The sequence below is a fragment of the Kogia breviceps genome, chromosome 3 (assembly GCF_026419965.1).
Source record: "Kogia breviceps isolate mKogBre1 chromosome 3, mKogBre1 haplotype 1, whole genome shotgun sequence".
NCBI classification, from domain to species: Eukaryota; Metazoa; Chordata; class Mammalia; order Artiodactyla; family Physeteridae; genus Kogia; species Kogia breviceps.
Window position 1 is genome coordinate 53969093 of NC_081312.1, and position 72089 is coordinate 54041181.

The window sequence follows — 72089 nt, forward strand, 5'->3', positions numbered from 1 at the left end:
TACCCTAAAGTGGCCCCAAACTAGAAGATACAGTATGACCCTCACAGCAATATTCTAGCTTTTAACATAGGGGAATTCAGGCAAAATGCCAAATGATATATAATTAACAGTCATCACCACCTAGACCAATTCTTACTGTATCTTGTCCATATGTGATGTATATTATTTTTTCTTAGTTCTGACTAAAATACAATTAATGGAGTGTGATTTCCATTCAATACAGGAAGTTACAACCACTACCTCAAAAATGTTTGTTGAATGAATAATTATTTAAATGACACCATCCAAAAAGGCTTTAAAAAGCTATTCTGGGGCTTCCCTGGTGGCACAGTGGTTGAGAATCCACCTGCCGATGCAGGGGACACGGGTCCGTGCCCCGGTCCGGGAAGATCCCACATGCCGCGGAGCGGCTGGGCCCGTGAGCCATGGCCACTGAGCCTGTGCGTCCGGAGCCTGTGCTCTGCAACGGGAGAGGCCACAACAGTGAGAGGCCCGCGTACAGCAAAAAAAAAAAAAAAAAAAAAAAAAAAAAAAAAAAAAAAAAAGCTATTCTGCTATAATTTACCTTCATGATATTTTCTTAGTTATCTTTAAGCATAAATTCTATTACTTTCTATCTGCTGTTGAAAAAGTGATTTTTTATGTTGTGAACTACAAAGGAGGACATTTTTAGAATTGCTGAGATAGCACTGTGCAGAGAGAACATCAAATCAAACAGAAAAAATGTCACAAAAATATGTACCACCTGTGCATCGATATATCGCCCTGGTTTGCATGACTGATTCTTACAAAGCATACTCCAGTAACCATGGGTTTTTGAATATTAAGCCTGTGAGAACTAATGGCAATTTATTGAATATGTCAGTGAATCAGAACTTCAGTAAATCAAGTCCAAGTAGTAGGTAGATTATAGCACTTTTTTCCCTGTTCTTTTAACCAAATGACAGTTTTTTTTCTTTCAATCAGCGGAAGTTACAAATAGTCTAGGAAACAGCTGCAGCAAAAGAGTAATGATTGAAAGACTAGATGATCCTGTTTTATGACTCTTGGCACAGTGATTAAACCCTCTATTTCCAGCAATGCACAATTTCATGCTATTTCAGGGAGCTTGACCCTGAACTGAACTTCTTCAGCCTGTTCAGTTCAATGTGAATTTATAAGAGCAAGTGACAGTCTGTAGACTGTAATGAAAAAAAACAATGGAGGGACAGCTGTTTGCTTTCACAACCCTGCCATTGATGTTGAGAAAGGAAAAGCTGTAGGGCTGCTGGATTCTGAAGAAAATGAGTTGGGATTTAACATTTGCAAAGAGGAATGCTTTTGTTATGTACTGATTTGGGGTAAATTTCTGGCAGTGGAAGCAAGGGTCAAATTTGGGATGGAAAGGAATGCAGTGCAGAAAGGAATATAACCAAATTTCTAGTAGCTGATTGTGTTCTGTTGATTTGGGCACCTGATTATATGTTATTTATCTTTCTTCAATTTAATACCATTTTAAATACATAGAAAAAATTTTTGAAAGTTGGCAAACTTGTAAAATTACCCATTCGGGATACAATTATTTTAAATTCCTTATAGAAATATTCTTTATTTAAATTGTTATTTTGGAGAAATACTGAGTTATTTGTATTTATATAAACATGAAAATAAGAGAAATTTGTCCTTTTTGGGGGAAAAGTTTAAATTTCCCCTACAAAGGCATAATATGCAACAAGTTGTGACATGGATTCCATTAGAACTATAACAAAATCAAATTCCACAGTGACAATTATCATTGAGCTTTATAACTGAAATCTATGAAATATAACATTTAAAATTTTGGAGAAGAGAAATTTAGACTGTTAAAACTACTTGTACAGTTCTGAATTGGAACATGAGATTTTTTAAAAGGTCTCTGAAAGATATAGCACTATCTCTGGGACAAATACAGAAGTTCCCTCCCACAATTTATCCAACTTCGAAGCCCTTGGTACCTAAGAACTTTGATGTCAAGCTCATTCCTATACATGAAAAGTGTTTGGGGGAAAAAACAAGGATTGTTAAGACAGTGAAATGAATGTTTGATACTCTTGTGGAAGAAAACCCCAAAGTATCCTGTGCAAAGTATCATTGTCTATTTAGTGCACCATATTTTCCATGAATATTTTTAGGATAGCTTATTAAAAATAGGTGGTTTTATAATTATCTTCTCTATTAAAGACAAATTATTAAAATTAAGCTGTTGATTTCCTTTTGAATCATAGTCATCTCTTACGGAAAAAGGATGATTTTCCTGAATACTTCTAGGGGCTGATAGATGACATCTTATCATGGAGTAGACCAGGGATGGTGAAATGGAGTTATGTACATGGCTCATCTACAGCACATTCAGTACATGAGGGGCCAGTAGAAATCATCAATATATGTTATGCCCTACCATGGTCAATGCTTAAAAAACATATACATCTTTACAAAGTTTACAGTCTAAATAAGGCTACTAAATATAATCCCATTATAATGAATGATAAAATAAGTAATGTCTAGAAGTAAATCAGTGTGGTTCATATGACATGTGCAATAGAAACAGAGTTATATTAAAAATATTTTTTTATTTCAATGATTAAAAAACCTTTATTGAGTGACTGGATTTCAACTGCCTATTACAAGATATTTAGGAGTTCAAATTTTCCTCTTGTGAAATATTTCCAAATGAGTAATTTATGAATGAGAAAATCTGAATTATATAAAGTTCTGAATTATGTGTTACAGTAACTATTAGCTGGGCCACGTTAAAAGCACGGCACAGCAGTTTTCGATTACATTCACAAAATGGAATAATCGATATTGGAACTAGTATACTTTATCAGCTCATGTACTTTTTATAAAATCATAAAATATCATTTTAATTAGTATAAATGGTAACATTAAAAAGAATTAACCTTTACTTACAGGGTTAGTAATTCTGTTATATGAGAGCTAAAAACTTGGGAAAAAAGCAATTGAACTTTGACAATTCATATTAAATGGAATAAATGACTTCTCCATTTATTAATACAAAAGCCAACTAGTTCTGGCTTTTTTGTTTTTCTTTCTCACTCTCTCAGGGTAACATGAAGCTAAGTATTATAGTGCTGGTATACCTCGTTTTATTGCACTTCATTTTATTGCACTTAGTTGATATTGCATTTTTTTTTACAAATTGAAGGTTTGTGGACCTTGATTCTATGGGATCCATTTTTCCAAAAGCATAATTTTTTAATTAAGGTATGTACATATTTATAGACATAATGCTGTTGCACACTTAATAGACTATAGTATAAACATAATATTTTACAAGGTTTTTTTTTTTTTTTTTTTTTTTTTTTTTTGTGGTACGCGGGCCTCTCACTGCTGTGGCCTCTCCCATTGTGGAGCACAGACCCCGGACACGCAGGCTCAGCGGCCATGGCTCACGGGCCCAGCCGCTCCGCGGCATGTGGGATCTTCCCGGACCGGGGCACGAACCCGTGTGCCCTGCCTCGGCAGGCGGACTCTCAACCACTGCGCCACCAGGGAAGCCCTAAACATAATATTTTATATGCACTGGGAAATAAAAATTTCACGTGACTCACTTGACTGCGATATTCAATTTATTGCAGTTGTCTGGAACCAAACCTGCATTATCTCTGAGGTATGCCTGTACATCTCAGGGTGATATAAATCACAGGCATCTTTGTACTATTAGAAAAGTTAATATGGAGAGAGAGGACACATTTGACCCAAACAGAGCCAATCAGTCTCTCAATGAAAGTTTATATATTAAAGTTAGTGGTAAAAGTTTCTTGATATATAATTCTAAGGGGTAAGGATCATGTAATGCTAGAGCTGTCAGAAGACATTGTTTCTCTCTCGTGTGCACATGCACACACATGTGACACATGATAGGAGAGAAAGACTGACTTTAGAAGGAAAAATAATATCTGGGGCAAGTGGAGTTTTAAAGAATCTAAACTGCTAACTAATCTAGGCACATGGGTTTCAGTTATGTTCTGAATTCCCTAATAAAACTCTTATCTTTCATCCTGAAGGCTCCTTTAAAAATTGACCTTTCATCTTCAAGACATCAAGACTTCTTAGTGACACTGTTTTTGTTCTTTAGGCGTGTTCACAATCCAGGAAACAAGACTCATAATTGAAAGGATTTTATATGTGTACAATTTAGGAACGCAAACCTCAAAATTAATTACCAAAAAAAGAAAAAAAGAACTGGAATGAAGTATACATATATTACTAATAGTCCAACCCATTTAAAAATCACTGCTTTTTAATATGGGCATGTCTGAACTTTTAAAAGATTGCTTTTTAGGGCCTGAGGTAAATTGACATTTTCTCTTTACTTCATAATGCCACAGTTTTACTTCCATAGTATTCTACAGCTCGCTTCTTCTTGCCTGTTTACACACACACACACACACACACACACACACACACACCCTGAAGGGGCTCTGATTCTTTTCCAGAAAAGTCAATACTCAATGACATTATATATACACACACACACATAAATTCAGAATATAATGCATTTATTTCTGTCACCCTCTGTTTCAAACACTTCAGAGAGGTGGCATTTCATACCTAGATATTCCAATAGGTTACTTAATACAAAGTTCAGATGAAACTATCCATAAAATAACACCTTGATAAAGTGTTAAAATATGGTCTGTTCATGTGAAAAAAACATCTGTTAGAAATGTCAAGTACAGATACAGCAACTGGTTCAAACAAGGTAAATATTCATCTGTTATAAAATCTTAAAGTGCAGTGAAAATCATTTGGGCCTTTGAATGACATTTTCAGTAGACAATTGTTTTAAAGTACTGACGATTTTAATGTAACTCCTACTTAAAACGTTTTAAATGATAATTTATTTCTTTAGGCATAAGAATATAAGCTCAAAGAAAACTTTCCAATTGAATAATTACTCAATTATTGTGGACTAAAAGTAAACATTCATATATATTAATATTAATGGAACAAAGGGTAATTGAGAGATTTTAAAAATGAATCGTGCTAAACCAAAAGCTGACACATAAATGGATTCCTACAGTGGAATCTGGAAAGAAAAATCAGTAATAAAATCTTAAACTGTATGTTTTGTACTTATATACAACAATGCAAAAATAATCTCTTTTTCAACCCAGTATTGACTTTTTGTTAACTGCCTAAATAAAGGTCACACAATTTTTGTGTTTGCATATAAAATACAAATAATCAATTTTAGCTTTTGATATAGTATTTTGTAAAGTAATAAATGATGCTACTATACAAAATACTTCAGTGAAAAGAGATTTATATTTGTCTTGTGCCACTTGGGTTCTAGTCAGGAATTCAAAAAAACACTATTTTCAACAGAGATAATTTAAATACAGGGACCTGGTTAAACAGGTGTTAGAATACTGAAAAAATAAAACATTCAGGTAACACAAGAAGTAGCTATGATCTCTAGGATTCAGGGAAGAAATAAAACAGTTTGAGGGGGAAAGTAAAGATCTCAGAAGGACGCCAAAGAATAGGTACTCAGAATTCTAAGGAGGAAATTTTTTTTAGTGCCTCAACAGCTAAGAGAAAGGTCCTGTGGAAGGACAACTGGCTGGCTGGCTCTTATGAAGGGTTTTGGCAAATTGGTTCTAGGATTACGGAAGAAGCTGGCTACTCTAGCTGTCTGCTGTTGCCAGAGCAGTGAACTATCACTAGGGCAACACTGGCAGAAGAGCAAACAAACAGGAAAAAGCAAATCCTTCCTTCTCTTGCTGTTCAGTGTCCCTTCAGTGCTTGCAGTTTATAGAACCCAACAGAATTCCAGTGAACAAAGGGGAGATGGAATTTGTAGAACTTCAGGTGGAGAATCACAAAGAAAGGTCTTTTGGAGCTAGGAAACAATGGCTTAATTACTGGCACCTTTAAGCTGTCTGGAACCTTTACATAAGAATGTCAAGGAATAAAGATTCTTATAAACTTAAAATATTTTTATGGCTATTGTTTTCATCTCTTTTTATGTTGTTAGCTTATATTTTATTTAGTGTTGTTTTCTGTCTTACTAATTATTTCTGATGATGATTATGATTGGATCAGTTAGGGATCAACCAGAAAAGCAGAACCACTAAGCCATTATGGATGTTGGTTAAACACTGTGAGACTTTGCATCTGTTGCTTGAGGTTCACAGGGTGGCAGTTAAGAAAGAGAGATGAGGGTAAAGTGGGGAGAGCAAGGACAAGCTTAAACCCACAACCATGATCTGGAATCCCTGAACACATCTGGCTGGGAACCAAAAGGATGGACAAGAACATTAGGGTGTCCTGCAGAAGCTCGTTACCCTCCACAGTGTGAAGCACACCCTGACCCAGGAGTCAGAAAAGCTGAAGGAGGATCCAAGGCAAGAGGGAGTGGGCTGCAGCCTGGAGGCTGCCCCACAGTGAGTGAGCCAGAAGATACGTGATAATGTGTGAGAGTTACAAGAGTACTTGTTCCAGCCTTCTGAGCATAAAATCAATAACTACTGTTTTACTCTGGTCCTCCAAATCAGAGCAAAAATATTTCTTATATTTAATAGATCGTTAAAGAGTTCAAAAGCAACACAGATATACAGAAGTGGATTCCTTCAGAGGAAGTGAAAAACATTTTGGACACCAAGTGTGTCCTAAAATGAGAGAGTTGTTAAGAGAATATATAGATTTTGACTTGAAAAAATTACTTCTTGTTGCTTTAATAACAGTAGACCTAGAAAATATTTGAGATTTATTATTTTAATTCCTGTAAAATATTTCTTTGACCATTTGGTAGCCTGATTCAGCCAGTGATCAATACAAAAAATCATTCAGTGCAATTGCAAAAAATATGATCTTAATTGATGACTTATTTTCCTTTGTATAATATCTGTATGGTTTAATATCAAAATAACATTGTATATATGTAATTTGCTTTTTATTAAGATAAACATATTTCTACAGCCCATATCAGTGTAAACACAAATATTTTTATAAAAAGCTTTTCCCCCCAATGAGAATATGCAGGTGATTTTCCAGGCTATAATGCAAATTTCTTTGGTGTTTGATTTTATTACTTGTTACTTTTAGAGATCTATTTTAAGTAGCTCATCAAGCTGAAGCTTTTTTAGAAAGCCCCCCAAAGACTATTAAAGAACAATAAAATAACAGTTTTCTCTTCATGCAAGACTACAATTATCTGTATTTTAAAACACTAAGCTCTAGTGACTGCACAAACTCAGTATTATAAATACCTTGCTTTCCATTAAAAAAAAAAATCACTCAAATCCACTCTGTGAAACACATTTACTATGCAGTTTTCTTCTTTAACATGTAACCTGTATTCCATTCCTACAGTACATCAGGGCAAGCCTTCTGAGAATACAGAATATTCTAAATTGATCCTAGCCCATTTTGTTTTTGCACTTCTGTCCTAAGGAATCTGATACAGTTTCCAGGCTTCTCAACACCTCATTAAAAATTAGAGGGAATGTCAGCAGGCACACAACCTTACAAATGCAGGTCTAACTTTGTAAATTAAACATTCTTTGCCTGTATGTATTATTTATTCCTGTTTGCTTTTAGGTTCCAGCACGTGCATGCTCACCGGCACTATCTTTGCATTTGGAAGTTCTCTGCATTTTGTGGGGGAGAGCAAATGACTTATATATGAATCAGGATTATGAATTATGTAAATCAAGCCACCAAGTCAGGGCAAAGAGGAAATTAAAGTTACTCCAAGAACCTCTTAGAAAGGAAAAGAAAATGCACAAAAAAAATTCAGTCCTTAATAGGTAATCCTACTTAGCTACAAAGATTTCATTCAACAAATGTGACAAGCTCTATTTATATGGAAGTTTCTCCCTCCTACTCTCAAGGTAATTAGATATGAAAGTATTGTTTCAAGTAATATCCTAGAGTAAATGATACTAGAAGTCTTTTTGATACACATTTTCTAAAGAACCTCCAGAAAAAAATAAATAGTAAGGAAGGGGCCAATAAATTTTCATAAGTGACGTGCCAGGATTCTAAGTCAGTTTTTGTTGACTTCACTTGGGGTTAGGGTTTATACAAACCAAATTTATGTCTTAAGGGCAAAAAAAAAAGGGCAGTAGGCAGAAACAGAGAACAGAAAGCAACAGAAGAAACTAGTTACAGAATGTTTGCCCAACTCCAACCTCTGGTCCAATATTTTATTACTATTATTTTCAACATATTGCATTAGTTTTATTTGATATAGTTTAGATATAATTAGATAATTAGATATATATGTAATATATTATCAGGTATTATGTAATATTATATATGATTAGGTAATAGTTTGAATTGATATATGTATATATTACAAAATGATTACCACCATAAGTTAACATCTATAATCTCACAAATTCTTTTCCTTGCGATGAGAACTTCTAAGATCTACTCTCTCAGCAATTTTCAAATATACAATGGTATTGTTAAACATAGTCACCATTGCTGTACATTACATCCCCAGAACTTATTTATCTTATAACTGGAAATTTGTGCCATTTGACACCTTCACCCTTTTCTTCCACTACCCATCTCCCACTACTGGCAACCAGCATTGTTCTCTCTGGGTTTAGTTTTTTTAGTTTCCACATATAAGTGAGATAATAGGGTATTTGTCTTTATCTGAGTCATTTCACTCAGCATAATGCTGTCAAGGTCCATCCATGCTGTCATAACTGGCAGGATTTCCTTCTTTTTTATGAATGATTTTTATATATAAACATACATACATACATATATATATATATGTAAAATATCTCAGTTTCTTTATCCATTCATCTGTCCATGGACATTTAAATTGTGTCCATGTCTTAGCTATTGTAAATAATGCTGCAAAGAACATTATTCATTCTTGCAAATATCTTTGAGATAGTTGTAGATACCCATTTGAAATGGTGATTTTGTTTCCTATGGAAAAGTAGAATTGCTGGATCATATAGTAGTTCTATTTTTAATTTTTTGAGTATTCTCCACACTGTTTTCCACAGTGACTGCACCGGTTTACATTCCTATCAAGAGTATACAAGTGTACCCTTTTATCCACATCCTCACCAACACTGTTATCTCTTGTCTTTTTGATGAAAGCCATTGTAATAGGTATGGGGTGATATCTCATTGTATTTTTAATTAGTATTTCGTGATGATTAGTGATGTTGACCACCTTTTCATGTACCAGTTGGCCCTTTGTATGTTTTCTTTGGAAAAATGTCTATTCAGTTCCTCTGCCCTGTTTTTAATCAGATTTTTTGTTTGGGGGCTTTTTTTTGCTATTGAGTTGTATGAGTTCTTTATATATTTTGGGTACAAATTCCATCTCAGATATATGATTTACAAATATTTTCTTCCATTTGGTAGGTTGCCTTTTCATTTTGCTGATGGTTTCCTTAGCTGCGCAGAAGCTTTTCAGTTTGTTGTAGTCCCACGTGTTTATTTTTGCCTGTGCTGCCTTTGCTTTTGGTGTGCAGTGAGTCTTTTATCATTAATATAAAGTTGAATCTTGTTTTTCATCCATTCAGTCTTTTGACTGGAGAATTTAGTCCATTTAAAGTAATTATTGATAGGTATGGACTTACTACTGCCATTTTGTTTATTATTTTCTGGCTGTTTTGAAATTCCTTTGATACTTTCTTCTTTTTGTCTCTTTTTTTGTGATTTGATGATTTTTCTGCAGCAGTATGCTCAGATTCCTTTCTCTTTACCCCACCATTTTATGATGCACCATGTGTAAATAGGCTAATGGTGAACAGTCTGGCAGACATTTCTAATGAGCCATGTTTCAAATTTGTGGGATCAGGAAAGTGGGTACAAAATCAACCTCAGATAATGAAGAGTATGAGGAAGTAGAGGGAACACTATAGTCAGGGGTACCTGGGATAAGCAAGGGTTGGTAGGATAGCCACTTGGCAAAGCCTGACAGCATGATGAGAGGCTGTGGAAATGGGACTCTGAGGAAAGACAGAAATGGAAGAGATTTGGGTCTGCTTTATACCACATACACTTGGGATCAAATTCTAAACTCTATACATTTTAGCTATCTAGGACACTGAGCTAGTTACTTAAACTCTGTGCCTCAGTTCTATCATCTGTAAGATTCATTAATAATATGGACCTTAATGTTGAGAAGATTAATTGTGATGATATACGGAAATAATTAGCTGAGCCTTTGGCACAAAGTAAATGTTCAGTAAAGGACAGCAGTGGTGGTGGTATAGATGGTGATGGTGGTGATAATGATAACTGGAAGAACTAGCCACTCAGTAAAAGAGGGTGGATTTCAAGGAATATACTATTTCCTGGAGAGGATGTTTCAAATTCAGAAAAGAAGTGCAGTTATTAAGAGACTGAGGTACTGGGCAAGTTATCCAGGAAAGAATCTTACTAGAGGAAAACAATGCAGGTATTTAATTGCTTGGAATAAAGATTTGCTCTCAGGAATAATGGAAAGGGAAACTTGGTCTTGGGAATAAGACCAAATCAAACTTCCTAGCAATGGGTCACATGTTAAGGCTAAACTAACAGCATATTGGCTGACTTGTGCTCTAAGTCTTACTCATTTTAAGTTTATTAAAACCCAACATTAGGGCTTCCCTGGTGGTGCAGTGGTTGAGAGTCTGACTGCCGATGCAGGGGACGTGGGTTTGTGACCCAGTCAGGGAGGATCCTGCATGTCGCGGAGCGGCTGAGCCCGTGAGCCATGGCCGCTGAGGCTGTGCGTCCAGAGCCTGTGCTCCGCAACGGGAGAGCCCACAGCAGTGAGAGGCCCGTGTACCACAAAAAAACCAAAACAAAACAAAAAACCAACATTAACTAATAACTTTGAACCACGTTAACCAATAGCTAATGAATGAAGTTAAATCTGAACAGCTTGACTGTGCATATTTTTTGAGAAACGTGCATCAAAATTACTGGCATATACCATGTGGAGAGAAATGAGTAACATACATAACAGATGATACTGACATTTTTAAGTGGTAGTACTGGAGCAGATCTAGTTTGCTATTTGGAATCTGTGATGCTTTTTATTTTTTATTTATATCTGAATCTCAAATTTTGCCTATATTTTCTCAATTGAATTGAGCCTGTCAGTTCAAAATCCACTTAATAGCATTTCAAGACTAGATGAGTTTTGTTGGTGGGGGCAGATTTCCATTACTAAAAATATCAGAGTAAATTCCTAGTATGGGGACAGCATTTTTTGAAGTCTTAAAATTTCCCAGAAACAAATGAATATAAAAACTTTCATACAACATTGTTATTAAAAAAAATACTAAGAAAATTTGAATAAGGTATGTATGTTAGATAATAACATAGCATCAGTGCTAATAGTCTGCTTTTGATCATTGTACTGTGGCTTTGTATAAGAATATCCTTATTTTTAGGAAATATACACTGAAGTATTAAGAGATAAAGGGCATGATTATGCAAGTTACTCTCAAACAGGTCAGAAATGTGAGAGGAGCAGAGAGAAAGAACCAATAATACAATTAAATTAATTAAATTTTAATAAAAATAAAATATGCTTCTAGAATCTGGATGGAGAGTATACCAGCATTATTTGTACTGTATTTGTGGCTTTTCTGTTCTGATATTACTTTAAAATAATAGATAACCAACAAGGACCTACTGTACAGGGAACTCTGCTCGATATTCTGTAATAACCTAAATGGGAAAAGAATTTGAAAAACAATAGATACATGTGTATGTATAACTGCATCACTTTGCTGTACACCTGAAACTAACACAACATTGTTAATTAACTGTACTCCAATATAAAATAAAAATTTAAAAATATATACTAATCAATACTAGTCTCCCAATGTTATGGTGATTTTACAAGAAATGGTATGAAAATAGATTCAAGACTTGTAGAATGCAATATCAGTTGCCATATTAATTATTTACAGCATGTTTACTTTAGTGTAGGAAACCGTATACTATTTTCTAATATTCTAATGGCAGTATGCTATTATGTTATATGTGAGTTAAACTTACTTTTGAATCCTCATCAACTTTTTGACTTTGATTTTTTTCCTATTAATGATACCTACATTAGATGTCAGCAAAGGGCTTGTTAATTTAACGGAAAGAAAATTAATAATATGCTCATATATTTTTCTCATTAAATTCACATTATAGGAGTAATGGTTGTTTTAAATGGGCATACTTATTAATAAGAAAAATGCACACATTAATTTAAAACCCTAATGGCTCTGGTACTTTTTACTGTTCTAGAAATAATTTAGGCACACTTCTATGAATTTCAATTCTCATTTAACCATACTTTTTAATGATCTATGGCAAACACAAGACAATGTATAGCAAAGGTCATTAGAAGGAGGCATATATATATATATATATATATATATATATAGTTTCTTAATTTCTGTGCTACTATGACATCATTATCTGTGACATGCTGCTATTTGATGATACCTTAACTAAAGTACATCTAACATTACAATGTCCTCAGTGAAAATGGCTATCCACAGGATGACTTTCTCAGCATAGTTTTATTTTATCTAGAAAGTCCTTCTATTCATTTTTCTTCTCCACCCCTCTTCCTTTTTCCTTTAAGCCCTTAGGCAGTTAGCTACAAGGAACACTTTTAGGTATTTTTTTTCTGTACAGGGAATAAAATGATATAAAATGAATCAAAATGTTAAGTAGATTCATTACTTCATTTCTTTAGTACCCATTTACAGGTTAGCACTTTTCAACCAACTTTAAGCCCCCCCATATTCCACTGAAACAGAAATTGTTCTAAGTCATGAAATCCAAAGTCATTTTCTTTGTTCCCATTTATTTTGATATCTCAAATATCTCAATATGAGATAATGAAAATAAAAGGACTTTACAATCAGATACACCATTGTTTGACTCCTGGACTTGCCATATAAAGAAGTTTGTTGGTATTTTGAAACATCTCTATGTCTAGGTTCTATCTGAGAGATTAGGATACAATACATATATTTTAGGGAAGAATTAAATGAAATAATGGATGCCAAACAAATAACATGGGCCTAAAACATATTAAGCTTTCAAAAATTTAGTGTTATTTAAAAGAAAATTTCATCAGGCAAAAAGTCCTCTAAAGGGTTTAGAGGATACTGTAGCCTAAAAAGTGTCATTGGAAATGTAAAACTTGAGTTAGCTGTTTAAAGAATGGGCTTTGGTTAAGCTAAGATGAAAAAAGAATATATTCTATGTATAAGTGAGCAAGTCATATTGCAGAAATGGTGAACAGACCAGTTCAGGTGAAGCAGAGATTCAGGGGAATGAGTTGGGGGCTGATTTAGAGAGATCTGAATCTCTGATTGCTATGTCAAGAAGCTTGAACTTTGTCTTTAGACAAGGAAGAACTACTGAAGTTCCCTTTTTTGACAGGAGGGTGACTTTATTGAAAGCAGTGATGAATGTAGGTTGGTTTAGAGAACTATTAAGCAGTACGATTTGGAGATTTGAAAGGAGTACCAATAGGGAAACTAATTACACATACATGAGTTTATAAGAGTTTGCCTTTAGTATTTGCTGTGAGAAGTGACAATAAATAATTTATTCAATGATATAAGTTGATAAAATTATTATTTGGCTAATTTTTTTGGATTATAGAAAAAAAAGTTTCACAGACAATTTGGAGTAATTTTGTCTTCAGTGATTAGGAGGAAAAAATATTGTCAAAGACAGAAATTACAGAAATCATGGTGGAGAAAGGTACTTTGTCTAGAAGAGAGTTTGGTTTTTAAGATTGAAATTGGGTTGAAATAACTGCAGAGAAATTCTCTGGAGAGTTTGTCACACAACTCTGGAACTTGAAAGAAATGAAATGCAAAAAAAGTATGGATATATGCATTTATTCCCATGGCAGTGACTGAAGGCTAAAATGTCAGTGCTTACCCACTAGTTAGTGACAGCTACAGGAACCAGTAAATCCCAAAATTTAAACTGGTAGGGTAATCTGGATAGTACAGTGTGACAAAGGCCAGAGTAAGAAAGAATTTCAAGATGTAAGAGAGAAGTATGATCATGGTAACTTCTACTGAGCCTCCAGAATATTCCAAACACTAAGCCTAATACACAGTATTGCATTTAATACATTCAACAATCCTGGGAGGAAACAGTTTACATGTAACCACACACCGTGAGATTTTTTTTTTTCCTGTTGTTCAAGAATTTAGGTTAAAACCCAAACTGAAGGGCAAAAACATTACCTTCTCCCCACTTTAAGTATAGAAAGTCATGATCAGTAGGAGTAAGCCACATCCCAGCAGCATTATTGAAAATTGCCATATAGAAATCTAGCTCATTTGTATAAAAAGAGGACTGAAAATTAAGGATGTTATTGAACTTTGGTAAGTGCAGTGGTTATTAGCTACTACCTTGCCTCCAAAAGCCAAGAGAAATGAACTCCATAGAGAATCACTCATGAAGACAAGGGATCCCTAAAAGAAGAGTAGAATTTTGTTATATGTTAGGGTATATATTAGGGTTTGAAAGTCTCTACTTGATGATCTGTCCCTGTGCTAACTGATCAGGGGAAAAGGGAATTGGGTAGTGGATTGTTTCCTGAGGGACTGCCAAGTAAGGATAAAACTAGATTCTTCTCTACAAGTTCTGGTTCCTAAACAAGTTCAGAAGATAAAAACTAAAAGCCAATGCAATCTGGATTGTTGGTCAAGAAGGCTAGATAAATTTGGGGGCTGCAGCTTTGGTAGGACCCCCATAGCATTGGGACATACAGCACACATTAGAGGGAAGAAATGTGAATGTCATCAGATGAAATCAGCAGTTAGATGTGTAGGAATAGATAGCACATGCCTGGAGAGAAGCAGGAAAGTGACTCTCCAAAAGTCTTAGCGAAGCCTGTTGTAATTGTTGCCTGCTTCCTTTTAGTTTTTTTGTTTGTTTGTTTTTATAAATTTATTTATTTTATTTATTTATTTTTGGCTGTGTCGGTTCTTCATTGCTGCATGTGGGTTTTCTCTAGTTGCAACAAGCAGGGGCTACTCTTCATTGCGGTGCGCGGGCTTCTCATTGTTGTGGCTTCTCTTGTTGTGGAGCACTGGCTCTAGGTGCGCAGGCTTCAGTAGTTGTGGCACGTGGGCTCAATTGTTGTGGCTCGCAGGCTCCAGAGCGTGGGCTCAGTAGTTGTGGTGCATGGGCTTAGTTGCTCCGTGGCATGTGGGATCTTCCCGGACCAGGGCTCAAACCCCTGTCCACTGCATTGGCAGGCAGATTCTTAACCACTGCACCACCAGGGAAGCCCTGCTCCCTTTTAGTTGATAGCCACAAAGAAAATCAGAATGAGACTATGCCCAACAAGGAGAGAGCTACAAGCGTGCCAATTGGATATTTTACACATTCCACATTCCATGTTCCACTCTTTCTTCCCCATCCCTATCCTGACAACACACCTTAAAGTGGAGAGGAGTATAAAAAGATTGATCCTGCCTTTTCTTTATACTTTAAGCCCTACAGCCAAGAAAAACCTAGTCAGCATAGGCAGAGAGGAGGAGAATAGGTAGAAATTCAAGTTTTTAACTTTATAGGACTTAGTCTCTATACCAAAGTGAAACTATTGATTAAAAAAAAAAAAGTATTAGAATCTAGCCAAGACGTTGAAAGGGACTAACATTGGATAAAGGTAGAGTCCAACATGGTATATTTGGAAGATAGTTATTATAGGCATGTGTCTGATATTTAACTATATTTAATAGATAAAGAGGTAATTCTTGTATTTAATTAAACTCTCAAGTTGCTGTAAATATTAACCCATTCTATTTTTCTCTATTAGTGGGGCATTTTTCTCTTTATGGCAATTATACAATAGTTTGATATTTTCAAGTTACCATTAATACTTCCATTTCTTCTACTTTCTACTAAGTTAATGCTCTAGAACTCTAAATATTTACTTTTAATATTAATTTAAATTTATGTTTTAAAAACTCTAACAACTTTTAAAGTACATTTGACTGGCTTTTTAATTTTGTTGTTTGTTTGTTTGTTTTTGTGGTACGCGGGTCTCTCACCGTTGTGGCCTCTCCCGTTGCGGAGCACAGGCTCCAGACGCGCAGGCTCAGCGGCCATGGCTCACGGGCCCAGCCGCTCCGCGGCATGTGGGACCCTCCCGGACCGGGGCACGAACCCGTGTCCCTTGCATCGGCAGGCGGACTCTCAACCACTGCGCCACCAGGGAAGCCCTTGACTGGATACTTGAAGGTGGCTTGGTATGCAGAGATAGCGATAAATTATTTAAATGTCAAAGGCTTACTATCTTGATCTAATAAAGCCTCCCTTTAATACTTACTAAGACCAAAACTGGCCAACAAAAATGACCTTAATATTTCCTTCAGCTTGACTACCCTTTAGACTGGCTTCTTCTTGCCTATAGCCTCTGACTTTCCTCTCACCCAAGTCCTTAAACAATTAAGAAAGTCTACCCACAGAAGTCTCTTCTCTCCCTTTGCTTAGAGTTATAATTGAACACTTTGCCCCCTTAACATGTAAATCTTTTTTAAAGACCTATCGCCAACCTGAGACTGTCTTAAGGACCTGGGAGCCATCCTGTTGAAATGTAATCCTCAAGGAAGATAATATCCCTTCTTCCAGTCTCTGTGGGATGGTAGGAGCCCAACTTCAGTAGGTAACTCACTCCGAGTTGTAAAAAAAATGCTTCCAGTTACGAAAATATAAAAAAGTTCACTTTTCTTTTACAGTAAGGTCAGTTAGCACATGCAGGTGGCCTATATTCCGCCTCTCACGTTTCCCCACCTATCCCAGCTCTTAAAAACTCTCAAGCCCTTTTTTTAGCAGAGTTGAGTTCAGAGTGCATCCTAGTCTCTTTCCCCTATTGTAATAGCCTTGAGTAAAGTCTTCCTCACCTGTTTAACCCTGCCAGAGCAGTTTTTGCTTTGACACTGCCATCTCCTTTGTTCTCTAAATTATGAAGTTAAAGGAACATTAACAATCTGCATGTAAAGAATATATGCTCAGTCCCTCCCAGACTGATTCCAATGAAATCTTAAAAAAGAAATGTGAACACTAAGAGATGCCTATCTATTACAAAAACAGTGCTAATATTAGTAATATAGATTTAGAGGATATTTTTGAGGGGAAGGGAATTACTAGCCATTGTAATGCTTTATTCCAGTAGTACCATGGGTATTTTCTTTCCCACAGCATGTATAGAAGTGCTTATTTGACCATTTATATAGAAGCTTAAATATGCATTCACTAGATCCAGACTTTTTCTCCTTTGGGAGTGCTCCAGTTATTACGGCATTACTAGAAATCCATTTTTCTTTTTTCTTTTCTTTCCTTTTACCCCTTCCTTTCTTCCTTCCTTCCTTCCTCCCTCCCTCCCTTCCCTTATCCCTTTCCTTCTTTCTTTCTCCTTCTTGCCATGGATATTTCAATCAAGTCTTTTGTTAGCACTGTAAATATTCAGCTTTTCATTTTTCCCTGATAAACACCTGTTTTAGCTCCTCCACTCTACATAATTTTCCAAATATTACTCACTACGCTAAATGGGAGACAGCATCTCTGAGGGGCCTCTTGTCCACTGACTAGGAACTAAGGAAACCAGAGATAAATATTGAGCATATTTGGGTAGTTCAAACAAAAATCTTTAGTCTGAAAACAGAGTAATGTGGAATTTATAATAACAGCAGTATTTATTAATTGCTTAATAAGTGCCAGGCAGTGTTCTAAATGTTTTTTGTGAATTATCTTCCTTAATTCCCACAGCTACCCTATGGAATAATTACTATTATTGGGCCCGTTTTATAGATGGGGATGCCGAGGCACAAAGAGGTCACAAATTTTGCAGTGACTCTAGATTCATAAACTGGCGATACGTCTCCAATGCCATCCCAGTGCCATATCCTTAGTCTTTCATTTTCCGGCACGGTTCACACAGAATGTTTTTCTGCCTTACACTTGAAATAAGTCATTTCTGAAGAGACAAAGGCCAAGTTTATCCTTTAGAGAGTATTCTTCCTGTCACTAGAAACATATACTAACTACATGTTCTCACCCCTCTCTAGAGACGAAACTTCCTTTAAGTATTTTCACCTCCCTCTCTTCCAACCCATTACACAAAATGCCACTGCTGATAGGCAGATAAAAGATTTCTGAACACGGATCTGGTTTTTTGTCTGACAGCCTGCATCTCATTTCAGTTCCTCTCTATTTTATCAGAGAAAGGAGTCTAAAAATCCCACTGAGTAAAACATGTTGTTCCTTCACTCAGAAACTTATATAGACCCTTATGTGTTATTTCATCAGTGCTTTAAAGAAAATATTTATAACTCTCTACCTAATTGAAATATCCACTAAATTCCTATAATAGTGACATTTTTTGCATTCTTCTGAAAGAAGCCTTAAGCTTGTTATATAACTTTAAACATTATATCCTGAGCCAGATTATTTTGTTTCTTGAGGTATGCCATACATTCATCCCTCGAAAAAGGAAGAAGAAAAATAACAGTTCCTGTATAATGAAAATAATTGCAAACATTGTTCAAACAAACAAATGCTAACAATCATACAAAAGATACAGTTGTACCCATTCTCTTATTTCTTCTTAAAAAGGAAACATTTTTCGGGCTTCCCTGGTGGCGCAGTGGTTGAGAGTCCGCCTGCCGATGCAGGGGACGCGGGTTCATGCCCCAGTCTGGGAGGATCCCACATGCCGCGGAGCGGCTGGGCCCGTGAGCCATGGCCGCTGGGCCTGCGCGTCCGGAGCCTGTGCTCCGAAACGGGAGAGGCCACAACAGTGAGAGGCCCGCGTACCGCAAAAAAAAAAAAAAAAGGAAACATTTTTTTAAAGTATCCAAAAGAATTTTTTCGGCAGCTGGATACACTTTCTTTATATTAGAGGGAAAAACTAACAAAGTAAATATACATTTGAGAAAAGAGTAGGAGAGAAATTTCACACACAAATGGGCTCAGAACTCACCCTCAGATAAAGCTGACAAATTAAATTATAATTTGTAAAACAGGAAAAAGTTCAAAGCTCTTATTTAATAACAGTTGTTCTTCAGGTTACAATTTCTTTTTTTAAAAAATAATTTGAATTTCCAAAAAATTTAAAAAATTGATTACATCAATTTATAGCCCCTTTGTTTCCTTAAACTCTGGTACTTGCTTATTTCTTACTCAATATTTTTACAGGTTAGCTTGCTTGTGCATGCTGCTCTTGTCCTTTGTTAAAAAATAAAATTTGAGTAAATTTGAAGATCTAATTGACTTTATTAAGTGATTCATGAGTCAGACAGCATCTCATCATGGAAACCTTTTAGAGTTAGGGGGAGATACAAGAAAAGAAAGTCATCAGCAAGGAAAAAATAAAAGTTCATTGGAAGAAAGTAAAAGTTCAGATGACAATGGCTTGTCATTGGCCTAGCTGCAGCATTTTCCATTGCCTGGGCTTGTTAGTGGGCAAGAAGGAAGTCTTCCTTCCTCCTGCTGGGGTAGTAAAGTAGTTGTACTTCCCATTTGGGAATGCAAGATACCTCTCTTCCTGCAGGGGTGGGGGGTCAGTAACTGATGGCTTCCTGTCGGGATAATTAATGTTTTGTTTGGGGTAACTGATGATGAGTAGTAGGGTGTGAAAGCTCCCTCTACTGGTCTTCCTGATTCCAATTTTAGTTGTGGTTTATTTTTATTCATTTTCACATCTTATACACTTCAATTTATAATATTAACAATAATTGTCAAACCAGAGGAACCATCTTTTGTTTCCTCCAGCAACTGACAAAAACGTGTTTTCACCAGCAATTTAACAAGGCCAACACCTGACATACAGATTTTGCACTTGAGATAAAACAAAAAGTTATTTTTATTGACAAGATTTTCAGAGAATTACACAGAAAATAATCCTGAAAAACAAATCATAACTGTACATGACTGAATGACTAAAATTTCCTTTTAAACATGTCTATAGTGTAGTATCTGACTTATTAATGTGGGATGATAGTAAATGATAGTATGTCATCCTAGGTAAATCCTACTGAAAGGAATATATAGAAAATCTTTTGTTGAGTAAGCACTGCGATGAGCTATTGAGTTAAACATCTGGTCTATAGCATTTTAAAAATAAAGCTCGGGCTTCCCTGGTGGCGCAGTGGTTGGGAGTCCGCCTGCCAATGTGGGGGACGCGGGTTCGTGTCCCGGTCCGGGAGGATCCCGCGTGCCGTGGAGCGGCTGGGCCCGTGAGCCATGGCCGCTGAGCCTGTGCTCCGCAACGGGAGAGGCCGCAACGGTGAGAGGCCCGCTTACCGCAAAAAAAAAAAAAAGTAAAAATAAAGCTCAACACGAGGTTCAAATTCATACTCTCTACTAGCTTGGGATCTTGGGCAAATTAGCTAATTCCTCTATATCTAGATTCCCTCATTTGTAAAGTTAAGATAATAACAACTCCCCCCTCATAAAACTGTTGTGAAGGTTATCTAAAAAAAGTATGTAAAGTGTTTAGCACAATGTTTGACACACAAAAGAATAATAAACATTAGCTGTAATTATTGTGGCTATTTTTTCCTACATTATCACTATCATTCTACACACATCTAAACCTAGGACCTGATTTTCTATAGCCTTGAAGTATTCTGTCAATATTCTCATATATTTTTCTCTCCAGTAAACCGACTCTTCCTTCCCTTCCTTCCTTTCTCCCTCCCTCCCTTCCTTCCTTCCTTCCCTTCCTTCTACTTCTTCAAGTGTCCCAACCAAACATACATACACATTCCTTGCATATCATGACACACAACTGGATCAAAACTCTCAAGTCTATCTTCAGATCAACTCAACCACTATCTTGGAAGTATCTTGAGAGATCAGAGAACTTACATGAGATATGATTTTCAAGATATATTTTATATTGAGACCCCCTTAAATTCTTACTGCTGAGAAGCAGAGAATGTCTTCCAATCTCATAATTTTCATTTCTATCTCTTCCAGGAATATGTTATCAGTTTGAAGCCTAAAATACTAAGCAACAGTAGTACTTCTGCTTCTAGGGTAGTAGAGTATGACCTTATGAAAAGCCTGCTGCAGCTAACAACTATAACTCGTGATAAAATGCAAAGAAAAAAACCACAAAACTATCTGAGGTTTAGAAAGTGAACCAATCAAGGTAGATTTTGGAGAGTGGCCCAAATTTGGAAGAAAGGACCAACAAAGGTTGAGTTTCCAATTTTTTTAGCTTGGCATGAAAATACTCAGGGTTATAAAAATAATAACTAGAACTAAGAATTGAATGTAGCTGTGAAAGTTAATTTTATGTATCAACTTGACTAGATCATGGGGTTCCCAGATATTTGGCTAAACATTATTTCCAAGTGTGTCTGTGAGGAGTTTTCATATGAGATTCGCATTGGAATCTATAGACTGAGCAAAGCAGATTGCCCTCCCCAATGCTGATGGGCACCACATTCTATTGAGGGTCTGAATAGAACAAAAAGATGGAAGAAGGGAATATTTATTTTTTCTGCCTGACTGCTGAGCTGGGACATCAGTCTTCTGTTTTCAGAGTGGGACTTATACCATCAGCATTCCTGGTTCTCTGACCTTTATACTTGAACTAGAATTATACCACATTCTTTCCTGGTCTCCAATTTGAAGATGACGGATGTGGGATGTCTCAGCCTCCATACTAAGTGAGCTAATTATTTATACTAAATCTACATATCTATATCTATATGTATCTTCTACTGGACCTGTTTCTCTAGAGAACCCTGATTAATACAGTAGCATTGTTAAGGTAAAAAAAGTCACTTGTATTTTATATACTAATAGCAAACAACTGGTAATTAAACTATAAAAACCCCACTTACAACAGTGTAAAAAAACCTAAAGTTTAAGAAAATATATACAAGACATCTCCACTAAAATCTAGAAAATACTGCTGAGAGATATTAAAGACTTAAATAAAGAGAGATACTATTAGATTAAGCAGAAACCTCAATATTATTTAAATATTATTTCTCTTCAAACAGATGTATAGGCTGAAAGCAATCACACACACACACCCCAAATTCCAACAAATTTTCTGGAAGAAATTAATAAGCTTATTATAAAATTCATATTGAGATGAAAAAGACCCAGAAAAGCCTAACCAATTTTGTAAAAGAAAATGAGGTTTGATGATTTACATTAACTATTTTAAAATAGTAATATAAAGCTATAGTAATCAAGGCTTTGCAGCATTAGCATAACGAAGGACTATATAGCTCAAATGGACAATACGGAATACAGAAAAAGATATTAAAAATACATGGTCAAATGATGGGACTTCCCTGGTGGTACAATGGTTAAGAATCTGCCTGCCATTGCAAGTGACACAGGTTCAAGCCCTGGTCTGGGAAGATCCCATGTGCCGTGGAGCAAAGAAACCTGTGTGCCACAACTACTGAGCCTGTACTCTAGAGCCCACAAGCCATGACTACTGAGCCCGTGTGTCACAACTACTGAGGCCTGTGCACCTAGAGCCCATGCTCCATAACAAAAGCCACTGCAACGAAGAGTAGCCCCTGCTCACCGCAACTAGAGAAAGCCTGCATACAGCAACGAAGACCCAACACAGCCCAAAATTTAAGTTAATCAATTAATTAATTTAAAAAAATATATATATATGGTCAAATGATTTTCAACCAAGATTTTAAGGCAAGCTTTTTTCAGAATATTGTATTTTTAAAATTTTGATGGAACAATTGCTATCTGTATTAAAAAAACCCCATCAACACTGACATTACAACATACACAAAATTCACTCAAAAAAGAGAATATACCTAAATGTAAAAGTCAAAACTATAAAACTTCAATAAGAAAACTTAAGACAAAATTTTCATAGCTTTGGAGTATGGAGAGATTTGATAAAAAGCATAAAATAAAATATTGAAAAATTGTTCTTTATTAAAATGTGAAGTATTTTTCTTGAAATGTCATCATTAAGAAAATGAAAAGAAAGCCACAAGATGAGAGAAAATATTCACAATACCATATCTTACAAAGAACTTTTATTCATAATTTATAAAATTCTTACAAAGTGCAGAGGATTTCAATAGCAAGCCCTGTTCATAAAAGAAGATATACAAATAGCAGTTAAGCAAATGAAAAGATGTTCAGCATAATCAGTCCAGGGAAATGTAACTTTAAGCCATAACATGATACCATTATATAGACATTAAAATAGCTAAAATTAAGAGGCATGCAAATACCACATGCTGTCAAGGATGTGGAATAACTGGCACCCTCATATATCTCTGTAAAATGGTACAACATTTTGAAAAAAGTTTGGCAGTTTTTTTAAGTTAACTATGCACCTACCATAGGACTCCATTGTTTCACTCCTGGTTATTTGCCCCAAAAGAAATAAAATCATATGTCTACATAAAAGTGTGGACACAGATGTTTATAGAAGCTTTGTTCATAATATACAAAGCCTCACAAAAATCCAGATGTCAATGAATAACTAAACAAAATGCTGAATATTTGCAAAGACCTAAATGACTGGTACACTCATCAATGTAGATAAATATCAAAATTATGCTAAACGACAGGAGCCAAACACAAAAGAATGAATATCCAGTTTTACAAATGGCTAAAAAGTGAAAACTAGTTTATAGGGATAAAAAGCAAATCAGTGGTTCCCCAGGGTCAGGGACAGAGGGACACATAGACTGCAAGGAGTATGTTGAAGTCAGCTTCCAAGATGGACTACAACAATACCTGCTTCAGGTATTTCCACTCTTGTGGAAACCCCTCCCACAATCATCAAGGTTGGTCTGTATGACTAATAGGGTGTGACAGAAGTGACGGAATGCCATTTCCCAGATTAGAATATTAAAGACTACAATGTCTGTTGTGGGCTCCCTCTTGGTCTCTTTTCAGGTCACCCCCTCTAAGGGTAGTCAGTTGCCATGTAATGCAGAAATTCAGGCAACCTACGGAGAAGCCCACATAGCAAACATCTAAGCACATTTACCAACGTGGGTGGGTGAACCACCTTGGGCATGGATCACCCAGCACCAGTCAACTTTCAGATGACTGCAGCCAAGGCAACATTTTGATAGCAACTTCATAAGAGACTCTGGGATCCTATCATCCAGCTAAGGTGCTCCTAAGTTCCTTACGCACAGAAAGTGTGAGATAATATATATTTGTTGTTTATTTTTTAATTTTTATTTATTTATTTATTTTTTGCGGTACGCGGGCCTCTCACTGTTGTGGCCTCTCCCGTTGCGGAGCACAGGCTCTGGATGCGCAGGCTCAGCGGCCATGGCTCACGGGCCCAGCCGCTCCGCGGCATGTGGGATCCTCCCGGACCAGGGCACGAACCCGTGTCCCCTGCATCGGCAGGTGGGTTCTCAACCACTGTGCCACCAGGGAAGCCCATATTTGTTGTTTAAAGCCACTGAGTTTTGGGGTAATTTGTTACACAGCAATAGAGAACTAATACAGATTTTGGTAAAAGAACTACAGTGTTACCACAACAAACACTCAAAATGTGAGCATTGCTTTGGAACACAGCAGTGAACTTTGAGAATAATGCTAGCAAACACTTAAAGATAAGCCTTGAATACATTATTCATAGAATTTGGACTTCAAGGAGGTTCTTAGTGAGGACTTAAAGGGAGGAGAATCTTATTAGAAACTAGAAGACAAAAGATTATCATGCAGTGGTAGAAAGTTTAGCAAGATTGTCACCTATAATAACGTAAAAGATAGGAAACCTATCTGATCAACCAAGTAATCTAGTGTGGTTTTCAATCTCCTAGAATCTATGAGCTATCTTGTCCTTTTATGGATCTCTTACCTCTATATAAATATGAATGTATGGACCCCTGAAATAGTCTTGGGACTTCCTGGGTTCCTCAGTCTCCAGAAAAAATTTTACTGACAACACATTTTATTTTTTTAAGTGGTAGTCATAGAAAACCTACTGGAAGGCTTTAAAATGTCAGAGTTTAAATAGTAAATATCCTACTGAAAATATACCAAACTCTGATTTATCAGGAAAACAACTCAATATTTGTCTGTATATGATTTATTGAAAAGGAGAAAGAATAATCAGAGGTGATGTAAAGAAATTAAATTTATTACTATTTTTATCTTGGTATATAAAGAAAAAACATGTAAAAACCCCTAAACAATAAAACTGATTTGGAACTTTGTGAGAAAAAATAAAAAGGGATAGACAAAGTAAAGAGGAAAATAAATTAATTCTCATCCTGAACTCATTTATTTCAGATAAATGAAACTAAATTAAAAAGATCAATCACAAATTAAATAACACTTCATTTTAGGTTTTTATTTTTTTTACTTTCAGGCAGCTGTTTATATTAATTGAAAACTTATAAACTCTAATATTTTCATGTTCATTTTGGTTCCCAGTGACAAGAATATTAGGTTATCAGCCTTACTTAGAGATGTCATACAATCATTTTCTTGAACTAAAGTGTCACAGTGATTTGAGGAAAAATTAATCTTTTTCATGACATTTTAATTACCAATGGAATTTGGACGGAATAATATTCATATAAGATTGTACCATTTAATTTCTAACTATGAGGGAATGAATGGTCACTGAGGTTGAACTTGTAAATAACTATATAACCATATCACACAGGGAATAATTTGAGGAAAGGCAAGGGTCAAGTCTTATAAATTAAAATATGCTTGGGGAAAAGAAAAGAAAAAAATACGCTTGGGTTTTCTATCATCTAAACTTATTTGAAGTTAAGAATTACAAATATTCATAGTTATTGTGGAAGGAAAATAACCTACCACTGTACTTGCTGGGTGCTTTACATTTATCAAAGGAATCATATTCATATTTACAAATGCCTCATACTCAGCGTACTGAGATTTAATATCAAAGTAGATTTGGAGATGATTTCAGACAGATAACTTTATGTTTACCACTTTTCTTCCAGTATTGTTAAAGCAAGAATGGTTATATATGACCAGTCATCTGCATAAACAACTTCCGTTCATTCTTTTCCATTCTCCACTAATGGTCTTGGACTTTTGCTATCAAGCAGATTTTCCTCTCAAGGATTTCTCAACCTTAACATTGTTGGCATTTTAGGCCAAATAATTTTTTGTTTTGAGGGGCTGTCCCGTACCTTGTCAGCATGTTTACCAGCATCCCTGGCCTCTACCCACTAGATACTAGAAACCTCCCAACACACACACACACACACACACACACACACACACACAGCATCTCCCCAGTTACAGCATCTCCCCAGTTATCCAAAGTATCTCCACACTTTGTCTAATGCCCCCTGGGGTACAAAATCATCCTCCTCTGGCACTTGAGAACTGTCACTCTAGAGCAGAAAAGGGAGACATTAGGAAAAATGAGATGTGTCTATTTTCCCAATGATTTGCAAAACACAGGTCACTGAGGCTTTCATAGTTGGACACTAATGAGTTGGTTAGGACCTAATTTGAATACCAGTATCGAGGAAATTCCTTGTGTAGGAAAGTATCAATGTTTTCTTTTTTTATACTTTCTTGCTCTGAGGATTGGCACAAGATGGGAAGATCCTGTGCTTCCCTGGTGGCGCAGTGGTTGAGAGTCCGCCTGCCAATGCAGGGGACGCGGGTTCGTGCCCCGGTCCGGGAAGATCCCACATGCTGCGGAGCGGCTGGGCCCATGAGCCACGGCCGCTGAGCCTGCGCTCAGCAACGGGAGAGGCCACAGCAGAGAGAGGCCCGCATACCACCAAAAAAAAAAAAAAAAAAAGATGGGAAGATCCTGCTGAGATGGATAGTTGTGATTTTTCAATTAATAAACTTTGGGAAACTCTACATTTGGATTGGGCCATGACTTGGCCTGAATCACATGTCAAGGAACTACTGATTTAGGGACAAAAAAAATCCTTCAATGATTTTTGTTTTGCTAATAGTCAGGTTTAATCCTATATCCTTATAAGTTACTCAGCTATTCCCAAAGTGATCCATGACACACTATATTAGCTATACTAAACTGGAGAAACTCGTAAACTGTATAAACTAAACTGTATAAACTGCCAATTAGCTGTACTAAACTGTAAACTCTTTGATGGCAGGAAATCTGTTTTGTCTGTGAATAGTATGTATATTACCCTCATCTTGATATTAGTACTGTCAGGACCTTTCTTCCTTGCTGCTTATATATCAGTATCAGGTAACACTAATTAACAATGGCATTCTTTTCTTATTTGATTCCTTCATAGCCCCAGAATCCTCACCAGAGCTCTCTAAGAAATCTCTGTGAATTTACTGTAGTTCCCCTATAAAATGAAAACTTTGTAATTTCTGGTCCAAAAGACAATGATGGACAACAACTAACATTTGCATTGTTCTTTAAACATGGAAAAATTTGAATACTCTTTTTTATTTGAGTCTCAAAAGAACCTGTGATTTATAAAAAGAAAGTCTTATTATATTGGTATGAGTGAAGTTCAAGTTCTTGGGACCAACAAGTCCAATGTATCTTTACTCTAGAAAAGAAATTCCCTATCTCCCCTCTTAAATAATATTCAATTTAGAGCAAAATGAAACTATGATGTATTCTGTATATTTCCTTTATGGTATTAATAGCAGCCTTAATTTACTAATTTGTTCACTGATTGAATGTCCCCAAACCGCCCTGAGGGCAGGAGACTCACCTAAATAAGTGATACTTATAAATTTTGACATATAACAAAGGTATTTAAGTGGATTTCAGTGAATCAAAAATAGAATCTTACTGTATTTACAAAGCAAACCATTTGTACAGAGCAGGAAGCTGAACTTGAAACCAAGCAGTCTTTATCTCAAGATTCATAATTGTCTGGTTATACTTTAAAAACTGCTGACATCAGAGGTCTGGGGTAGTTAAGACTGCCTAGGGTCTAACTGGATGAGGGTCAAAGGCAGGAAAACAAACAAACAAACTTGGCTTAGAACAATTTCTCAGAGACAGAGAGGGGACAGAATTCTGAGTATAACATCTACATCCCTCAAGTTATTGTGTCATCTGACAAAGTCCTTAGGGATTTATGCCTGAATCCTTCGGAGAGACTGAGTGTCAGCAAACAAAAAAGGCTAACAAATTAAAAAATGCAAACCATTATGATATCAAAAACAAACTCAATAAAGAAAGGAAACTCTTAAGATGCTCAGAGCCCAAGCAACTCTGCCTGGGAACTTAGGTAACAGAAACACCCCGAGGAGGGGCAGATAGTATTCTCCCATTGTCCATGGAGAAGGTGGCATGCTTTGGCCCATGTAGGGCTCTAGAAGACATGGTAGTGATGCATCAGACATGTACAACTGTGACTTGGCAGAACCAGTCTGTGACTGCAGGGCTGTCAATAAATGATTTGGCAGCAGCAGTGACAGAACATGGCAGCTTCAGCAAAGGCAGGAAGTGTTGCAAAGATACTTAGCAGACAATGCAATCTGGGGAGTCCCAGCAAGCTAGAAGGAAAATAACAACTGCCACAGGGCAGCAAAGAATGTGTTCATATATATGTGCAGCATATCCAGAGAGACTTCACTTTTCTTTCCTCAAGTTGATGTGGCTTTGGAAACCTAGGTTGGAGAGAGCTGAATTTATTTAAATTTTCTTTTTTTTTAACACAGTACCCTAAAAACCACACGCAACTAATTGACTACTTTGATTGACTTGACTGAAGAAGCAAATGAAAATCACATTAAATGTAAATGAAGCAAATGGTTTCACTTAACTGATCAATCCCAAGTCAAAATGGTCACTCTGCTGATACGTCCTTTTGAAACAGAGCAGGACCTTATGGTCCTTGCCTCCATGTCCTCAGCCTGCCTTTTGTTCGCAGAAAAACTTTAGCCAAAGAATGAGTTTAATCAGAGACATGAAAAAATGCAGAAACAAAGGAAAACAGTCAACAAGACCAGATAATAATAGTTTAGTCATTAAGCAAAGTCAAGGACCTTTATTTAGTTCCTCTTCAAGGGCTATAGATAATATTCTGAGCCCTATCCTTTCAGCTGTATTATACATACTGAAACCTCCATCAGGTGGAAGAAGTTAACTACGTGATGACCAGACTGTAGCCATGATATAAGCTGCCACAATTCTGAGAACTGGCCTCAAAGAAATGGGAACAAACCAACCCTAGAACTAAAGACTAACTGTACTTAAAACAATCAAGACAATCCTGAGACCACCGCATGACCGATTTCAAGATGACTGTCAGAGATGACTGTGCTGTTTTTGCATGTAGCCCTCTCCCTCTGTCTATAAAAGATGTAGCCCACTGACTGTCCAGGGTCGGCGGAGGTGGGGGGGGGAGTTGGCCTCTGGACAGGGGTCCACATCCCCACCCACTGCCTCCCTTCCAGGTTGCCAGCCTCTGAAATAAAGCAAACTTGCCTTTTTATTGGCTTTAGAGCAGTGAGCCGCTGGACCCCACTTTTGGTAACACTTTCTTCAACTCTGGGCTGAAGAAAAATAACACATCTTGTTTGATTTCCATTTACTAATTCACATTATGAACTAAGAAGCTTTCTGCCCTTCTTAGGTTTTGGGAATAGAGTGGTGACAATACAGAAATGGTACCTGTTCTCATAAAATTCACATCCTACTGGGAAACCAAGTAAACAACCAAACTGGATAATTTCAGGAAAGGCTAAGTAAATACAAAGCAAAAATAAAATTGAATGCCATGTTAATGACTGGAAGGTGAGGTGTCTATTTTGCATTGGGTTTGGGGGAGACATTTGAATTGGACCTAAACAATGCCAACAGAGCCACCCAAACAAAAATATGGGGGAGTTTTATTCTAAGAAGGAGGAATGCCAAGTGCCAACACTGAAAGACAAGAAAAGGTTGCCAAGTTCAAAGAAGAAAAGAGATATCAGCATGGCTGGACCTTAGTGAGACAGAGAAGGGAGAGAGCAGGTTATAAAGTGAGTCGGGGACAAATCATATGAGGCTTTAGAGGTCATAAGAACTATAGATTTCATCTGAGTGTAATGAGAAGCCATCAAAGAATTTGAGGCAGGGGAGTCATTTGATTTTATTAGCTGCTCTGTGTGAAGACTGGATTTGGAAGAAATGTATAGTATCTCCACTAAGACAACAACAACTATCTCTCTACAGTCCAATTCTGAGGACTGTATAATTAACACTATTTTTTTTCTTCCTGTAAAGATGATTACATTTATTCCTTAGTGCCAGAGTTTAATGACAATATTACTGACTTAACAGTGATATTGAGGAAAAGAAAATTACTGTCATAACTATAACTTCTGATTTCCATGTCAGTCTCATTTATAATTTAATTATGATGCTATAAGATTAAATAAGAGAATATCTGTAATAATTACAGAAGTAATTATTGTGCCATTCATTTTAAGGTCATTAAGACAATTGCCTTTTTGACTTGAAGATGTGTGTAAAATCAACCACTTATCGTTTTATTACCAATTATTGACAAGAGAAAGCCAATATCACCTTCAATAAATCTATGTATTTGTGATAAGTCCAAGTAAAGGCAATTAAGCTTTCGACAATGTATCTTTATAAATTATGAGGTTTCCTATATTTTAGAACACGAATAATTTGATTGACCAATTACTGATTACTCACACCTATTTTTACAATGTGAAGTAAATAGACCAATAGTTGCTGGGTTAGAAATTTCTAGTTTTAATATTTTTTCTACAAATGTAGACACCTGAATGACCATTTGTAATATAGAGACTATTTCAGCTCCATTCCCTATCCTAACAGAAACATAGTTGTTTGCTCATTGTTGTAACTCAATAAATGTTCATGGTTATTATTCTAAGTAAAGTTATTAGATTTTAATTTTCTTTTCTGTAGACATACCAAAGACACATAAATCTTATTTCTGTAGGTGACAGCACAGTTCAGGAAAGTCATTTCTGTAAGAGTAAAATTCTAGAATTCTAAAAACTAATTTATTAAAAGCAACAATTGCTTCTTATTACCTTTCAGATATAGAAAAACAACTTTGTAAATTTTGCCAGTGTTTCCTAAAATTGTCTTCATATTTGAATAATAGTCTACTGTGATACCTTGGGGCAAAAAAAGTATGATGAAAGTAAAATGGGAGTCATACATTTTAATGTAACCATTTTATAATTTTAAAGTGAAATCACATGCTCTAGAAGTTACTTAAATTGACTTCCTGCCTTCAATCATGAGGAACTATTTTTAAGATTGAACTTGAGTGTTTGTCATATCAAAGTATTATTTAATGACATATAAGTCACAAGGAGAGAAGTATCTGAGCTAAGGGAAAAAAAGACGTATCTTGATGTCTAGTATTTCAAACAATACAAAGAATCAGACATTATTATCCCCATTTTATAGATAAGAAAAATCAGACTCAAATGGCTAAAACACAAGTTGAGAAGCCCAGGTTAATTTAGTCCTAAAAGTTCTATGGTACTTCCTGAAACACAATTCTGCCATTGTGCCTATTATATACTTGTCTATTAAATCCTCATCTGTCCTTAAATAGCACTTATGTTTTGGCTTATATTTACGATGTTTTTATTATACATGTTAAACACTAAAGTCATATATAGGGTAGATACATGGGAAATATACTATTTAATTACCTCATATAATTTTTCAGTAGGCTTCTGCCTATAGAATTAGGCTGTATAAAACTGTGATACTCAAACCTTATTTATGTTCATTTAGAAATGGTAGAAAAAGAATTTGTGTAGCTTGCTAAGGTAATTGTGTTGGAGTTGAAAAATGAATCAGTCCATTAAAATGTACATCAATTTGAATAGTTTTTCAGAAAGTCCTCCAGAAACAGGTGGAAAGATACATACATTCAAACTAGGGAAAACAATGAAAGTCAATTGTCTCATTCAATTCACATTCAGATCCTTTCGAATCACCTCCAACCTTTTTTTTCATGCTAATTCCCTTCATGAATCCTCTACTCCAGTGAAATCACATGCTTTGAATTCTTTTTTTTTTTGGCCCTATGTATCTGCCTCACTGAACAGACTCCACTCATTCCCCATTCGCCTGCCTAAATCCTTCCTGCCCTATGGATCCATGTCAGATATCATGCCCCAACCATGTTACATTTCTTTATAAATTCTTTCTCCTCAGTAATTCGATAGCATTCAATGCTATGCTGGTACTTACATGTGTTTTGTTAGTATATTTTAATATTATAAAATGAATGTATAACTATAGATTTTATACATAAATATAACTTTTATATATTTATATATTAACAAAAACCACAATCACTAAATAAATATTTCTCTAAATATATTAACAGATATATAAAAATTTCTTAATCCCTTTTTATATTCTTTTATGTGTTTTTTTATATTTCTGTATATTATCTTAGTTTCACTGAAAAAAGAATTCTTGTTTGTTTTGTTCACTGACATATCCCGTGAATAAACAGTGCCAGGCGCATATGTACGGCTCAAGTAATATTTGTTGGATCTCTACTCAGCAGCTAAGTTATGCCAAAAGGCAGAAAATAAAATCTTGGTCAATGCTAAACAAGCCCAGGAATTTGAGGTTTAAACCTTGTTAATTCAGGATTCTCAGCACTTTCCTCATTCTTCCTCAGACTGTAGGAGCCTATGCAGTGTAGGGAAAGTGGAATGGAGTGGGAGGTCCTTTGTTTATCTGTAATTCACTGTTTTGTACATCATCAGCCTCTCATGAGCATTCTTACCTGGATTTGCCAAGATGTTCAGTCTGTCTCCAAAATCCTGCAAAATAGTCTATAAAGTTGGTGTGGGCACTCCGTGCCTACTCGTCTGTACTCAAGGCCTACTTGAATTTCTCATCCTTCTCTTAGTCACACACTTGCCTACCTTGGGGGTATAAAAAATCTTTGTGCCCTCCAACTTTGAGACTTATGAAGACGCAGCCACATGACCCACTACCTAATCTGTGTTAGCGCTAAGAGCTACATAAACTCTTTACTGAAACTTCTTACCTCCTACCTTTGCTAGTGCTGCCATCTCTCCTGCCTATGAATCATTTCCCTCCCTCTACTATCTGTAACCTGTAGTTTCAGAGCTAGTCTCTAAAGAGAAAGAACCACAATGAGTAGATTCCATGTTGGTATTGTGAGTCATACCATTAAGTAGGCTGTCCTACATCCTGAGCCCATCTGTACCCGTAGTTTGAATGGCAGGAGCAGGAAGTGAAGTACTGGCGTGGATGTAAGGGTCTGCAGAGTCCACTGACAGTTCTTTCCTTACCTAAAATTTTCTTAATTGATGATTTACTATAGTCCCAATGTTTTTACCTCAATATAGAGGCCTGCCACTGTTTCTTATTAAAAATTATACATAGAACATAACAAGCACTTCTATGTACAATGGTCGGAAAGAATAATAGACAAAAAAGAAAAAAACAGAACTGAGAGCTTAGCCTGGTTAGCAGTCTGCAAACTCACCACAGATGATAGTGAGGACATTGCATGCCCTGGACCTTGGATCCAGCCACTGAAACACCACTCTGCAGTCTCCTTCATTCCCATCAGGCCTGTGATCTTGTGCCCTTGTGCTAAACCCAGAGAAATCTCACAAAACTTAATTGCAGTGTTTCTCATGCTCTGCATTTACTCATTCCATAAGCTCTTCTAAGCAAACTAGTCTGCTTCTGTAATACAAGATCATAGGGCTCGTGGTTGGAAGAGAAATGATTCAAACCTCCTGACCCCTAAATCTATGCTTGTAGCTTCTAAACCAAACAGCCTCTATCCAAAGGTCAATACCCACTGACTTTTGGAGGTGCCTCTGCTCCATGAATCTATACTGTCCCATGCAATTCCATAACATTTACTGGGCCTTGATTTTAAGGACACATTTTATGAAATCCTAATAAGAGCCTATCAAGGCCCCTGGCTATTCAATTGCCCCATGAATTTTTAAAATATCTGCTATTCCATTGCCCACAGTATTTAAGTACCAATCAGAATTAAAATGGATACTGTTGCACCTCCTCAGACATCATGTCCCTTTCCAGAGATGCGCTCAGCAGCAGTATAGAAAACCTTACTGGCTCCTGTTCTACAGTGGTTTCCTCCTTGTAGTGACTTTCTTCTGTGCCCACTTAGCTAAGTTGGAACTGTGTTCCCCAGAATCCCCTTCTTCCAATGGTTCTTGGCTAGGATTGGCCACATGATATTTTTGCATGAGCTTTGGAAGGAAGAAGTAAAGTACCAGCCATGTTAATTCTCTGAAGAAGGATGTAGGGTCAGGTGGTGCTGCATCTCATTTACATTGTCTTGGACCTCTTAGCCCACCTTGTTGGTTTTAAGCAGCACCCAACTGGTAGCTCTCGGAGCTCTAATCAGATCTTCAGCTTCTCTGATGCCTAGGCCAGGGGTGTATTTAGCAACATAATGAAGAATGCCAATTTTTCCTGCAGGTCAACCTCATTGCTAAGGTGGGAGGCTTGGTAATATTGAGAGGTCAACATGAATTCCACTTCACATACAGGTTCTAGATTGTCCTGGTCCTCACCTGCTTCACATTCATCTTTTCTTTCCAAATGCCTGCCTTGTAGACTTCGTGCCAAGTTACAGAAGCAGAAGCATGTAAAGTGTTTAACTAACAACCATAACTGTATAAAGTCAAATCCCTATAATAAACCCCTCATCCTGTATCACACCCAGGAGCTCTGCTTCTCTGAACAAACCCTTGTACCTAATAAGCACTCATTGTTTTATTAAACTAATCTAAAAAAATCTGAAATTGATATACACATTAATGTTCTACACAGTCATAAATCTCTTGATAAACATGGTCAAGAAAGAACAAAAGAGTGAAGGGACATTTGAGTGGACTTTTGGTGTATGAGTAAAACCTGATTGTTAAAGAGAATTCTCCAAAAAGCATCTATGCTCAGAGAAGAGGCATTCTGCAGTGTCATCATGATAGTGTCATCAGAGAGGTTTACAGGAGAGTGTTTCTCAAGTTTTAAACATCTATTGGATATTTAATGGACATACAAAAACAACAAATTTAGGAGCACAAAATCTCCATTTTTTAAAGAAAAAAATATATTGAAAATTAGTAATAGTTATTAGTAATGGCAATAACAAAAGTGGTCTCATGTAAATGTCAGATAAAGTTGCATAAGGTTGTTCACCATGACTCCTAAATTCAATTTAATGGCAAAAAGCTATAAGTGAATGTCCACACCTGATGGGTTTTGTTTCTTATATTTCTTTTATTAAGTCAGAAAATCCTAATTCACAACAATTAAGCATTAACATTTGGTGGCTTCATTATATTTCTGGGCATTATGATTTTTTAAAAAAGTCTGAAAACAACACAGTGATTTATTATTGAAGAAAACTTGTCCTATATACAGAGGCTAATTTGATAAGCATATTACAATTATGGAGAATTTGGCCTAGAAAAATTATTTTTTCATGTTCTGTTGTATATAATTCAAATGTGATTTTAAAATATGAATAATATTTAAACAGAGTTTCTGAAGAGTAAAGAAAACGACTGAGCAATAGGAGTTAAACCTCAATCACACAATTATTTTCTCTGCTCTTCAGAAATGTATTACACATATTTTAAAAGAGAGTGTACTATACGAATGGATTATAATACAGTCTTAAACACTATCTTTAAATTCCTGATATGTTTAATGAGACAAATTCTAATCGTTTTTCTCTGAACCAGTAAATCCAGTCTCTTCATGATTCCAAATATATCACTAAGATACACTAGTATGTCAGCTGAAGATAGCATCATGATTCTTTCAAAACCTATTTTCAGCTTAGAAATTATATGAGAATCTTCCTCCTTCAAAACCAATAAACTTTAGTCACTGCACATTTCTTCACACGGTACTCTCAAAGGACATATAATCATTGTCCATGAGTCGATAATATTCACTATTATCAGAGCTTTCATCCACACTGAACAAAACTCACACGTACATTTTTTGCCATCAGTTCTGAGGAAGTAAGGTCCTACGTAGATTTGCATACAGATGCTAGCACATTTTGAGAAGGAAAATCTGGCTTTAGAACTTAAAACTAAGGGTGCTCCACAAGTGTTGACCCCCAGCCCTCTGATCTTGATAAGACTTTTCTAGTCTACACCATAGATCATAAATTGATAATTTAACCAAATAACAAAAATTATCTTGTATCTTCATTTCTAGTTATACAGACAGCAATAAAGTGTTCAATATTTCTCCATCACATACATGTATACATGCAAAATTGAATCACAGTCTGCATGACAGTAACTTAATTCAACTGTAGAAAATGTTAAATTTCTCATCCCATCCCCAGTTAATATTATTTCTTCCACATTGAATGTCATTAGTATTATGAAACATCCAGCAATGGCATCCAATATTTGCTAATGGTCAGATTCCTACTTTTCTTCTAAGAATGTTGGTCCTGAACTGCTGGTTTAAATAGCTCCTAAGTGGCCTAGGATAGGTATCTATTCATGACATGAATGAATTTTTAAAATACATGATTACTCTCTATATATTTTTTAAACTTTGTGATTCTCCCACATTAACAGTGCAGTGATATTTAGGGAGACAACTGAATAATTTTCTATGATAAACTTCACTTTGCACTCATAACTAGAAAAAACTCAGATGATTATCAGAAGTCACATACAGAGTTTTAATGATTTTCAAAGTTTCATGAAGAAACTATATTTGACACTATGAGTGAATAACTATTGGCTTCCAGTCCAATAAAATCTAAAGATTAGATATTCACTCATTTTCACTGTTTCTTTTTCAATTACTTGTGTGAAATAATCACCAATATAATAGTTATTTGTGCCAATGTCAAGAGACAATTCTCCATGGGTGTCTCAAATTTCTGCATGCTTTCTGAACAAAGGCATTACCAGTTTTTGTTCTGGACTACCTTTTCATGGATGTTTGTATAGGGCCTCTGGCTAATGGTTGGCTTTTTTGTTCCCTCTCAACTTCACATATTCTAGGGATATAATGTTGAGTATCATTTCCACACTCACATGTCTGATGCCTAAATTGGTTTTCTGAAACATCTGGGACTAGCCACACACTCTGTCCCCATGTGACATCTTCACATATCTAGCTTGAGCCTCTTTACAGCATGGGCTTCTTCATAGTATAGTGGTCTCTGGGTAGTCACAGGCTTCTTACTGGATGAGTCGTGGTTTCCTCCCTGTCACCTCAAGCAAACATCCCAAGAGGCCAGGGTGAATACTGGAAGACTCTAAGATATAACCTTGGAAGTCCCAGAACCCTGGAAGCCCACAGCCTTCTACTGGCCAAACAAGTGATAAGACCATTCTAGATATACAAGAATTAGTATTAGGGAATTAGTCCTCACCTCTTAATGAGACGAAAGGCAAAAAATGTGTAGCCATCTTTATTTTACCACACCCATATGTACATTCCTGAAACTTGGGAAAAAAATTACTTCAGCAGTATTAAAATGTTTATGATTTAGGTTTGGCATGCCAACACCTTACAAATATTTATAACATTTACTCATTTATTTCCATAATATCTATCCTTGGCTCTCGCAATAAAGTCTTAGACCATATAAGTCAACTGAAACCTTTGATGCAGTTTCCATATAAGTAAATTGATGTTATAGAAATAGCTGTGCTATCTTTAACATTTTTCCAGAGGGAATCCTAGAAAATAGCATTTCGAATATTTTCCATGCAAATTTTCAATGTAATAATCCACACTGGTGCCAATAAAAACCAGCCACAGTGGAATACACTTGGGAAGAAAATTGATAAAAGTGATAAAAATGCACAGCTAAAGTTATCTTTCTGACTTTAGAACTTTATCAAAGCAGAATAAGGCCAAAGAAAAAACTGCCTTAAAACTTCACTTTTATGGAAGGTAATGGGCATGAATAATTGATGAGAAATAAGAATTTAAAAATTAAATTTAATTAGAGATGAAATGTAATAAATTGGAAATATTTAAGAAAAATATCAAACAGAAAATTTTTGTTGAAACAATAAAGGTTACAAAAGGGAATATAAGAGTGAAAATTTTATAAAGTCACACTATATAGATAAAAATATGAATTTATTTATAGAGAAAAATGTGGAAGTAACCCTAGACTTATTTATAACATATAGATTCTAGTCTCAGTTCTAGTTTTAATATACTATCAAAATGAACTCGAGCAAATCGAAACCTCTTCAATTCTCTTTTACTGGTTAAGTTAGAATTAGAATTACGAACACTAAATATTGTTTCTATTTTATAGATTTTTCTGTGTTTTGTTCTTTCTCTGTGTATAAATATACATATGTATATGTACTATATATATTCTACATTGTATATGTATATACTGTAAATAAATATCCATTTGTAATCTTTGTAATAAAGCAAGCATACATGTATATGTATACTTGTACAGTGTGTGTATATATATATACATATATATATATACACACACTTGCACACATAAACATATAGGTAGTCATACAAAAACACATTCACACATATATAACATTCAATATATAACAGAAGGTACATAATAGATATAGTATGTGCAATTAGTTTAGAGATACATAATTTATATACTAATTTACAAATAGATACATAGTTTATAGATACATAATAGGTCAATTCGTTTATACTTATAAAATAATATATTTGCATGACAAACGTTACAAAGATTACAAATAGATATATACTAAAAAGTTAATCTTCCTCCTATCTCTGTCACCTGGTTCAAATTCCCAGAGTAGAACAGGGATAACAGTTTATGTGACTTCTCAGAAAGTTTCTGTTTGCATGCGTGTGCGCACACACACACACCTATATATATATATATTTTTAAATAAATGGAGGCATGTTTTCCATAGCATCACAAATAGATTTATTATATTCTTTTCATGACTTATTTCCATAATTTAATTATTTACCTGTAATATTTTTTCTTTTTTATGAAATGTCATTATAATTCCTTTTCCCAATTTTCCATTCAGTTATTTGACTTCTTAATTATGAGAATTTCACATATTTTATGTGTATAGTGAATGTGGGTTTTTTTCAAATTTCTATCATTTGATTTTTCATATTAAAACAACTTTTGTTTACATAGTCTTAAAAATGAGTATGTACACATTTTCTCTCTTTTTTTTAATTTGAAAATTCCAAATACCATGTTATATTTGCACTGTTTGATTTCTAAACTCTTTATAGCTTTTTTTTTAAACTATTACCTGCCATTTCTAAACTTAGAAGAGAGATCTATAGAGTGACTCTTTCTGAAGTCAGAGAAAGAAACCCATCATATGAAAATCCAGGAAACATACAAAATTTATCCTAAAGTTCTTCAGTGGAGACTAATAAGTGTGAGCATTTAGTTTCTTGTCCTAGCTCTAAATATTTGCTTTAGTTTATTCTAGTGGCTCTAAAAGAAAAGTTATGTTTGCTCTGAACTCCATACTCTTATCTATGGTCTAGAAACAACTTCATATTTCAGTCAATAAATCAGTAAGTATACTACTGACTTACATAGTATATGCCTGGCAGTGTCCTAAGTATGCAAATGGTGCCAAAAATATATAAGACCTAGCTTTTATGTATTTAAGGTATATAACTGCTATTTTGGGTTAGCGGAGCAGATTACATACATTAAAACAACTAGAGAGTAATAATCTTGTCTCAGAGTCCAATTATAAATTTTAAGTGAAGGGATTTATCTATGAGGTAAATTTGGATGAGGAGAATATCTTAGAGCTTGAGCAGTAAATTAACTTATTTCTATTCCATAGATAGGAATAAAATAAAAGTTTGGAAATAAAGAGAATTTTTTAAAAATGAATTAGGGTGAATATGGAAACACCTTCCTGGACTGTGATTTTATGCTGAAGAGTAATATGAATAAAGATGGAGCTAGGAAGAGTTTTAAGTTGTATGGAAGGAAGGAAAGATCCACATATGTTTTTCAGACATTGCATGATAAATTTGAGAGAGATTAGGTTTATCATTTAATGTGATATATACTGGAGGGGGAGCTAGAAGAAGGAAGATCTGTTGTTACAGTGACATCTGTGCCTTAGCTGGCAAATATCTCATGTAAATCAATGATGGTAGAAATGGGGGAAGATGATAAAAGTCCTACGTCATTTAAAATGATTTGGGAATGAGTCAAAGGCAAAAGCCTGACATCATGGTTTAATCTATATACTGTGTATTGAGAAGAGTGTTAATTTAAAAAGGATGTAGTTTTAGGAAATAAATGATGTATTTGTTATGTTGTAGTATGGAAGGATATTGCTTTTTTTTTTTCTTTTAATTCAATGTCCTTCTAATTTTGACTTAAGCAATAACATTTTCAAATTGTTCTATGGTAGTTGTAATGTGGCTGAAACCACTGAGTAAAATTTGTATTTAATTGGAGTAGTGAGCTAATTCTCATCCACATCCTTTCTAGGTTTTAAAAAAAAATTCGACTGCAAATTGACTTAGATGATTAGAAACAGGCAGGATATATCTCATATATTGGTACGAAAGCATTTTTAGACAATTCCTTCACCTAAATTAAGTCAGAAAAGTTTTTTAGGAAATCTTCAAAGTCTTTTTTAAGGTTGTAAGTCTTTTCTCAGGGTGTCTTTTGGACAAAAACATTTTCTTGATTATTGTCTTGTAAAAAGTGAGGGAAATAAGAAATTTAGTAAATATTTGCCTTCCTACCTTCTAAATATTTTTCATTAAAACATGAGAAAAACTGTCCAGCAACATAGTCTGTCTCTGAAAATCTTGTTCCCCAATGATATTTTATGGAAAATTATGCATGTTTGTCAGTAACCTTGATGTCCACCTTAAAGTTAGGCCTATTCTCATAATATCTCTCCTTTCTATCAACCCACAATGTTCTACAATCATTTATTGCTAGGCATTACATGGATATAAAGAAATAAAAGTTACAAGCCTAACTTTGAGAACCTATTAAATATTCAACCTATTCAACCACTATATCCTTTTATTACTGTGGGACTTGAAAATCACTGTAAGTGCCCATCCTGATAAGCATTCTCTTAATTGATGGAAACATTCACCTTTACAAGTGAATAATATTGATAGAGATTTCTAAGAGTTTCACAAGAAAAAAAAAAAAAAACTGTGTTATATTCTCTCTTTTTTTTTTTTTTTTTGGCCGTGCCACATAGCATGTGGGATTTTAGTTCCCAAACCAGGGATCAAACCCACACCTCCTGGAGTGGAAACATGTAGTCTTAACCACTGTACCACCAGGGAAGTCACTATATTTTCTTTTTATATCTAAACTTTGCTTCACATGTAACATTTAAAAAATTTTTGTCAGCAATTCTAGGATGACTAATTATCTCACTTTGCCAGGAATAAGGAAATTTCTGAGACATGAGACTTCATTTTAAAACCGAGTTGGCTACCCTATGAGACTGGACTAACCTTATAGTGCTATTTCTATATATTCCGGTTAAGTGGTAGAGATACCGAATGCTGGTAACATGACTTCCCTGCCGTTATGTTTTATTTTTTTAATTCATCCAAGAATCATGCTTCTTTTCAAAGTATACTACAGATTTCTAAATTTTATTAACAGGTATTTTTCTTTCATAGGAATATTATGGAGAAAAGTTAGAAACTCCTAACTCTTGTAGGCACTGGAATTTACATCAAGTTCATCTAGCTAATGCTAGTCACAGACGTGAAGGGTGGAGACAAATCAACATCTCTTTTGTTTTGCAGTTTTATCTTATGGAATAAGCAAGAGCAATGGATTTCTTAAATGATTTTAAAAAAATCTCACGTTGTGTTGTAAAGCATATGCCAGGGTTTATTTCTTTAAAGTGTTAAAAGCCATCAATATTCAAGGGAAAGATTTTTTTTAATGAATAATTTGTGTTCATTATATCTAAATGTACTTTATCAAAACTCTGACATTAGAAAATTCATGGGATTTTCAAAATGCATTTTAATTAAGATCTTCTTGACAGGTTAAAAAGTGTAAATATCAGCAAAAAAAACTTCATCTGTACCAAATTTATCAATTCATATACCTTAGACTCTCCAGTGTTGCTCACTATTATGATTCTGTTACTAGCTAAAAACCATATTTGGAATGCAGTGCTGATATCATAAAAAATGCAAAATTTTAGAAATTCACATCCCAAATTACTTATTAAGATAAAATAAACCATCAAACTTCAGTATTCCCAAGTTCTAGACACATTAGTTGATTCAAAATACAAATATTCAAGTTTATTATATAGTTAACCTCAACTGAATTCAAGCCTAATAGAGTACAAAAAGCACAAAATCTTGTAGAGAAATGTATTTGTGATCAAACACCATTATAATCTATCAAATATACCCTTATAATACTAATTGCATCATACCATTTTCTTCTTCAAATACTCTTTTCTCGCAGACATTCCCTGTCACTAAAAATTAAAGCCCAGTATTTTTAGCTTTTGATAAAGTTATAGCCTCTATGTCTTCCTCTGCTCCACCGCTTAAAAATTCTGCTCTGAATTCTATTCACAGTCCACCTTTCAAACTACAGATTTGGGTTTTCAATGTCCCCATATATACTGAGAAATTCTATTCTTTTCTGCATCTCTCAGCCAAATATCAAGGTATGACTAAAATCACTTTCTCAATAACATTTCTATAACAATTTCATCCAAAGTTCTCTCTTCTTCCTCTGCATTCTGATATCATGTAACACATATTCTAAGCTGAAAAATCCATGCTTCTTAAGGACATCTGTGCTATATTCTTTTCAGTATATATTCAGTATATATTCTTATCAGTAAAATCACACAATAGATATTCAATAAATATTAATGAGTTAAATAACTCATGTAGAAGTATAACGAAAATGTGATAATAAGAGATTATTATCTGCAGGTGATCTGGTAGAGGTGTATTCAATTGCTCAAAGTAGATGTATAACGTATTGGGTTAGCCAAAATGTTCGTTTGGGTTTTTCTGTAACATCGTACGGAAAAACACGAACAAATGTTTTGGCCAATCCATATAAAACCTTTTGATATATTTCTGAAGATTTGGCAAAAGAAAGAAAGTGATACTTTTCTACCCACAATGTGGAGCAATTTAATTTGCTGTATTCAATACAGAGATGATTTCTGGAGATGATACAGAAATTCTCATTAAGAAATCATTTTAGGACTTCCCTGGTGGCGCAGTGATTAAGAATCTGCCTGCCAATGCAGGGGACATGGGTTCAATCCCTGGTCTGGGAAGATCCCACGGGCCATGTAGCAATTAAGCCCGTGGGCCACAACTACTGAGCCTGCGCTCTAGAGCCCGCAAGCCACAACTACTGAAGCCTGAGTGCCTAGAGTCTGTGCTTCGCAACAAGAGAAGTCACCGCAATGAGAAGCCCACCCACCGCCAAGAAGAGTAGCCCCCATTTGTCACAACTAGCAAAAGCCTGCGCGCAGCAACGAAGACCCAATGCAGCCAAAAATAAATAAAATAAATAAATTTAAAAAAAATCATTTATTTTAATAGCACTGCTAAATATAAGTAAGGTTGGGCATTTGAATAAGACTTTACTGAAGAAATCTGTGTAATTATAAAAATGTAAAAACTTTTCATCAATTGAGAATATATAAATTATGCCATATTCATAGAATATTACTTGTTAGTGAAAGCTAATTAGTGTATATGTCAATATATATTTCAGAATTTTCATGTTGAGTGAAAAGAACATTATAAAATGATAGGCATGGTATGTATATGTTTTAAAAAACATTAAAAAGTGAAACTTATTTTTAGATGTCTCTATGGAAGTATGTAAGTTAAAAAGCTTAAAACTGATTTTTAAGGGAAAATGACATGGCATAATTGAGAAGGGAAAAAAGCTATTTAATTTTTTCTGTAATATTTTTACTTTATTTGAAGCAAAAACACAAATACTAATATTTATTAATTTTTGGAGAAAGTCTACGCATGTTTCTTTTGTTATTTTCTGAATATTTCAGTATTTTTATACAATTCAAAATAAAAATATAATATTTCACTCCTCAAAAAATTAATGCCTATGCGTATGTTGAGAAAATTCTCATTTATCTCAAACACCAACCCCTTCTGTTTGCATGACAGATGTTAAGTCAGGTGATTTCCCAAAGGCCACATAAGGAGTAAAAGATAGATCCAGATATAGATAATAAATCTGAAGCCTTGCTCCTATTCTAATGCTTCTTTTATTAAATCAGGCTGAAATATGTGATATGTATTTTACATTGTCTGTGTATGTTTTTTTTATCATCTTCACTGGAAGCCTGGCCAAATCAGAGTGCAAAACTCTATCATAATAAACAGTGTTTGGAGAAGGAAAAAGCAGGTTGGTGTCAGTGATATAAAATAGACAAAAGAGTAAATGTAAAAATTCTTCAGATATTTTGTATCAGTTTTTCTATCAAAAAGAACGATGGTCAACCTGGAAAGGTAGACAAACACTGCTGAGAAAAAACTGAAGCTGAAGCTTGATGATGACATGCTAAGGTACCTCCTACTTATTATAAATTAGCTCAAACATCTTATGTGGGGGTGTTAAGAGTATTTGTTTAAGTGAGGTCATGGAACTGATCTTAGTGATGTTAATGATATATATGTATATAGATATAGATATAATTATATATAAAATGTTATATAAGTACGTATGTATACAGTTGACCTTTGAACAGCACAGGTCCACTTACACGAGGATGTTTTTCAATAAGTTTGTACTGCATTATTACACAATCTGCGGTTGGTTGAAATCACAGATGCAGAGCCATGGATAAGGAGGGCTAACTGTAAAGTTATATGAGAATTTTCGACTGTGCAGAGGGTCAGCACCACTAACAGCAGCTTTGATCGAGGGTCAACTGTACACATATAAACACACACACACATATACATGATATGTATATGAATAGAGAGAACATGAGATTGGAGAGGAATAAAATGACAGCCAATATTAATTGATATTCTCCATATATTTTTTCATTTAATCCTGTCAATAGAGGAAGAAAACTAGCACGAAATGGCTTAAATCATTCAAATTCACATAACGTTTATTATGTGAATGGGATTCACATAATAGGGATTCAAGCCCAGGCTACTTGACTTCAGAGCCCTAGTTCTCCAGCAACCTCTCTTCCTATTTTCAAAAGGTCTATTTTGAAAAGTATTTAGATCAGTGATTTTGACACTGATTCCTGGCAAATGCTGAATTGATTGTCACATAGATGATCTGTGGATTCCTAGTGTTAATTTATATGGTCGACTGAGATGCTACGGAAAGGTCTGCCTTGCCTGATATAAACACTTACAAATGCTGGACATACTATAAAAACTTCTTAGCCTGTATTGTCCAAGGAATTAAGCAGCCACCCTTCATCACAATGCTTGTAATGAACATTTTCTCCCATAATGATCAAGTGTTGCATACATGAACTTTGTAATTAACCACAGGTAAAACATAGTCATTGTGACGCTGGCATAAATAGCACTACCAACTGTGTGCCTCTTGTGAGATAAATCTCCTAGAAGGTCATCATTATAGTTGAGCAGAACACCATAGTCAACTGAATTTGGGGAGGTACATAAACTGGGTCTGGTACAATTTCCAACAAGCCAGCATGGAGAGTTTAAGCTCATGCTGGACAACACAGACATATCAAATCATTCTATAGAACCTAAGTTCAGAGCTTGAGTGCTGAGAAATTGTAATCTAGGAACTTTAGGGAAGAGGATGTCTGACTCCTCTATAAAACTGGTAGCCTCAAAAGATTTTCATCAGTGAAAACTGGACGAGAAAAATTGCTAACTGGCTGAGGAAAACTAAGGAAACCTGTGGAGGTGGCAAAGGTTGTGAAAAGAAGCAAAACTCACTTATGAGTAATAAAAATCCTAGGATAGGATCTAAGTTTATACTCTCTTCAGAGTTCACTCAGAGCAAAAAGAAAATTGGCTCTTTAGGTCATTTCCACAATGCAGGGTACAGACCTGGGCATAAGGAAAAACAAAACAAACCAAAACAAAACCCTGAAGTTGAGTTCATAATCAAAATCATGGATCACACAGGATGACAAACTACCCCAAAGGAGAAAGCCAACAATATAAGAATAAGAATATAAGATATAAGAAAAAGATGATTAGACTCACCATAATAATAGAACAATATTTAAAATGTTATATGTTGCTTAAAATACCTACATAGGTAAGAAAAGGAATAAAAACGTTCTAGAAATGAAATAATATAGTCACTAAAATTTTAAAACTTAAAGAGATTTCCAGTTTACACTCTACTGTAAACACTGAAAATAATGTTTTTTTCTACTTTTAAAAGAAATATGTGCAAAAACGCAAACTCCGTGTGTTTTCTTACAATCATGAGAAAGAGAAGTTCACAGGGCAATCAGCTAACATAACATCTGGGAAGAAACGGCCACCTATTTACAGAGAGAAACAGTCATCTATTTACAGTCACCTATTTACAGGGAGAAACAGCATGTGAACCCTTGCCTAGATGAAACAGATATCAGACAACAATTAGAATTTAGCAAGAATAGTTAACAAACTGGTAGCATGCAGACCGGCAGGTGAGCATGATGACTGCAGATATAGGAGGAGTTCACACCAGCTTTCCTCTTTCAAGCTCTTTCTAAATAAACCTCACCAAGTGCTCGCAAAAGAGACTAGGAAGAGTTCTGTGAAAACTTCCACGTTGGTACAGAAAAGAGAAAGGGAAAAGTAGCTGTGGTGGTTGGGGTACAAATCTCCATGCTGAACAGAATACTGGAGAGGTTAATATAGATTAACATACGTTAGAACAGATGTCTGAACAAAGAATCTCATTAGGGATAAAAGGGGACTTACATAATGATAAAATGGTCAATTCTCCAAGAGGACAAAAAACCAAACACATGTGCAACGATCAACAAAGTTTCAAAACACGTGTAATAAATATTGATAGAAAGAAAGAAGAAATCGAATCCTCATTTATAGGTGAAGACTTCAATACTCTTTCATTATCAATTGATAAAACGAGTAGGCATATTTTTAGTAAGGCTATAGAACATCTGAAGAACACAACCAACCAACCTGACCTAATTTACATTTATAAATCAGTCCACCCCATAACAGAGTATGCTTTTTTTTTTTTCAGGTACACAAAGAATATTCACCAAAGTAGATTATATTCTATTTGGTCTATCTGGACCATAAAACAAACTTTAACAAATTTAAAGGAATAGAAAACATACAAAAAATGTGTTTTTTTTTGTGGTACGCGGGCGTCTCACTGTTGTGGCCCCTCCCGTTTCAGAGCACAGGCTCCAGACGCACAGGCCCAGTGGTCATGGCTCACAGGCCCAGCCGCTCCGCGGCATGTGGGATCCTCCGGGACCAGGGCACGAACCCATGTCCCCTGCATTGGCAGGCGGGCTCTCAACCACTGCGCCACCAGGGAAGCCCTGGATCATAACAATTTAACTAGAAATTAATAACAGAAAGATAAATGGAAAACCCACAAATGTCTGGAAATTAAAAGAGTATACTACCAAATAACAAACAATCAAGAAATAAGTCTCAAAAGATACCAAAAATATTTTTTGCTGTATGAAAATGAAACAAATCAAAATTTGTAGAATGTAATTAAAGCAGTACTTAGAGGAAAATCTAGCATTAAATGCTTACATTTTAAAAGCGAAAAAGAAGAAAGATCTCAAAAGAGTATTCCAAGCTTCTACCTTAGGAACTAGAAAAAGACAAACGCTTATATTCAAAGCAATCAGAAAGAAGCAGATCATAAAGATAAAAGTAGAATATAATGAAATTTTAAAAAGAAAAATAATAGAGATCAACTAGACAAAAAGCCAGTTATTGGAAAAGATCAGTAAAATTTATGAAACTCTAGTAAGATTGATGAAATTTTTTTGAAAATTAAAAAGAAAGGGAAGACAAAATTAACAACACTAGGAATGAAAAATAAAGCCTCACTTCAGACCCCATACACATTAAAAGGATAGTAAGAGAATATTAACAACTCTTCTGTAACTTGAAAATTTTGATTAAAGGGACCTATTTTAGGAAAGACACAAACTACCTAATCTCACTCAAGAAAGAATACACAACCTAAATGGTACCATTTTGTTAAAGAAATTGAATTTGTAGTGAAAAATTTATTTTTAAAAATCTTTCTAAAACTGGAGGCATTTAGTGGTGAATCTTACCAAACATTTAAGGAAAAATAATACCAATTCTACACAATACCTTTCAGAAAATTAAAGAGAATAAAACACCCACAAATTTTATAAGGCCAACACTATTATAATACCAAAACTAGACCAAGACATTATAAGAAAACTACAGATCAAGATCCCTCATGAATATGGATATAAAAATCCTCACAAAATATTTTAGCAAATCAATTCCAAAAGACAATATAAAAAGAATAACACATTATAACAAAAGGGGGTTTAATCCCAAGAATACAAGGCCAGTTCAAGATTCAAGAATTGATCAATAAAATTAATATTAACACCATATTTAAAAAAATCATACGATCAATTCAACAGATGTAGAAAAGCACTTGACAAAAATTCAGTATCTATTCATGAAAATAAAGCCACACATCAGGAATAGAAGGAAACTTCTTTAATTTATTAAAGGACATATACAAACATATTAGACACATCATATTTAATGGTGAAAGACTGAATGCTCTCACCGAAGATTGCAAACAAGAAAATATAATACTGGAATTCTTAGTGAGTTAAGATTAAAGGGATACAGATTGAATAGAAAGAAATAATAATGTCTCTCCTTCACAAATGTGATTATCTCCATATAAAATCCCAGAGGATCTTTAAAAAGATTCTAGAACCAATAAGTGAATTTTTTAAAGTCTCAAGATAAAAGGTTACTATACATACAATCCATTGTATTTCCCTATACTAGAAATAAGTAATAGTTACTTGAAAAACAAAAACTCTACCATTTCCAATAGAACCAAAAAAATGAAATAGTTATATTTTTAACAAAAACACATGTAGGTTTCTGTATGCTTAAAATTATGTATTTACTGAAATAAATCAAAGAAGACCAAAATAAATCAAAAGCTATACTGTATTCATAGATTGGAAGACTCAATATTGTTAAGAACTCAATTCTCTGCAAGTTAAACTAGAAATTAAATGTAATATCAATCAAAATGCCAATGGGAGATTTTCTCTTAAATGTATATCAACAAGCTGATTCGAAAATTTACATGGAAAGACTAACAAATTAGAATAACCAAAATAACTTTTATAAAGAATTAAAAAGTTAAAAAAAAAAAAAAAAAAAAAAAAAGAATTAAAAAGTTAAATGACTCACACTACCAGATGTCAAGCCTTACTATAAAGCTGCATTAATTAAAGACAGCATGCTATTCCCTAAAGGATAGACATATAGATCAATGGAACAGAATAGAAAACCTAGAAATTGACTCACCAAATATAATCAACTGATTTTTTAACCACTACATGATTGACACCAACAGATTTTTTGAGAAAGACATTTCAATAAAGATAGTCTTTTCAACAACTGAAACTTGAAAAATTGGATGTCCATATGCACAAAAATAAATTTCAACCCATGCCTCGAATCTTACAAAGTTAACTGAGAATGAATCACAGACTAATGTAAAAAATAAAACTAAAAATATATAGATGAAAATCCGGGGAAAATCTGTGTAAGCTTCATTTAGGTCAAGAATATTCAGATACAACAACAAAAGCATGATCCATAATAACTGGACTCTATAAAAATTAAAATATTTTAATCCACTAAAGAAAGTGTTATAATAATGAAAAGACACAGACTGAAAGAAACAATAACAATCCTACTCTAACAAAGAGAAATGAAACTTATGTCCACACAAAACCTGCATACAAATGTTTCTAACAGCTTTATCCATAACCGCCAAAAACTGGTTAACAACAAGGACGTCCTTCCCATGTGAATGGATAAACAACCTATGTGAGATATTGCTCACAACGTAATACTAATCAGAGAACAAAAAAGGAACAAACTATTGATTCACACAACATGAATGAATCTTAAATACACTTTGCTAAGTGAAAGAAGCCAGATGCAAAAACCTATATCATGGTTTCCCAATTTGTGCACTACTGACTTGTTGGGCTAGGTAATTGTTTGTGCACTGTAGAATATTTAGCAGCATCCCTGACTTTCATGCACTAGAGGCCAGTAACATCCCCCCCACTACAGTCAACAAAATCATCTCCAGACATTGCTAAATATTCTTTGGAAACAAAATTTTATCTCATTGAGAACCACTGGTTGACATATTGTATATTTGTATTTATATGACATTCCTGGAAAAAGCAAAACTATAAAGACAAAACAGGTCAGAACTTGCCGGAGATTGAGGAAAAACAAAGTGGTTAACTACAAGGGAATTTGCAGGGGGACTTCAATGGGGCTGTTCTGTGCCAAGGCTATGTTGGTGGATATATTACTCCATGCATTTTTCAAGCTGTACATCACAAAGAATGAATTTTACTGTTTGTAAATTTAAAATAAATTTTGAAAAGGATGTGAGATGAACACAAAGTCAAATACAGTGATATAGGAACCTAAATGTATTACAAGTAAGTAACGTGACCACAATGTAGAGAATGGAAAAGAAAAAAACTGACTTTAGTTAACTTTGGAAAACAGTATTTTGACTGGGTATTATAAGGCTAAAGACAAAAAGAACAGTAGACAAATAATGTACTATAGTAAATCTGTTTCTCAAATGCATATGGGTTAGGAGTTCTGAAGTTAATTTATGTATATAATTGGGCTGAAAAAATAAGTTAATTGCAGATAATGAGAGACAGCTTTCTCAGTGTCAGAGAAAGAAAACTGCAAATACTGAAAGGGAAAGGCTAGAATAAGACCTATGGGGTTGAACTATAAATAGAAATATGATGAACTTATGTTTTTTAATATATATATATACAAATATTTAGATACAGAGAGAAATCAAAATATGTTTTTATGTATGTGTGCTTAATCTAAGCTTAGTATGTGAGAGGTCCTGGAATCAATGACACCCTAGCAGCAAAGAGCACACCAAGCATTCAGACCTTAGTGTTTAAAAATTAGATCTTTCCAATAAAAAGAACTTGAGATTCCTGGAGAAGTATTTGATTCCAGGTCTAGGGAAAGAAAAATACAAAATTAGTGGAGCATCTTATGGTTTCAAAAGTAAGAAAATGCTCATAAAAAGATGGGGACGCAGAAGACTATGTGAAAGAGCTCCAATAACCAACCTGCATAAATCTGAGCAAAAAGATAAATAATGACAGTATTATATTATAACCCATAGAATAATGTAGATATTCATGCAGCCAACTAATATAAATGAATAATTAGATAATTATATAAAAGTGAGAGAAGGGATAGCTCTTCCTTATAAAATAAATCTAATTAATAAATGTCTAAAAACTGAAGAAAACTTTAAAAATTTCCACTGGGACTCCACAACAATAATTATTGATGGCAAGATTACATGCTAAAATTATTATGCAAACTTTTGAGTAGAAATTAAGATCTAGGATATTTGTATAGTGTCAAAATATCTTCCCCCAGGTACTTAATCAATACAGAATGTAGAAAGGGTAATTCTAGAGCATATAAACCTGGCATATACTACATCAAACAAGTGATTAAAGTTAATATCGCCAGTTATGACATCTAACATTTTGTGCCCACTGATATGATATACAGAGAAGGACATGCCTCTTCTGTGATATTCTTACCAAAAATATTTATATAACCTCAATCTAATCATGTGAAAACATCAGGCAAAATAAGCCTAAAAAGGGACAGCTCCTCCAGAGAAACAATGAAATGGTGGAGAGTAGTAATGACTTAGTGTGTTATTTTTATTTGTACCCAGAAAACTGAAACCATGGACAACTAGCTTGATGACCCTGTGCATGTGAATGGATCACTGAGCTGAGCTGGTCAGCCCTCCACTCAGCAGGGGATGAAGATAAGCTCTCTTCTCCATTCTCCCTTTACAATACAATGGGAAAAAAAAATACTTAAAAAATTATTTTTTCAGGTGTACATCTGTGCTTTTCTTTCTCCACATCCTTTTTAAAATTATCCTACTTCTGGGACTTCCCTGGTGGCACAGTGGTTAAGAATCCACCTGCCAATACCAAGGACATGGGTTCCAGCCCTGGTCTGGGAAGATCCCACATGCCACAGAGCAACTAAGCCAATGCACCACAACTACTGAGCCTGTGCTCTAGAGCCCAGGAGCCACAACTACTGAAGCCCATGTGCCTAGGGCTCATGCTCCGCAACTAGAGAAGCCTGCGCACCGCAACGAAGAATAGCTCCTACTCACTACAACTAGAGAAAGCCCACGCGCAGCAACAAAGACGCAACACAGCCAAATAGATAAATAAATTTATTTTTAAAAATTATCCTACTTCTTTTTTATCCAAGATTATCAGGCTCATTAAAAAGACAAAACAGAACAAAAACTGTGGGACTACTGATTCTCTGAAACCTTTACATGTCTTAGCAGCAGACAGAGAAGTCACTAACCATTAGAGAAAAACTCATTTCTTTTTGTACTAACTTCAGAAGGTGACTGAAAGTTACCTTCAACTGAACATTCACTTTCAACATCAAGGTCCAGTGAAAGACTCTGAAAATGGATTTGGAAATATTTAATTAGAGCTAAGTTCTTTCAAGGACTTTAGATCCTTCTGGTAAAGATCTAATAAAATAGTGTTAGACTGAAGTGTTTGGATATTTTAAGCTCAACAAATAGCCTGTTCAATTATTAAGCCTTTCTCAGTCCCTTAAACTATAATCAATAATCCTTCATCCCTGGGTTCATCTCGACTCCAGAATTTATATATCATTTATTGTATTATACCTTGACCCCACCCTTTACTTAGTATATAAGCCTGATCTAAGGTCAGTGAAGTTTTATCTACCTAAACCATCACAGTGCTTTGACTGATGCCTTGTATATATTGGAGGACAGATAAAGGTCTACTGAATAAAATAAATTGTCAGTAGTTTTATTACCTTTTCTAGCAAGATAATTGCTATCTCTATCCCCATACTTTTACCTATATCTAGTATCTACCTATCTATCTAGATATAAATATAGAGATGTAGATATATAAATGGGTATAGACACAAATCTGCATCTGAATTACTTCTTAGCATTTAACTACTGTGTCTCTAAGGATACACAATCTCTATATATGTTACTAAAAGTTTTAGTGGTTCTGCCACAATCACAGGTTATAATTCAGATTTAGAGAGGAGTGCAACAGTGTTACACCAAATGTTTACACAAAGCCATTGTTTTAGGAGAACTTTTAAATAAAAGGTCAGAGGAAATTCATATACTTAATTATTCACAAATTAATGAACTGGTTCTTTTGGCAAATCAAAGAATGAAATATTTAGTAGAATGTGAACGCTGGAGGGAAAGAATTTCTGTTTTGTTCTCGTGTGTTTTTAGAGGCGGGTAGAGTGCGTGGAACATAATGGGGTCTCAATAAGTACTTCTGAAGTGAAGGAATGTATGAACTCTAAGAAACATATAAATCAGAAAACAATTTTCAGCAAGCCTTCTTTATTCTCTAATCAGAAGTAATAATTGTATATTGCCTGCATGGATTCTTAGCCATAAAACTTTTTTCTTGGATGTTTCTACAACATCCAGAAGACGTTCAATTTGACCCTACCCCAATCTCAGTAAGGGAAGACAAAAGATGCTCATCTACAGACAGAATCTGATCACTGTTTTTCCACTTAGAGATGAAAAGCTTCCTTTTTACAGACAAAATGATTGACAGTAATGACATCCAATTATAACTTTTTTCTCATTTGGGGGTACTAGGAGGTTTTCTCTCCTCTCAGCTAGCATGTCCTGATTTTTTATGATAAATATAAAGGATTATTCTTTATAAAACTAAAGACTGTCCTTCCTATTTGTTCATTTTTTGCATATATTATCTCTTGAGAATGGATATTGTCCTGCACATACTAGTTTGAATTTCTATAAGTTCACAGATGAAGGAAACGTCACTTGCCAAATGGCCAAAAACTGCACTAGTCCTGCTCAAAAGGTCCTGGCCAAGAACCACTGCAATTCATATCATCTTTCTTTGCCTGTGTTAAAATACCATGAACATTAATCAGCGTAGATATGCCAAATACAATGAAACACTTTTTAAATGCTACCACTTAGAAATCATTTTATATGAAGCACACAAAAGTGTAAAAAGGAACACCCAGTTGTTCACTCAGTAGACCTAATTCCACCCACAGCTTTGTCAATTAATTCCTGGATGATGCTTTTTGAAGAAACAACAAAGGTGGCAATTATAGCATGAAAAATAAAAAGGAAATAACTAAGAAAAAACACACATCCATTAAATGCTAAGATCAAAATGATCTTTCATATAACTCATAAACAGCTTAAATATTAGTAGTTACGATGACTTTCAAGTTTACTTTTGAGTAAGCGTTCACCATAGTATTAATCAGAGACCTTATAAATTGCATTTGGGAGTGAAATCTGCTAGCATGGCATTATAACACAGATATTTACACCCGGATTTACACATTAGAATTTATCGTACCTCATTGTCACTATGTGTAATTTATAACACCATTCTTATTGAAAAAAAAAAATGAGGTGAGGGTAGAATCTATAGTACAGATTGACGATTTTATTATACTTTGACATATCATTCTTAAAATGTGCTGTCTCTTGAGTGAAGATATTTATCTAAATAAATTAATCTAATGCTTTACAAGTTGATCATTCTAGCTTAGGGATGATTAACTTCCTTGAAAGTGTGAGCAGAATGATTGTGATTTTCTATCATTTTTTTAATCGTGAAATTGTCCTGACATTTTACTTTATATTGGCAACAATCCATCACCACTATCATGTCTCCCAATCTGCTGGATTTATAGTCTTGAATCTACAATTCTTGAAGAACTGTAAAATCAACTTTTTAGTCTTAGCTAAATTAGGAGAGAAAAATCTTCCATTTTCTAAAGGTCAAGATGTTCTTTATAAAGAAGAGTTTATATCAATTCCACAGCATTACAGATAGATACACATAGTTATCATCCTTTTTAGAAGTGTACTTTCTTTAGTGCACAAGTTTGCGTTAGGGGTGTACTGAGTTCATTTTTTTTTTTCTATGGGATAAAAGGTGCTTTCATGAAATCAATCATTGGAGATGTAAATTTACTTTTACTGGAAAGATATCTATACTTTATCCCAATTGCTAAACAGTATTTTCTTTGCATGCTGTCTCACATATAAAATTTTAATAAATTACTGCTTTTGTAAAACGGCAGTGTTTTCAATCTTGTGATAAAAACAGAAGTAAGATTTAGTTAGAACAGTGTGGATAAATAGGATAAAAGGAGGAAGAAGAGGAAGAGGCATCAACAGAGCTGGAATTATCAGGTTGGCCAAAAACTTAATTCTGTAACATCTTACTGAAAAACCCAGATGAACTTTATTATTTATTTATTATTCTGAGGAAATGATAACAGATCTCATCCCCATAATGGAGTTATCCAAATTCTGTCTAACAAATATAGCTGCATAATCCACATAAACCAACTGAGAGTTCATTTGCCTTTGAGGAAGAACAGAAATTCAGGAATCATGGTGGTGTCAGGAATAAGGGAGAAAGCATGGCTGGCTGGTCTAGGGGGTCAAACTTAGATGTAGAGCGATCAGGCATGTTATCTCAGGATGTTGTACAAATCAGGAAGTCATGGCCTAGGGCAAAAGCCAAGAAGAGATAGGGACAATTCTGTAGTTTAAAAAGTTATTACTTCTCAAACCGCAACCTTAATCTTGTCCTGGGATTAGGACTTTAGTATTAATTCTAAACCCAGCTGGTTGGAGACTGTGAGAATGCTAATATAGGTATGGTGTGTGTTGATCAGAATTGGTTCAGTGGTTGGATAGGACTGAGTCTAAGGCCAAGGATAGCAGCTGATGGCTATGGAAAGGCAGCAAAGATTGACACTGGTCTAGAATAAATATTAAAGGCAAATTATAGTTGGATGATGGTTTACTGATCTTTTGAGAAGATATATTCCAGTCTAAGTACAGAAGAACAGACTGATTCTATACATCGTGCCCCAAATTATATGGATAATAAAAATAATAGTTCCCTTTTTTGGGTAATCCATATGTGCAGTTACATATGCTGAGTTATTAGTATAAGTTATCCCATTAAATCCCCACAACAATGATACAAAAATTACATACAGTTGTTATCCCATTTTAACAATGTAGAATCTGAGACTTAAGAGAAATTAAGTGGGGCCAGGGTTTAAATTATGGCCTGTGAATTAGTTACTTATTGCTCCATAACTAACTATCCCAAAATTCAGTAGCTGAAAAAAATTACACTTTCAATGGGTTAGGAATCAGGTAGTGGCTTAGCTGCGTGTTTCTGATTAGAGTCCTTCAAGAGCCTACAGTAAAGGTGTCAGCTGGGACTGCAGTTTTCCCAGGGCTTGACTAGAGAAGGATCTCTTAAATGCTCACACATGTGGCTATTGGCAGCTCTCAGAAGATCTCCTTCCAAGCTCACACGCATGAAACTCTCCCTAGAGCTGCCTCCAAAACTGGCAAAGTCTTTCAGGCTTGGCAAGCCAAGGGAGAGTGAAAGAAAGCACCAAGACAGAAGCCAAACTCTTTTTTATAACCTAATCTTGGAAGCAACATCCCATCACTTCTTCCATATTCTATTGTTTAGAAGCAAGTCCAGTACACACTCAATGAGAGAAGATTTCACAAAAGCCTGAATACTAGGAGGTAAGGACTCTTGGGGGCCATTTTACAGGATGCCCACCATAATATGTATCCCTCTGAAGTTATATTCTCAACAAAAACACTCTAGCATCTTTCTCTTAATTTTTAAACTCTTAAAGTCTCCTGCTTGGATTTTTCTAACTACACAGTCATAGATCTATAATATCACAAGCCAAGCAGAAATGCTATTTCTTATTTTTTGCTTAGTTGATAACTGTCCTTTAGAAAAGATGAACAACTCTGCAAAACTCAGCACGTTCAATCTTTCTGAAGCATATATTTTTCATTGTGTAGAAAGTTCCTGCTATTAAGATAAGAAATAAAATGAAACTGAGCTTTCAACCTTGCCTGTGAGGCAAGCTTTTTTCCGCTGATACTCTCTTTGTGAAATGTAGATGCAAGAGTAAAATCAATGCTTCTTCTATAACAAAACCTGAATGAATGCATGGTGCCTCCATTTAGAAACCCCAATGCATACATTTTTAATCTTTATTTTATTAAATATAATAAATTCAAACTTAGGAAGCTAAGCAACAATGTTATTTTATTTCTATATGTTTGATACAATTGCATTTTGTGAGCAATTAGTTTTTCATGTATTCTGATTTATTAATGTAAAACTAATTTATTTCCTACCTAGTAGAGAAAGGAAAGAAAAATAAATTCTACAAAGGTCGTAAAATTTTAATAATTTCTTTTTCAAAATAGTAAAGAAAACTCAATTTCATAAATATTTAAATCCTACTTTCCTTTAAAAAAGTATTGGTTCTACACAATGATATTCAAACAGGCTGCTCTATCTCAATTCTCATTTGGTTTACCAAGGATTTAGGTTTTCTTCAAAGAAATAATTGGTTTCATCTAATCATTTCTTCACCTTGAAAGAGTAATCCTACTAGCATTATATAATGCAAAAAAAAATGTGAATCAATTTTAGCAATAATCTAGAGAAGTGTAATAAGAAGCTTACAGGACTCATTTTATGAAAGTGTGTCAGAACTGATTCCATTTTTCAATTACATTTTATTTTTATTAAAAATATATAAACATCTTTTTAAAATGCAAATAGCACTACAAAGTTTATAACAAAATGTAGCTATTTCCTATTCCTCTCTTCCTGACCCATAAATCTTAATCTCCAACAGCATCCCCTAATACACCTTTAGCTGTTTCCTCAGGCATGTAACATTCCTATATGGTATTTCTTTAGTTTTCAATTTTAGGCAGTTATTTTGTTTTAAATGGAAGATGAGAATTTACCTCTCTTACAAATAACTCACACACAACAGACACACAAGCACAGACTCCCACACATAGTCCCTATAGCTTCCTAATGTAGTTACATCATAATATTAACTAAATCAATATGCAGTGCTTACATAATTCTGACGAGGTTAATACTGCTCACGGTGAGACTAAGTGGTATACTACTGATCTCAGGTGGCCTCGGACTACAGTGGCTTGAAGCAGGGTTTTTGTTTTTGTTTTTGTTTGCGGTACGCGGGCCTCTCACTGTTGTGGCCTCTCCCATTGCGGAGCACAGCCTCCGGACGCGCAGACCCAGCGGCCATGGCTCAGGGGCCCAGCCGCTCCACGGCATGTGGGATCTTCCCGGACCGGGGCACGAACCCGTGTCCCCTGCATCGGCAGACGGACTCTCAAGCACTGCGCCACCAGGGAAGCCCTGAAGCAGGGTTTTGGTTCCCGGTTAGAGATTGAGGTCGGATCACGGAAGTGAGACACCGAATCCTAGCCACTAGACCAGTGGTCAGTGACAAGGCCCTGGCCCTTCGGCTTTGCAGAAAAGAATTCCCACAAAGATGGAAGGTAGTGAAATAAGTAAAGTGCTTATTAGGAGGAAAAGAGTACAGTACGTATGGAGGGACACACAGGCGGACTCAGAGAGTCGCACACTCGTAGTAGTTTAAATCACTTATATGGGGCATTTCTTCCAGGTTTCCTTTAGCCAATCATTTTGCTTTGCCCGGTTCTAAGCCCATATTTGGTTTATCTCAGGATCCTCCCATGTGTGCGTGTGCATCTCTTAGCCAAGATGGATTCTAGCAAAGAGGCCTATGAGTAGTTGACATCCCTTACTATGGGGTGGCGCCCGCTCCCTTTTTGACCTCCAAGGAGCTTTCTAGTCGGGAAGGTCTCCTTGACTTCGAGAATGAAAAATACGTCTTTTATCTTCTATTTGGGAAGGGCCCAGCCTCCTCTCTCAACTGTCCTGCTATTCTCATCTTGGGAGTATCAGTCCACAGGGAACAAATCTCTAACTGCTTACCCTGGGGGTGCCCATCTACCTCCCACCTCACTATGACTGCAACTCTTCTACAAATTTTTGTTTCTCCTGAAGATAATAATTGCTTTATTACTTTTCATTTCCTGTCCCATAAATTCAAATGCACTTACAAATTGCTGCTAGCCTGTTTTGAGCTACATAAATGTGTATTATACACATACATTGACATACACAGGATGATGTGTAGTGTTTTTGTCACTTGAGACTTACTTCTTCAGGTTCCACTCAGAGATTGTTTCATTCAGGGGCAGTTTTCATCGGGAACTGCCAAAATTTGTCAGGACAAGATGCTAAGTTATAAACCATATAACTTTACACTCAAATGTACTATGTTTGTGACACTGCATATACAAGTATATGCCCTTAACACACAGAAATTCAGATAACTTGTATTTTTGTGCAATTTTCATCAAAAAAATTGTGGTGCATTTATAATCACGAATTCTATATTATCCAGTACTTTCCGGACTGAAGAGAATGTCTATTTTTTTCTGGGCTTTGATGAGAACTGAATGCTCTGCTTACAATTTGCATGCATGATGGTTGGTAGGTTTTTCCGTCTCTGTAAATTTCACATCCTCCATCTCCTTCCCCACCTAGATCTTTCTGGTGTCAGCTGCAAAAGGACACATTCTTATTGTGATAAATCTCTGGCTCAGAACTTTGATGCCACTAAGGCAGTTAGCATAATGGTAAGAGGAGATTACTAGAAGCTATTCTTACACTTCCAACTGGCAAAACTTTAATTACACGTGGAAATGACATCAACCTCACAAATATATCCTACTAAACACAATATAATGTCTCCAACACAGCTTCTTCTTAGCTGGATCCCCAAAATGCCTAGCACACCTATACAAGGAAATATGACTGTCTTAACCAATAGTGCTTATCTTTCTTTAAAATTTTTTCAAAATCATTTGATGATGTCACCACATTGCTAGGGCACTTTCCATTCATTGAAAGGGGGAACTGTGCAAGTGAGGGATTCTAAAATTGAAGATTCATTAACTTTACAGTAAATCCACCAATCCCCCACCCCCTGCCATTTTTATTAAGCATATGCAGCAGTGGCTTCCTGAGAAGGGGATAGGGAAAGTTAACACTTGAGTCCTTGCATGTCTAAAGACGTCTTTAGCCCACCTTTACATTTAATTATTAGTTGGTTATGAATAGAATTCTAGGTTGAAAATAATCTTCCCAAAGAACTTTGAGGGTATACTAAGAAGTCCAATGTCATTCTAAATCCAGTTCCCTCTGTGTGATCTGTTTTATATATTTTTTCTTTTGGATGATTTTAGGACTTGTTATATGTTAAATTGTGTCCTCTTAAAAATCACATGTGAAGTCCTTTTCCCCACTACCTCAGAATATGACCTTATTTGGAAGTAGTGTCATTATAGATACAATTACTTAAGATGAAGTCAATAGGGTTGGTTCTAATCCAATCTGATTGATGTTCTTATAGAAGGGGAAAATTTGGACAAAGAATAAACACACATAGAGGGAAGACAATAGGAAGAGACACAGAAAGAATACAGTCATCTACAAGCCAAGGAGAGAGGCCTGGAATAGGTCCTTCCTGCACAGCCCTCGAAAGAAACAAGCTCTGCCAGCACCTTGATCTTGTGCTTCTAGTTTCCCAAACAGTGAGACAATAATTTTTTTTTAAGTCACTCAGTTTGGGGTACTTTCTTACAGAAGCCCTGGAAAACAAATACAGGACCTTCTCTTTATTTTCAGTGTTCTAAAATTAGATCATGATATGCTTTTAATTTTTTTTGTTCTGACTTCCCTTTTAATATGGAAGCACAGGCCCTTCACTTTGGAGATTTTTTTTAAATGTCTTTAATAAGCTGCTACCTTCAGTTTTCTGTTTTTTCTGAAATTTATGTTCACATCTGAATTGAAATTCTTAGTTTAGTCCTTTAACTTTCTCATTTCAAATTTTTTTTATCATTGTCTTTTTTTCACCACTTACTGAGTGATTTCCTCAATTTTGTGTTCTAGCCCTTCTTTGAATATATTTCTACCGTATTAGTTTTAATCTCTAAGAAGTCTTGTTTCCTGAGTGTTCCTTCTTTCATATATATTATCCTGGGTTTCTTGTTGTCTGTATCTTCTTTTTCTTAATTTTTTTTTAATTCAGAAGATTGGAGGTTTGCTTTGGGATCAGTCTGGCAGATCTAATTGGTCTTGGCTTTTTCACTCATGTATCTATGATCAGCTACTGAGTAGGCTTAGGGATGCTTCTCTGCTTCACATATTCTTTCATCCTCCAACAGGCCAGCCAAAAAGTATTCACATGAAGCTGGACACAGTTTCTCTCCACAAATTTGCTTTTGAGTGTTCTGGAGTCATGTTTGCATCCCTAACACCCCACCAAAATCCTCTTATCTAGGTCACCAATGGTTCCATGTTGCTAAGTAAAATGGTAAAATCTTAATCTTATCTTACTTGATCTACCAGGAGTTGCTCAAACATTTCTATTTAATTTTTTTTTAAATGTTGAGTCCTGTTAAAAGGAAAACTTTTTCTAATACATCTCTGGGTGATCCCTATAAGTCTCCTTTGCTGGTTGCTCCTTATGACCACATCTCTAAATATTGTTCAACAGGCTTTGGTCCTTAGAGCTCTTACCTTTTTAAAACGTATACTAAGTTCTTTTGTCATATCATCCAGTCTCAGGACTTGGGAAAATCCTATTAACTGGATGACCTCCAAATTTACCTCCAACCCAGTTTTCTCCCCTAAACTCCAGACTCTTACATCCAACCGCCTACCCAACATGTCAACTTGAATGTCCAAGAGGGATCTCAGACTTACATTTCCAAAATTGAGCCCCTTGTATTCTTACCACCCAAGCCTATTCCTGCTGCAGTCTCCCACATTTCCTAAAATGGCAATCGCACCTTTTCCATTTCTCAAACTAAAAACCTTGCAGTCTAACATGACTTTTCTCTTTACAGTTCATATCTAATTAATCACTGTAAACTGTTGTTAACTTCAAAATATATCCAGAATCTCATTATTTTCTCTATATCTATTTCTGTAATCCCAGTCAAGTCATCATCATCTTTTCCTGGATTATAGTAATAACCTCCTGAATGGTTCTCCTTACTCCAGCTTTGCCCAACTCTCATCTTCATCTATTCATAAAACAGCCAGAATAATCTCATTCAAATATAATTCATACCATATCACTCCTCTGCTTGAACTCTGATAGTGTCTTCTCAATTCACTGAAAGTAACAGGCCATTTACATTATTTTTAATCTTCTGAGATATAATTGACATATGCCATTGTGTTAGTTTAAGCTGTACAACATGTTGATTTGATACATTTATATATTGCAATATGATTACCACTGTAGTGTTAATTAACAACTCCATCATGTCACATAATTATTATTTCTTTTTTGTAGTGAGAACAATTAAGATCTAGTCTTTTAGAAACTCTGAAGTTAATACAGTATTGTATTATAAACTATATTGTTGGGCTTCCCTGGTGGTGCAGTGGTTGAGAATCCACCTGCCAATGCAGGGAGCAGGGGGGTTTGTGCCCCGGGCCGGGAGGATCCCACGTGCCACGGAGCAGATGGGCCCGTGGGCCATGGCCGCTGAGCCTGTGCGTCTGGAGCCTGTGCTCCGCAACGGGAGAGGCCACAACAGTGAGAGGCCCGTGTACCACAAACAAACAAAACTATATTGTTGACTATAATCACTATGCTGGTGACTGGAACTCCAGGACTTATTTGTCCCTTAGTTGAAAGTTTGTATCCTTAAACCAATCTCCCCAATTCCTCCACAATCCCACCCCAAACCCCTGGTAACTACCATTCTACTCTCTCTTTTTATGAGTTCATTTTTTTTTTTAGATTCCACATATAAATTATATCTTACAGTATTTTTCTTAGTCTGTCTGACTTATCTCACTTTGCTTAATGACCTCAAGGTCCATCCACGTCCACTTACATTATCATGAAAAAAAGTAAGGTTTCAAGGAATACATCTTACAAATCATGTAAAAATATTATAAAACCTATAGAAAGTTATAGGTTATAAAAACAATAAAAGAGGATCTGAGTAAATTTTGAAAGACTTACATCTAGTCCATGTTTATAATCAGGAAAAGCTTTATACTAGAAAATAAAATGTCTCCAAAAATTGATCTGTTATCCTAGTCAAAACCTTTAATAGATGAAAGACAGAACTGCCAAAAATAATCAAGACTCCTGAAAAATAAGAACAAGGATGATCTAGATTTATAATAGGTCTTAACATATGATATCGCTAAAATATTGTATTATTAACACAATGTTATAATACTGACCAATGAAAGAATAGAGAGACTGGAAATAAACTACACACAAAAAAATTGATATGACAAAAGTGTATATTGTTTTCCATCAAGAAAAGAGTATGCCAATTCATACAGTAGTATCGATTTCAGACAGATTATGGACTTAAGTATGAGAGACAAAAGTATGAAAGGCAAAAATTTTTAACTCTTAGAAGAAAATTTAGGAGACTCACTTTACAAGTCTAAAGAGGAGTTTTTAAAACAAAAAAGCACAAAATCACAAAGAAAATTTTGACAAATTGGGCTCTATTAAAATTAAGAACTTCTGTTTATTAAAAATTACCACAAAGACAATGGGGAAAGGTATTTCAAAGCATAAAACTGGGGTGGCAATATAACATGTAAAGTTCTCCCACAATAAATATAGGATAGATGAAAGAAATTGAAATAAAAAATGGACAAATTCATAAAGATGCATTTACAGAAAGGAAACATGACTGGGCAAGAAACATATAAAAATACACTAATCTCTGGCAGGGAAATGATCAAATATCATCTTGCACTGACAAAAAATTAAAAAGTCTTATTATAAAAAATATAGATGAGTATGTTCATCAACAGGAACTTTTACATATTTCTGACAGGAGTATGAACTGGTACAACTTCTTTGGAAAGATATTTGACATAATCAATAAAACCAGAATCCTCACCTATATACAGTGTAGCTAGAGAAGAGAAGAGGTTTGCACATACAAGACCCAGAATTGCCAAAGCAATCCTCAGGAAAAAGGACAAAGCAGGAGGAATAACCCTCCCAGGCTTCAGACTACAGTAATCAAAACAGTGTGGTACTGGCACAAAAATAGACATATGGATCAATGAAACAGAATAGAGAGCCCAGAAATAATCCCATACACCTATGGACAAATAATCTTCAACAAAGTAGGCAAGGATATACAATGCAGAAAAGACAGTCTTTTCAACAAGTGGTGTTGGAAAAGTTGGACAGCTGCATGTAAATCAGTGAAGTTAGAGCACACCCTCACACCATACACAAAAATAAACTCAAAATGGCTTAAAGACTTAAACATAAGGCATGACACCATAAAACTCCTAGAAGAGATCACAGGCAAAACATTCTCTGACATAAATCGTACCAATGTTTTCTTAGGTCAGTCTCCCAAGGCAATAGAAATAAAAGCAAAAATAAACAAATGGGACCTAATCAAACTTACAAGCTTTTGCACAGCAAAGGAAATCATAAACAAAATGAAAAGAGAACCTACAGACTAGGAGAAAATATTTGCAAATGATGTGACTGACAAGGGCTTAATTTTCAAAATATACAAACAGTTCATACAACTCAATAACAAGCAAAAAAACAAAAAAAACACCCAATCCAAAAATGGGCAGAAGACCTAAATGGACATTTTTCCAAAGAAGACATACAAATGGGCAACAGGCACATGAAAAGATGCTCATCATTGCTACTTATTAGAGAAATGAAAATTAAAACTACAATGAGGTACCACTTCACACCAGTCAGAATGGCCACCATCAAAAAGTCTACAAATAACAAATGCTGGAGAGGGTGTGGAGAAAAGGGAACCCTCCTACACTGTTGGTGGGAATGTAAGCTGGTGCAGCCACTATGGAAAGCAGTATGGAGGTTCCTCAGAAAACTAAAAATAGAATTACTATTGATATATGGTCCAGCAATCCCACTCCTGGGCATATACCCAGACAAAAAACTATAATCCAAAAAGATACATGAACCTCTATGTTCGTTACAGTGCTACTTACAATAGCCAAGACATGGAAATGACCTAAATGTCCATCAGCAGATGAATGGATAAAGAAGATGTGGTGTGCTTACATATAAACACACACAATGGGGCTTCCCTGATGGCGCAGTGGTTGAGAGTCCGCCTGCCGATGCAGTGGACACGGGTTCGTGTCCCGGTCCGGGAAGATCCCACATGCCGCGGAGCGGCTGGGCCCGTGAGCCATGGCCGCTGAGCCTGCGCGTCCGGAGCCTGTGCTCCGCAGCGGGAGAGGCCACAACAGTGAGAGGCCCGCGTACCGCAAAAAAAAAAAAAAAAAAAAAAAAAACACACACAATGGAATATTAATCAGCCATAAAAAGGAATGAAATAATGCCATTTGTGCAACATGGATGGACCTAGAGATTATCACACTAAGCAAAGTAAGTCAGAAAGAGAAAGACAAATACCACATGATATCACTTGTATGTGGAATCTAAAATACAATAGAAATGAACATATCTACGAAACAGAAACAGACCCACAGACATAGAGAACAGACCTGTGGTTGCCAAGTGGGGAGGGAAGAACTGGGAGTTTGGGACTAGCAGATGCAAACTAGTATATATAGGATGGATAAACAACAAGGTCCTACTGTATAGCATATTCAATGTCCTGTGATAAAGCATAATGGAAAAGAATATGAAAAAGAATATATACATGTATAACTGAATCACTTTGCTGTACAGAAGAAATTACTACAACATTGTAAATCAACTATAGTTCAATAAAATATTTTTAAAAAGAGAGAGAGAGCAAAGGTTTACAGACAGCACCTTCTCAATGTCTACAGAAGCAGGTATTAGTTGCTCAGTATATATCAGTCCACTTCATGATCAGAATTGTTGGCAATGGTAGATAACACTTACATAAGCTTAGATAAATTATTTTCCACATATAGTTTTACAAATTTTGGAAGACCTAGTTTTATTCTTAAGGTCTGATTTCCATAGAATCAGAGAAATAATAATCTTTCTTATGAAGAAACATATAAGAAAGACTTTGAGTTTTGGTCAAGTCTCCATAACCTATACGTTAGTTTTAAATTGGTTATTTAAAAATGAATATCGGCAATTAATATTTGTATCTGTGCTGCACATCTACACATTTTAATAGGTGCTGACATCCTACATGTTCTGGATTTACAAAAACCACTATTTCCTTATGCCATTTGCAACTAAAACACATTGGAAAAATGTGAAGACCTATATATATTTATATTTTTAAAAAACCTATAAAACAGATAATATTAAAAGAAAATATGACTGAGAGTAAACCCTTACTAATTTTTACTGCTTTCAATATGCTTTTCCATTTGCATAGAGCTTTTTGAATTCTCAGTTATGCTTGTTTTCATTACTGCCTTTTGTTTTAGCCTTGTTTTTTGGAATTTTTTACTATATGCCAAGGAATATAAAACTGGGATACACAAACAAGGAAACATTAGTGACACTATATTTTCATCAAGTAACTCTAAAATGTTCCCACATAGGTAGGACTGTGCTGATAGAAGGCTCTTTTACAGAGAGAATCTATCTACTTTTAACTATAATGTCTAAAGTGATAGAATCTCTGCCAGTACTTTCTATGAGAAGTAGTACATGATAAAAGAAAATATATGGTTTATGGAAGCAGAAAAGGATTTAGAGATTTTGAAGCATATCAATACTTTTGGATTTCTCCCAAAAACTAACTCCTAATTATGAAAGCAATCATAAATACTGATTTAAATTTTGCTCTAGGAATCATGGCCTTTTCATATTTGAAAGGGCTGAATTCTAATGTTTGCGATTCAAAACATATTAACAAAAGGCAAAGAATTATCTCTAAAGCATATTGCCCCATAATGTTTTCCTGGGCTGCTGACAGTATGTTCTGGTGAAAACGTTCACATGTTTATGCATCAAAGACTTATCATCTGAGTTAATTAAGCATGAAGCAGAAAACATTTTTGGAGCACTTGTTACTTGGACCTTTTTCATTTCTTTGTGGTGATTCACAGCACATACTGTTTGTGACAGTCACTGGGTTGCTGAAAACTGAATGGGTTTTCAAGTTTGAAAAGTCTGATAAGCTTCTTGTCTCATGAGGCCAAAGCATTTAGTTACTAAAGCTACCAGGCTGCTGTTGGTATATAGTGGAAAGAAAAATTAACAGATAAGAAGAGCAAGAGCAGAGGGGGAAAGGAGTAACAGGATTTTTTCTCTTAATCTGGGAAGGCTGTTGACAGAAGTATTTTCCCTAAGCTCTGCTGTCAGAGAACCTGCCATCACACCATGACACGACTGGACTCTGCCAATGATTCTGTGATTCTATAATTTTTAACAGCAGCCTTGAAAACTACCCAAACGATACTCTTTAATATCTGTGGGCAAAAACCCATGTAGGAAAATGTTTAATTACTTAACATACTACTTGAGGGCAGAAGCCACAGCTAGAAATAACTGAAGTTTTGACATGGTCATTAAAAGGCTGTAATAATTAAATTGCGCACATTATCAAAATACTTATATCAACACACCCTGTTGATATAAAGCCTCCCTTCTTATAAATCCCTTTTATATTTCAGATATTTAGTGATCTCAATTTTCTGAAGGAAACACATTTTAAAAGGTTACCTAATGACAAGAGTTTATTCGACAAGCTAACAAATACTTAATTTCTCAGTCATAAACACAAATGAGATTCCTTCTCCTTCCTTAGAGCTAAATGGTAAATATTACTTCTTACTCTGAAAAGAGTTGGGCCTGACGTTATTTGCAAGGTGAAACAACTCCATTCGTGAGTTTTTAGAGGACTATAAATGAATTTTTTTCTACATGTTGAATTTTCACAAGTATTCATAAAATGTATTCAATCTTCCATTACCTGTAAAATCAAATTAACAAGTTTTCATCTTGGCAGTTAACTTATAGTGATATAATTTCAAGTCTTCAAAGTTAATATAATATGTCTATGCTGCTACAAGACCAGTGTGACTCTTACAATAAGCTCTGAATTTTCCTCCTTAGGCATGTATATAGTCAGAAAAATGATAGTATCATTTTGTTAGAATTTGAAAACAAGATATAAAGTATTCCAGTTCAAAATTATTTTCAAAATATTTCAAAAATATTTTCAAATTATCTCTAGGTCTCTCATTTCTTTTGGTCAAGGCAATTGTAAGATAGGGGAAAACACAAATACACTAAGTAAAGAATTGCCTGCAGGATATCTGTATATGAATGTATAATTATGAGAAATTTTAGATGGCTAAGGCCAATGGAAGGAATTATCTAAATTGGGGAGGAGGGGGAAATGAAAGAAAGAAAATATATAATAATAAAGCTAGTCAGTATATTTTAGCCAATTGAAGGTCTAAAGAGATGAGTGATAAACTACCACTCCTTAAAAGTGGAAACAGTCCTGAATACATGTTGAGATATCATGATCTTTAAAAGAGTTTATATAAAAAGCCAAGGAATGCAGAATTCCATGTTAACATGCAATGGCCATTCCTGCAGGTTTCCCTTTCACCATCTCAAGAATAGGATTTGGTCACTCATGTCTAAAGGCACCAACAGTAACATCAGGTCCAGTGTTAACATCTGGATGCATATGCATAGTTACTTGAAGTCACTAAATGTTTAAGTTACCACACATGTTATAATTTGTGAAGAAGTTTCTTTTCTTGACCTTTGGTTGATTCTCTCCCATATGAGAATCTTAATGTATTCTCTCTTCAGGAAAAAAAATAATATTTCCTAAGTAAAATATAATGACAGGGGCTTCCCTGGTGGGGCAGTGGTTGAGAATCCGCCTGCCAATGCAGGAGACACGGGTTCGAGCCCTGGTCCGGGAAGATCCCACATGCCGTGGAGCAACTAAGACCGTGCACCACAACTACTGAGCCCACGTGCCTAGAGCCCGTGCTCCACAATGAGAGAAGCCACCATAATGAGAAGCCCACGCACTGCAACAAAGAGTAGCCCCGGCTCACCGCAACTAGAGAAAGCCCCGTGCACAGCAACCAAGACCCAACACAGACAAAAATAAATAAATAAATAAAATATATTTATTTTAAAAATAATTAATAATAATAATGACAAAACTGCCAAATTCCAAATTTTAATAGCAGTTTGATAAATTTTCCACTTACATAAGCAAAATTTTCTTCTTCTGTTCTCTCACCTTAACAGTGATAAAATATTCCTAGATCTAATGTATGTTTTAAATATATATTTGTTTTCACATGGGCTTTAGTGTACAGGAATATTCATGCAAATAAACTTCTATTTAGACATACTGATAGACTTTCTTCATTTATCATTAAATAATTTTGAAATATTAAACTATTATATCCTTTTCCTATATTGCACTGGTTTATTTTAGTCAATGAAAGGTTTCTAGAACATGTGGAGAAAGACGTACACACCAAGCATATTTAAAATTGCTATGTAATATGTGTGTTTTATTATTAAAATAATGTTATTTTATTCAGGTCTACATAATTCAATCTACTTGAATTATCTCCTATTTTATGTAGAAGGAAGTGATGGGCTTTCTTTTTTTTCCAATTGTCTTCTGTACTTGTTTGCTTTAGCAAGAATCAGTGGTCTGGGAATTGGATACCATTGTAGCTATTTATATACTTTCATCCCTTTCTTTGGTCCTATGTTTCAAAGCACTGGGAAGGAATAAAGGATTGAATGATTTGTCTTGAGGCCAAACTTCATTGACTGACCCAAAAAATACACTGAAATTAAAAATCCTTCTAACCAAACTGAAACAGCATTATGAAAGGAGTGGGTATGAGCACTGATTTTGTACCTGGAAGCTAAGCTTTATGGTCATTTAATAGTTTCACCTTATCCATAGTCCACTGAGAAGAAAGGATAGAAAGCTGCAATTCCTAGAGGCTAGAATCAGACAATAAACAAACTGATCAGTATACAGTTTCAGATTTTGATTTTCTGAGGTTGGAAGAATGGAAATGAGATAAACAGCTTAAAAATTCTAAGAGAAAAATGGAGGCTTAGTGATGGGAATCCAAAGGGATTTCACAGGCATTTGTAACTAACCTAAGACATTAAAGGGGAAAAGAAATCTTGAAGACCCTTTGTATCAATGAGTACTAAATCTGGCTACCCATTATAAAAGGCCTTGGGAACTTTTATAATATACTCATGCTTGGACACCATATTCCAGAGATTCTAATGGAATTTATTTAGAATGAGGCATAGGCATAAGCATTTTTTTCAAAGCTCATAGGTGACTTTATTTTGCAGTCAGGGTTGAGAATCATTGGTCTAAAACACTGGATAGGAATTACCTTGGGATCTTGTAAAATGCAAAATCTGATTCAGTAGCTCTGGGGTGGAACCTGATAGCCTAACAAGCTCCTGGGTAAAGTCACTGCTGCCACACAGTTGAGAAGCAAAAAGCCCCATACTCTGTGAATTTTCATTCCTCCTGGAGGGAAGGTGCTGTATCAGGTGCTTAAGCTCCAGTCAATGTTGCCAGCAGGTTTTGTATTTTCCCCCTAACTCTAACTTTAAGAATATTTATTTTGACTTCTAGAAACTGATCCTTTCAATATTTATCCCTCAAAGTAACACATCATTCAGACACATATTTTAAAAAGAATTCATTAACTGCTATGTGTTATTGCTGGGGTTCCCAACAAAGCCGACCAAGTGACTGAAATTAGCATGTGGGGAGTTTATAAGGGACTACTCTTGGAATCCACAGCTGTGGAAAGGGAAGAAAGGAGGAGGGGTAAAGGGAGAAGGTGCTCAGTAGGAACAGGCCTTTATACTCCTGTATTGAACAGTCACTGGACGTGGGCTGCCCCAAGATGGCAACATGACTTTGGGTGAGATGACATCTGAGGGCTGTCTGACAGGAGTGCTCCCAGAGGTTGAGAGAATAAGTCCTTCAGTCTTTTTTTTTTTTTTTTTTTTTTTTTTTTTTTTTGCGGTAAACGGGCCTCTCACTGTTGTGGCCTCTCCCGTTGCGGAACATAGGCTCCGGACGCACAGGCTCAGCGGCCATGGCTCACGGGCCCAGCTGCTCCGCGGCATGTGGGATCTTCCCGGACCGGGGCACGAACCCGTGTCCCCTGCATCGGCAGGCGGATTCTCAACCACTGCGCCACCAGGGAAGCCCAAGTCCTTCAGTCTTAAAGAAGGATCTTGTCAGTGCAGCATAGAGTCCACTAAAGTCTACTCCTTGTGCTTCTTGAATATCCTTATAAATTCTGGGAGTGGCTCATAGAGGATTATAGGCTTCTTTTCCTAGTGGAAACTTATAAAAGGATGCTCACTGGGACAAATGACAGTCATCACCACTGCAGCTGCTGTCAGGATTATAACTGACATCATCTCTGTCTTCTACCACCCATTGTAGATTCTTCTCTCCTAAGCTAGCACTTCTTACTGGGTAGTGTGACATAGTCCCTCATCCTTGAGGGGCCTGAGCCTTGGACATTATGTTCCCAGGTTGTGGCTGTTACACCTGTCCACTGACCATTAAAACTGTATAAGGTATTACCAAGCAGTCCCCAAGTAGATGAACATATTTTTCCCTGTCCCTATTGTGTAACAGCAGCCCAACCTTCTGATAAAGCAAGTCGATTGCCCCTGCGATGAATCTTCTCATCTGCTAGCCCCTGAACATGGGAAGCCCAAAGTTCCAGGCAGATGACACAGCTTATAATTCAATAAAGCTCTTGCTGTGTCCATGGTGAACCTG